The following is a 56,549-nucleotide window of genomic DNA, read 5'->3' on the forward strand; positions in this document are numbered from 1 at the left end:
CAGATACTAGCTGCCATTGGGGGTATGCAGCAGGCCCCAGCTCCAGTTGTTCCAGTACCGCAGGGCCAGCCTACACCAGCGGCACCGATTGTCCAGCCTGACGATTTGGAGAGCGTCATGCCACTACGGGAGCAGAAGATGCTCGGTGTGTTCCTTAGACTATCACCGCCGAGGTTTTCTGGGGCAGTGGGGGAGGATGCCCACGAGTTTCTAGTTACTTGCCGCGAGCGGCTACAGACTTTGGGTTTAGTGGAGTCGAGAGGGGCAGACTTCACCGCTTACCAGTTAGACGGTCCCGCCAGGCAGTGGTGGCGTACATACTTAGAGACCAGGCCAGCTGGGTCTCCACCGGTCACATGGACTGAGTTTTCAGAGGCCTTCTTGGCCCGATTTATTCCCAGGAGCATCAGAGATCAGCTCAGAGATCAGTTTGCTCGGTTAGAGCAGGGCTCCATGACAGTATCAGAGTATGAGGCCCGATTCCACGAGCTCTCCAGGCATGCCGCCATGATATTACCTACTGAGGAGGAGAGGGTTCGTTGTTTTGTTCGGGGTTTGAGACTACAGTTGCGGATTGAGACTCAGTCTTTAGTCTCAGCGGGCCGCTCATTTCTAGATGTAGTGGACCATGCCCGCACTATCGAGCAGCTCCGTCGCGAGGCCCAAGGGGGCAGCGGCAAGAGACCTAGACAGGAGGATAGCTATGATAGGCGCCGTTTCAGACCCCGAGGGTCTTATGATAGATCCCAGCAGAGGTTTCAGTCGGGTCAGTCTAGTAGCCCCTTCCAGGCTGCTCTCCAGGCATCAGAGGGTGATCAGCACCGCCATATTGGTTTTAGTGCCGGTCCTAGTCGGGGCCGAGATAGTTCACAGATGGGTTCTTCTGGCCGGGGTAGCCGACCTCCAGCTCTCAGTCGACAGTTCCAGGGGTGTTATGAATGTGGGGGGTTAGATCATTGGGCCCGCGAGTGTCCCCATCGCAGGTTAGCCTTACCCGCTCCACAGGCAGCTAGGCATGCGCCAGCACCTCCAGCTAGAGGCAGAGGCCAGGGACAGGACCGTAGGGGTGGTCACCAGGGTATACGGGGTGGTCCCCGAGGAGGCAGATTAGGGGGCAGAGTCGATGCACAGGGTAGGGGAGTCCAGGCCCACTTTTATGCAGCTCCAGCTAGAGCAGATGCTGAGACCTCGGACGATGTGATCACAGGTACAGTGTTATTATGCCAGCAGCCCGCCTTGGCTTTATTTGATCCAGGCTCTACTTTTTCGTATGTTTCTGTCTACTATGCCTCTCGATTGAGTTTGATGTCTGAGCCTCTGGTAGCGCCGTTGCGTGTGTCGACCCCCGTGGGTGAGTCTTTAGTAGTGGATCAGGTATTTCGATCTTGCTTAGTTACTATCCAGGGGTGTGACACCCGGGCTGACCTTATATTGCTTGACATGGTTGATTTTGATGTGATTCTGGGCATGGATTGGTTATCCCCTTATCGCGCTGTTTTAGATTGCTTTTCTAAGACCGTTACCTTAGCCATTCCCGGTATTCCTCCGGTGGTGTGGCAGGGATCTCGTGGTAGCACACCAGTTGGGGTTATTTCTTTTATTCGTGCTAGGAGGCTAGTGGCTAGCGGATGCTTATCATATTTGGCCTATGTACGTGATGTGAGTAAGGAGGTTCCTCCGGTTGAGTCAGTTCCTGTTGTTCGTGACTTCATAGATGTGTTTCCTACTGATCTACCTGGCCTACCCCCAGAGCGTGATGTCGACTTTCCGATTGAGCTTGAGCCAGGTACTCGCCCTATTTCTATTCCGCCATATCGGATGGCTCCTGCAGAGCTCAAGGAGCTCAGTGTTCAGCTTCAGGATCTCTTGGGTAAGGGATTCATTAGGCCTAGTGTATCGCCTTGGGGTGCCCCAGTCCTCTTCGTGAAGAAGAAGGACGGTACTATGCGATTGTGTATTGACTACAGGCAGCTGAACAAGGTGACAGTGAAGAATCGATATCCTCTGCCTAGGATCGATGACCTATTTGACCAGCTACAGGGAGCTTCAGTGTTCTCTAAGATTGATTTGAGGTCCGGTTACCACCAGTTGAGGATTAGGGCAGCGGACATCCCTAAGACCGCATTTAGGACTCGTTATGGCCATTATGAGTTCTTGGTGATGTCGTTTGGGTTGACTAATGCCCCTGCTGCCTTTATGGACTTGATGACGCGTGTGTTCAGGCCTTATCTTGATTCCTTCGTCATAGTCTTCATTGATGACATACTAGTATACTCGCGGAGCCGGAGTGAGCATGAGCAGCATTTGAGGATAGTGCTCCAGACTTTGAGAGATCAGCGGCTTTATGCCAAGTTCTCAAAGTGCGAGTTTTGGCTTGAGTCTGTAGCCTTCTTGGGGCACGTGGTGTCCAAGGAGGGTATTAGGGTTGATCCGGCGAAGATTGAGGCTATTCGTGATTGGCACAGGCCCACTTCAGTTACTGAGATTCGGAGCTTCGTCGGACTAGCAGGCTATTACAGACGCTTTGTTGAGGGCTTTTCTACTATTGCAGCCCCGTTGACTCGATTGACTCGTGTTGATGTTCCTTTTGTTTGGTCAGAGGAGTGTGAGGCGAGCTTTTTGAGGCTCAAGGAGTTATTGACCACCGCTCCTATATTGACTCTTCCAGTTGAGGGCGAGGGCTTCACGGTATATTGTGACGCATCCGGCGTTGGTTTGGGTTGTGTATTGATGCAGCAGGGCCGGGTTATTGCTTATGCGTCGAGGCAGCTTAAGATTCATGAGCGCAACTACCCCACCCATGACTTAGAGTTGGCGGCGGTAGTTTTCGCACTTAAGATTTGGAGGCACTACTTGTATGGAGTTCGATGTGAGATCTATACCGATCACAGGAGTCTTCAGTACATCATGAGTCAGAGGGACCTTAATTCGAGGCAGCGTCGTTGGATTGAGCTCCTAAAGGACTACGACCTCTCTATTCTCTATCATCCGGGCAAGGCGAATGTGGTAGCGGACGCCTTGAGCCGGAAGGCAGTGAGTATGGGTAGTCTAGCCTTCTTATCTGTTGAGGAGAGACCCTTAGCTTTGGACATTCAGTCCTTAGCTAATAGCATGGTTCGGTTGGATATCTCAGATTCTAGATGCGTCTTGGCCTTTATGGGAGTTCAGTCTTCTTTGCTTGATAGGATCCGTGGTTGCCAGTTTGAGGATGATACTTTGGTGGCCCTTAGAGATCGAGTGTTAGCGGGTGATGGTGGTCAGGCTACCTTAGATCCTGATGGAGTGTTGAAATTTGCCGGCCGCATCTGTGTTCCGAGAGTTGGAGATTTGATACAGTTGATACTTTCTGAGGCCCATGAGTCTAGATACTCTATCCATCCAGGCACAGCGAAGATGTATCGCGATTTGAGGCAGCATTACTGGTGGAGTGGCATGAGGAGAGATATTGCTGACTTTGTTTCCCGTTGCTTGTGTTGCCAGCAGGTAAAGGCCGAGCATTTGAGGCCTGGTGGTGTGTTTCAGAGATTACCCATTCCGGAGTGGAAGTGGGAGCGTATCACTATGGACTTCGTTGTGGGGTTGCCTCGGACTTCTAGAGGTGTTGACAGCATTTGGGTCATCGTGGATCGATTGACCAAGTCAGCACACTTCCTTCCTGTTCATACTACCTTCAGTGCTGAGAGGTTAGCTCGTATCTATATTCGGGAGGTAGTTCGTCTTCATGGTGTGCCTGTTGCTATCATTTCAGACCGAGGTTCACAGTTCACTTCCAGCTTTTGGAGGGCTTTTCAGGAAGAGTTGGGAACCCGTGTCCACCTTAGCACAGCATTTCACCCACAGACGGATGGTCAGTCAGAGCGTACTATTCAGGTCCTTGAGGATATGTTGCGGGCTTGTGTTATGGATTTTGGAGGTCAGTGGGACCAGTTCTTGCCTTTGGCGGAGTTTGCGTACAATAACAGCTACCACTCTAGTATTCAGATGGCCCCGTTTGAGGCCTTATATGGTAGGCGTTGTCGCTCTCCAGTGGGTTGGTTTGAGTCTACAGAGCCTAGGCCGCGTGGTACAGATTTGCTTCAGGAGGCCCTGGATCAGGTGAGGGTGATTCAGGATAGGCTCAGGACGGCTCAGAGTAGGCACCAGAGTTATGCGGATCAGAGGCGTCGACCTTTGAGATTCTCTGTTGGTGATCGGGTATTCCTCCGTGTGTCGCCCATGAAGGGCGTGATGAGGTTTGGGAGGCGGGGCAAGCTTAGCCCCAGGTACATTGGGCCATTTGAGATACTCCGGACAGTTGGAGAGGTTGCTTATGAGTTGGCCCTACCTCCAGTATTTTCAGCCATCCACCCAGTGTTTCATGTTTCGATGTTGCGGCGGTATGTTCCTGATGAGTCCCATGTGCTCCAGTATGATGCAGTCGAGTTGGATGATCGTTTGACATTCGTAGAGGAGCCAGTTGCCATTCTATCCAGAGATGTGAGGAGATTGCGCTCGAGAGCCATTCCTGTTGTTAAGGTCCGTTGGAGACATCGTCCAGTTGAGGAGGCTACCTGGGAGATCGAGCATGAGATGCGGGCACAGTTCCCCGACTTATTTGAGCATTCAGGTACTTCTTGACTCTTACTTTCGCGGACGAAAGTTCTTTTAGTAGTGGATATTGTAATGACCCTCCAGGTCATTTTTAAATTAAAGAATTCATTTCATCGTTTAGAGCGTTCCTGTAGCGACCCCAAGTCATTTATGACTTGCTGGCACTGACTGTTCGGTCGCCTGGTCGTTCGTTTGGGTTTTAGGCCCGTTCTCCTGTTTTGGAGATTTTTATAACTTGAAAAGTTGACTTTGGTCAACCTTCTTGGAAGACGTGCTCAGATGAAAATTCTGACAGCTAGGTTAGCTTCGGAAGATCGATTTTGGTCTAGAACGACCCTTTGTTCACTTCCCGAGACTTTAGATAGCAATTGTGGAATCTGGCTCAAATGATACTGGGTGTGGGACCCACTTTTCGTCGAAGCGAGCTCCAAATGGAAATTCCGCCTTCACCATTGAGTCCGAAATATCATTTCCAATCAGATTCCATATAAGGTTTGTATTTTTCCGACTCCGAACGAGTCCGAAACATCGAAATTTAAGTTTGGAGGGTTGTAAAATTTTGACGCGGCGGTGACGTGGCAGAGCCACGTGACGACACGTGGCAGAGGTGGAAATTTCCAGATTTTTAAGAACGAATTTCGTCCAAATTTTTGTTCAACTTCAAATTGAGATTGCTCCTTCATTTTTAATCCAAATTAAGTGATTCAAAAGGCAAACTTCAAGAGAATTTCGAGGGGAATCTAGCGGTGATCTCGAAAACGCGAGGGGAGGCTTCGTTGAGGTAAGAAATCAATTTTTAGCCACTGCCAGTGTGATTTTCGGATGTTTTGTTGTTGAATTTTTGAAATGTGAGATCTTGATCATCGTAAGTCCGTTTTGAGTCATTCTTGTGGCTAACTTGTAGAGTTTTTCGCAAGGATCGTCGTGGTATAATCTGTTTGGGTTGAAAGGGTCTCGTTTTTCCGGAAATTGATGATGAAAGGGCTGTCCTTTTTAATTATTGTGGCTGATTTGCGGTGTTGTGGGCATCTGTTTGTGCTAAAATTTTGGGATATTAGTTTAGTAAGGTAGTTGGGACGTTTCCACGGATTCGATTTTGAGATTCTAAGTGTGGGCCCCACAATCCCGTTTTAGACCCGATTTTGGGTCCGTCTCCGAAAAATATAATTTTAGTGTCAATATATTCGTAATGACGAGGTGATTAACCTTTTGTTAGTGGGGAAGCATTTGGAGACCGTTCGGAGAGGAAAAGATCCGGTACCGTGAGTTGGAGCACGCGTGATCGGCTTTCAGGTAGGCTATGGTTTTCTCTCGTGAGATTGAGCATGTTTAGGCAATTGTTTATTGATTTGCTTGAGTATGGAGGGGTTCGGGTGTCGAGCATGCTAAATTTCTATAATTCCTGCCTTAGACCTTATTTCGGGAAAGTGTTGGATTATGACAGCATGTCTCTTGATATTATTGAATAGCCATATCTGGTGGTGTATATGATAATATTGATTTGAAGTATGTTTGGCCTTAGTCTAGGCTTAGACTAGTGTTGCCATAGACTTGCGAGATTTCGGATGTCGTTGGGCAGTAGAACTTTTTCCGACGTCGTTTCGGACGGTTAGCTCCTTGTAGACTGATATAGCAGACTTGAGTCTGATAGTCGGTAACTCAGCTTATGACCTTGTATCCATAATGCCCTGCTTTTATATCGGCTACAAATACCCGGTTAAAGTCCGTGGTCTAGCTTACTCATTATTGGATACTTCCTCGGCGATTTGGGGTATATGAGGGTCGGACTAAAAGGATTATTTATGGTAATCGGTTTGGTGATATTTCCCGCGACGGATGGTTGGATATTGATTCTTAGCTACAGTACCCGGTTAGAGTCCGTGGTCCAGCTTACTTATTCCAGGTTTAGCTACAGTACCCGGTTCGAGTCCGTGGTCCAGCTTACCTGTGATCTGGTTTCAGCTACAGTACCCGGTTAGAGTCCGTGGTCCAGCTCATTTATGTCCAGGCTTAGCTACAGTACCCGGTTCGAGTCCGTGGTCCAGCTTACCTGTGATCTGGTTTCAGCTACAGTACCCGGTTAGAGTCCGTGGTCCAGCTCATTTATGTCCAGGCTTAGCTACAGTACCCGGTTCGAGTCCGTGGTCCAGCTTACCTGTGATCTGGTTTCAGCTACAGTACCCGGTTAGAGTCCGTGGTCCAGCTCATTTATGTCCAGGCTTAGCTACAGTACCCGGTTCGAGTCCGTGGTCCAGCTTACCTGTGATCTGGTTTCAGCTACAGTACCCGGTTAGAGTCCGTGGTCCAGCTCATTTATGTCCAGGCTTAGCTACAGTACCCGGTTCGAGTCCGTGGTCCAGCTTACCTGTGATCTGGTTTCAGCTACAGTACCCGGTTAGAGTCCGTGGTCCAGCTCATTTATGTCCAGGCTTAGCTACAGTACCCGGTTCGAGTCCGTGGTCCAGCTTACCTGTGATCTGGTTTCAGCTACAGTACCCGGTTAGAGTCCGTGGTCCAGCTCATTTATGTCCAGGCTTAGCTACAGTACCCGGTTCGAGTCCGTGGTCCAGCTTACCTGTGATCTGGTTTCAGCTACAGTACCCGGTTAGAGTCCGTGGTCCAGCTCATTTATGTCCAGGCTTAGCTACAGTACCCGGTTCGAGTCCGTGGTCCAGCTTACCTGTGATCTGGTTTTAGCTACAGCACCCGGTTAGAGTCCGTGGTCCAGCTCACTTATGTCCAGGCTTAGCTACAGTACCCGGTTCGAGTCCGTGGTCCAGCTTACCTGTGATCTGATTTCAGCTACAGCACCCGGTTCGAGTCCGTGGTCCAGCCCACCCGTGCCCGACCTTTGGCTACAGCACCCGGTTCGAGTCCGTGGTCCAGCCCATATAGGTTGACTCATTAGCTATAGTACCCGGTTCGAGTCCGTGGTCCAGCTTGCACGTGGTGTATTCCCAATTCCTCACTAAAGCTTCAGTTTAGTCTTGATTACTCTCATCTGTAGGTTGAGGTTTTGGAGGTTGGAGAGATTCCGGTTAAAGTCCGGGACGTAATGAGATCTTGGAATATGATTGGGAATGGTTCAGTTACAAGTCCGGAAATTGGTAATATTGTGATAGACCTTCTAGCTCCATTATTTTACTTCAACTGTCAGTCCATCTGCCGGGCTTATGGGGGTCCGTGCAGGTGGTTTCTTTTATTGTGCACGAGCGTACCCGTCGGGTTTATGGGAGCCCGGCGGAGTTAGTTAGATTGCTTGTCTTTGTTGCCTGTACGCTCGTGTACATACCCCCCATTTACTACTCTTTGCACTTGATGTGACCCTTTATTTGCATTTCAGTTTACTTTTGCTTATCTTGCTCAGTCGGCCGATGATGCCTACTGGGTACCTGTTGTTTTGGTACTCATGCTACGCTCTGCATCTATTTTGTGATGCAGGTCCGAGCACTAGTAGCCAGCGTTGATCGAGCTTGGAGTAGACTTATCTGGAGACGGGGGTGAGCACACGGCGTTCTGTACTATTTCGGTCTCCATCTGTATATATAGACTTGTCTTCTTCCCTTCGAGACAGTCCAGTCTCTGTTGTCCAGTTTTGGGACTTGTACTCATTTTGTAGTAGCTCTGTACTAGTGACTTCCAGGTTCTGGGAGGGATCTTTATTTGTATATAAGTTTTTGGTTTGCGTCCGCCTGTTTATATTGTTATTTGCCTAATCTTGTTTAATTTCTACCCTCAGACCCACTACTTGTTGTTCTGGGTTACGGGTTGGCTTACCTGCTGGTGGGTTATAGTAGGTGTCATCATGACTTGATAAATCGGGTCGTGACACTAGGTCATTATCAATGAACTTACCAAATTTCAGGTCAATTGAAGTTTATAAAAAAAATAAAAATTCCAAAACCTGTGACCAAATTTAAATTCAAGTGATTTAAGCATCTTTAGGAATTAAAAAAATATGACCTACATTCTTATCACAAATCAATTCATGTTAAATAACCATGTACAATCGTATTCCAAATATAACATAAACATAACTCGTATAAAGAATAATCTTATCATATTCAAATCAAATTTTTATGTGACAAACTACCTAAAACTCGTCTAAATGATTTTAAATGGAGCCATCAAATTTCAAGTCAATATGAGATAAAAAAATTCATGACCACGTAAACTTTTGCCAAATTTGAAAACTAACTGTTTTATAGGCATAGTTAAAGATTAAAATAACTTGATTCAAATTTCATTCCCCTTTAATAATTATCTCATGAGCAAAATTTTATGTTTCTTTCCTTTGATTAAGACACACAACACCTTTTTATCGTAAATTGTCCTGATTAATTCACCTGAGAACTCAAGATATTACTTTTTACCTTTCATATAGATGAAAACCTTTAATATCTATTCTCATGAATTAATTAAGTGTTACTAGTATCTAAAGTTTAATCTCCACTTGAGTAAACAAACTTTTACTAATATACATTTATGTAGGACAATTTATACATGTTATATTGAGTATGTTCTATTGACTCAAATAAATAAACCACGTTAGTGTATCATATTTATTAATCATAATTTTCAATTCATATATTAATATAACCTTACATATATATTAAGAATTTTTTTTTGTGATTTTAAAGAAATAATTACTTTCATAAGAATTATTTATCAATCATTAATTTTTAAATTATACATGAATATGTAAGAAGTCAAAGCTCATATATAATTATAAAAGAGAGAAAGAAATTAAAAAAAAAGAAAAGGAAAAATATCCTAAAACACTGATGGCACCAGTGGCTGTTACCGTCACTTCATGAATTATATATATTTCTCCTTTTCTTTTGAAGTTTTGGCAAAACGAACAAAATAGTACAAAAATTTCCACTGCAAAAAATTAAGGAATTCTTTGGTCAAAAATATTTTTCAACAATCTACTTTTGCCGTCATAAATCCATGCCAAATGATTTATTATTTTTTTAAAAAAGTAAAACTTATTCTTGGCTAATCAAAATGAACAAGCACATGTAGGTCAACTGTATCAATTATTTGACAAATATTACATATTAACTTTGCCAAAAAGTATTACACTAGTTGTGAAAACACCTAATGCCGACACATGCAATATAGCACTTCCTTTTCTGTCTTTTTATATAATAATACGAACAACAAAAACGTACTGATATACATAATCACAAATATGTATAACTAGATTAGGCTATATATTTAGATGCAAGCTTAGCTCTTGATGCCAATTGTTGGAAAATTATATGCACAGCGGAAGCATATCAGAATCTTATTGCTTACATGAATAATAGATAACCAAATCGTTTATGCTAGAACAAATATAATTATCCTAGAACACATAAACTTTCTGAAATTTTATTCAAGAATTACCTCTTGAAGCGTGAGTGGATACCTTCAAGCGAAACCACCAGTTAAACAGATCTTCCTTCAAGCGAAGTCCCAAGTTAGACAGATCTTCAAGTGAATCCACAAGATAGAGAGCAACTATGTAGTCTTCTACAATGATCCCAAATTCACATCCGAACTTTCTCAATACTTGGGTGGGTTAGTATGAGTAGAAACCTTCAATCTTTTTCTAAGTTAGGAGAATCCCTACTTATAGAGAATTCTTCCCAATACAAAAAGGAGAACAAAAAACAGTTTATTTTCTTCAACCAGAAAAATACCCGACTGTTTTCTTTTTAAAAGAAAAACTCACACTAGTCTCCTCATTTCTCCTTAGAAATATGATTCTGAGTTCTAGTTATATATGGGCACTATAGGGACCACATAATTAATTACTGAAGCTTCCAATTATGGAAATAATTTCAAAAAATTAATTTGAATTATTCTTACCATAATAAATTACAAATCATTCCACTTGAAATTCGAAATTGCACTCCTCTATTTATATTTCAAAATTCTCATTAAACACTTGTGTAATTCTCCATGTTAAGATTACTGATATTAATCAATAAATTAAATGACTGACGAATTTAATTCAATGATTAATTTCCTTGAACTATATACAGTGGAACCAATACAAGAACCTAAAAGTCACGAGTACAAAGCTGTCTAATGTGAAAAATGCAAGTCCAATTAGTGAAACACAAGTCGTCTCAATGGCAAAATACTAGCTAACATATATAGAGAAGGAGAAAGGCTGGTACATAATATTCAATTTTTGAACTATGCTGAGAAACAATGCAATCTATATTTGTCCCGACTCGCTGTCTCTTTTTACCTCTACCTTTTCCATCAATCCCTTCACTAGTTCTGCTTCTACTGAAGTCTTTTCCCACGGAACTGGAAACCTTTTCATTCTTTTCTTTAATACGACTATTATCACATGTCTAATCAATAATATCTAGGAGGAGGTTGTTTCTTAGGATTCTGGCATTCACTCCATTTCCTCTTAATTAAGGGAGTATTTAATATCACATCCAAAGAATGAATTTCTTGATTTTTTGCTAAAGTCAAATTAGTCAATGAATCAACCTTCGGCTTCTTGTGTTTATATTTATCTCTTACTTTTTCTGATCTAGTGCCTAGAAATATTACCTTGTTATCAATTCCAAGCAATCTATCTAAGCATTCTTTGATTTTCTTGGAGTCTTTTATTCTTTTCAACTTGAATTCCTTCACCTCCAACATATTTTTTCTTAAGATAATTCCAATTTTTTTTTTGGTTATGGGAGAAATATAATTCTATTCAAAATACTTGTTGAGACAATAACAAACAGAGTTGCTTTCGTCGTGGACTTCAAGATTTTCTTTTCTTTGTGACTCTTGATTTTCACTTTGGTGGGATTATTTTGTATTGGATTAATTTCATAATCCTCTTCCACGGCTTCCTTCCTAAAGATCAAGGGCCTCCAAGTAATTTTCCGTTCTCACAACTCATAATTGGTAATTTTCATTACTAAAAACAACATGAGTTATTTATGAAAAATAATTTTTGAAATCCATCTCTTCGCTCAAAGGTCCCTTTAGAAAAATAGCTTGAGATTCCACCTATCAAGTTTTGAAAGAAAAGAAATGCAGGAAAATAACAATGGAAGAAAAGTTGAAGGATAAATTATGTATTGCACTACAGAACTTTATATTATTGACTAACAAAAGACATGTATTTACAAATCAAATACCAAACTGAAATAGAAATCAACTCCTAAATACTAGGTGTCTAAATTAATAGATTTATTGCAACATGAATATATGTAGTTCTAAATCAAAGATTCAACATATATACAAAAGATTCCAAGGCCTTCAATCTTGAACTTTATATGTATAGCTCTTAAGCTTCTACATTATTGTCTTGAATCCACATCGAGAAAGCTTGAAGAGTGTTCATATCAGCTCTGTGATACTTTTGAGTAAACTCAAAGAGACCAGGCCAAGTGAAGTCTGGGTATAGTCGAGGGTTTTTGTAGTCCACCAATTCAGTTAGTGGACTTACTACCTTATTTTTGTCTGGAGAAAGAAAGAAAGCAAGTGATTTTCTAGGAGTCTTGTTGTTAATCACTGCTTTATGCAAGCAACTTTTGTATCCACCATTCGATAGGGCCTGCAAAAGGACAAACACCAAATATATTATATTCAAGTTGTTAGTCTAAGAATTCATGATGTATATCATTGCACGTCATGTGGAAAGATCTTATAATGTTTTTCAACAAAAAAATGTATTATTTGCTTAATTGATTTTGTTTATATTATTTGTATGTAATACATAATACATTAGCTTATTATATAGTACTAGTTTGTAAATTTGCTTACCAGAAATGTGTCGCCTATGTTAACCACAAAAACATTAAAATTTGGATAGATGAACTACCATTTGTTGTCCACAAAAACTTGAAGTTCGCTAACATAATCATGATAAAGAACGGTTAATGATGTTGGATCATAGTGAGGCCATGTTCCTAAGGTGAGCTCTGGTTTTTGGCACGGGGGATAATATTTGAGTCTCATTATGGATTCATTATCGTCAAAAAATTCTTTAAAGTTGCTCTTCTGTACACCTAGGCTCATCCCTAAAAGTTCCATGATCCTAAGAGAAAGTGTGCTCATGAAATTGCAATAATCTTGATAATAATTCTTGTGTAATTAAAGGGGAAAAAGGTTAATTCATTTTAAATAATCAAAAAATAGAAAAATAGATACTCCTTTGTTTCAGTTTTTTGTCTGATTTTGATTTGACATAAAGTTTAAGAAATTAAAGAAACTTTTGAATTCAGTAGTTTTAGACAAAAAATATATATAAAATGTACAAGAATATCATTTAATTTAGTGGTCTAAAACATGTCATGCCAAAAAAGAAAAAAAAAACATTTTTTGAAAAATTCCAAAATGAAAAGTACGACAAAAAATTGAAAAAAATGAGAACTAAGATAGTTAATTGTCCTTAACTGAGATATTTAAAGCATTAACCCAATGTACTTTGGAAACACTCCTCAACTATGTGAGATGAGCCTTCTTTAGCAGAGTCTCTTTCCAAGGAAGCTTCGAAGAAAACCTTCTAGTAAAGTTGCTGGCATAACCACAATGTTCACCAATTTTCCTTTGAACTTTTTGCTTTTCACAGAGAGGAATGCCAAAGAACATGTCCATATACTGATGGGCATTAGAGATGTGATTAGCATCAACTTCATGCTTCACTACAAGAAAGAACCATGAATCCTACACGCTTCACCAACAAGCCTAGATGCTTATTGGGCGGCGATAGAGTCGCCAGAAGCGAAAACCCTTAAGTCAATAAGGGGAACATGAAGTTCTTATGCTACAACACAAGGTTTTTTGTAATCCCACCATATATATTCTGTGGGAATGTTTGACTCATTTTTCATATGGGATGCATAAAAAATCAATGGTTTTTCCTCATCAAGCATAGGTGATTTTTCATTTATGATTATACTATCAGTGGTCATTGTAAGCAATGGTTTGGTTTTTTCTTTCTTGTGCCATATGTCAAAATGGGGAAAAAGAAGTAGAAGTAGTTCATTGCGAGGAGCCAACATGAAGGATTATATAGGGCTTAAGGATGCTTAAAATTTGGATAGAAGTATGTTGTTTGAATCAGATTTTTAAAAAGGAAATACTTTGAAAGATAAGTTTGACCATAGATTTTGAAAAAATTTCTTTAAAAAGTTCTCAAATATCAAAAACGGGTATGAATAGTTGGCTCAGAAGGGTTTAATAGTGCTTAATTTTGTTTCCAGAGAGTTTTCCATATTTTGAATCAAATTTTATAAAAGAAAATAAATTTAAATTTATATTTGACCATAGATTTCAAATCAGAGTCTGATTATTATTTTTTTTTAAAAAAACTTTGAATTGTCAAAAATGGATCCAAACAGTTTGTCAAGAATGGCTTAATAATGCTTAAAAGTGGGGTATAATTTTGTTATAGAATGTACATAGACATATCTACACATAATATAGCATAATCATAGGTAGATATATTTAAAGAATTTTTCCGATTGATTTTCCTTAGATATATTTCCTTATATAGCTACAAATAAATTTTATTCTTAAAATAATACTACAGTAAAACTCACTAAATTAATATAGGTGAGACTAAAAAATATTATTAATTTGTAGATGTATTATTTAATAGATAAATTAATACTTACTAATTTAAAGAGTTTTGATATTCAAGAAAAGTTAATTTTTATTACATCAAAATTATTGTATCCTAATAATTTATTTATTATATTTATTGAATTTACATAAAAATAATAATTTATGATACATAAATTGCAACACCTTGCTATTCGAAGGAACTAGAAAGAACTAGAATTTGAAAGAAACCATTTTTGGAAATAATCAAATTTGGAAAGTTTGACAAGTTGAGCTAAGTAAGAGTTTTGGATCAACTTCAAACGACCATTACTACAAACACAAGATGAGTTAAGTGGGGTACAAGATACCGTAGGAAATATATGTGAATTATCTTTACAACGCCTTCGAGTTGCTCATTTTCGAGTCTGTATTAGGGAGATATGCCCATTGGAAATCGGGTTGTCTAGATAAGGAAAGTCAAAACCGGATTTTATAAGAGTACTATGGTCTTTTCACTACCCAATTAATTAAATTTATTTTTGGTAATTAAGTTGGGGTCTAAACTGAATCGGTTCAATTTACGCTCTATAAAATTAAGTTAGGGTTTTGAAAGAAGAGAAAAGAAGAGGAGAAGAAGCACAGATTCATCTCGTTCTTGAAGTTAAGCTTGTGGATTTCAAGTGTTGATCCCTAGGAGGTATGTGAGATCACATAGAGTTGGGTTCGTTCACCCATGCGCCAATCATGATTTGATTCTGTGAAATTTTGTTCTTGAAAGCATAGATATTGAGATCTTGATGGATTTTGTTGATGTTTCTATTGAGTTCTTGATGCTTGATGCTGTTGAGATGTTCTTGAGTTAAATTAATGAAATTTGATGTTGTTTTGAGTGAATTCTCGTATACCTAGGTTGTGTATTCGAATTCTAAGCGTTTGGGGAAGAAAATAATTGAATATAGAGGGTTTAGAGTTGAAAAACGAGCAAACAAATTTGTCAAGAACATGGGGAAGGGGGCTGGGGAGCCACACCACTCAGAGCGCCCCAAATAAATTTCTGTAGTTTGGGTTTTGAGGAGCCACACCACTTAGAGTGCCCCAACCCAGTTTCTGAAGTTTGCCCTCTGGCGCCCGGTGCCACTCAAAGCGCCAGGGTCACCAGGTCTCCTACCCTTTCCCATTTCTTTCCGTTTGAGTTCCCTTGAATCTTACCTATGTATCTTAGTTGATTCATACACTCTAAGGTACGTCTAAACATCATGATATCATCTATAACATGAGATCATGACCCATGAATCGATAAATCAAATTCAAGGTAGAGCTAAGAGTCCAGTAAAGAGAGTTCTTAGAATCTTTTCAGAGTCTATTTCAATCATTTTAAACTTGTTTTAAAAAGACTAAAGCATTGAGTTGAGAAAGAATAGAGCCGAGTTCATTTCTTTAACAACGAAGTATGGGGACTAACTAATCCCAAAGAGCAAATGTTTGCATATTTAAGATAAGAGGAAACACCGATTTCCAAACGAGTTTTCATGAGTAGTTTTGAGTTCCATCTCTTTTAAGGGATAAATTTTTTGAGTAATAACTTCAAATCACATAGAAAGAGTAATTTTTTTAAACATATGAGCTGAGTTTTTTTGGAGTAGTATTGAGCACCGTTATGGGGACGAGTCCACAATAGCTCATGTCCCCATAAACCATGTAGTTAATGTGGGTAGAAAGGGTGTAGAAAGGGTCATACTTGTTAGATGAATCCTTAATGGTTCTCAGTATAAATTAGTGGATCCACTTAGTTGAGGCATTCCATATCCTGACAACTTATAGGACAGTTCTGGCAGCGTGGGCGAGAGGTTATATCATCATATAGCTCATAGTGATGGTTGTCGATTAGAGAAACTCCCACATAATTATATTACTTTATTATATGTTTATATTGAGTTGTTACTTACAGGTTTAAATGCTTTATATAAACTGCACCTTTACTGTTGTTTAATTCTACATACATTTGAGTTGAGTATTCAAGAGTTGAGTAAAGCTGAGGTAAGTGTTCTTTCATAATTCAGTTCAAGCTTATGTCTTGTTTAGTTTTCCCCTCGCATGCTTGTACATTCAATGTACTGATCTCATTTGGCCTGCATCGCTTTAAGATTAAGATATTGGTAACGAGGATCAGCATCTACTGCCTCATCAATCTAGTTGAGCACTCAGAGTCAGTTGGTGAGCCTCCTTGCTTTCTGGAGGATCCCATTTTACATTATTTTTAGTATTTCAGTTGATAGGATGACTGGGGGTCTTGTCCCGACATCCCTCATTGTTTTAGAGTCTTCAGAGACGAATAGCTATAGTTTGTTAGTCTTTTCATTCTCAATTGTTTATGTTAAGACTTGAGTTGTCATTTAGGCCAGACGAATATTTATTTCAAGGCATTCTAAGTTATTTGCATGAGTATATTTTGAGACTGCTTATTGTGGTTTAAGTCCGCTAAGCGTTAAGCCAGACCATGGGTTCGCTTGGGGCCAACAATGGTTCTCAACTATTAGTCCCGCCCAGGGTGTAGGCTCGCGGCGTGACAAACTTGGTATTAGAGCAGAGTCTAAGAGTCCTAGGGAGTCTACGAAGCATTGTCGGTAGAATCCTAGTACAAGCGCACCACATCTATAATTAGGAGGTTGCAACATTTAGGAACTATCTCACTTCTTTCATATTCATTTCGTGCTATAAAGTTAATCTTTGTAAAGTTTCCTTCTAACTTGTGCTTGTGTGTGTCTTTCAGATCATGCCTCCACGTAGAGTTGTCTGAGGTTGTCCTGCTAGGAGGAAAGTTGAAGAGCAAGGGTGTCACAACCCAGACCGTCGTGATTGGCACCCACACTAACACTCCGGTGGAAGAACCACTACTACAACCCAAACCAAGCAACTAATCTAAAAACTAAGGCATTTAAGTATATGAAAGCAGAAATAAGCAAAAACTGAAGTTCCCATAAACTTCAACAAAAGATCTAACGACTAACAATGCGGAAGAAATAACCTAGAACCTGAAAGTCAATGTACCAAAATATCTAACAATGAACCAAGTCTAAACAAGAAGGGATACAACCCCATACAAATGAACTAACTAAAACAAATGTCTAGGTTCGAAAATGGTGGACATAGAAGAAAGAGAATTCCATGGAAGCCCGGAAGAATTGGCTCACCCTTGAATACGAAGTGACAATCACTGATCTCCTAAGTGAGGTCTGTCAGTAGCCGCTTAAATATGCTCTGTACTCAACAAAAAATAGAGCAAGTGCAGTATCAGTACATAACCATAGTGTACTGGTAGGATCACACCACTATTCCACTAAGTGCAACATAAGCTAGTCAAGAAAACATTAGAATCACATGCATACATATCAACATATACAATATTATCAACATTTACGAACAACAAGCAACTTCACATTTTATATCAAATCATTGGTCCTCTCATGGAAGCCAAACCCAAACAGTTAGCATACCGGAACGTGGTATCTGATCCCATAATTATTCCGAAACGTGGAAATCAATCCCATACTTATGCCGAAACGTGGCAACCGATCCAAGTTAGTTATGCCAGAATGTGGCAACCGATCCATTCAACACACCACAATCACAATAACAAGTATATCATCAAGATCATACATGTAAGTCATGATTTCATGGAAATCATCATTCATCTATCTCATTTACAACAAGTGTGATCAACATTGCAACATTCATACATATATAAATATCATAATGAAGCAAGAACAAACATACATCACACAATCATAGAATCACAACCATTACCTACCTCTAAACAAGCTTGAAACCCTAAGAAACTTGATCCTTCCTCTTTTCGGATTCGTTCTACTTGTTCTTCGTCTACAAACAATCATTGCAATACGGGAATCAATAACAATCACTAATTACCTGAATTACTAACAATTCCATGAACTCTAGATCAAACCCATGAATCCAATTATCCAAATTAGGATTGTTTCCACCATAGAATCTATAAAAAAAAATCATCCCCCATCAACATTCACCCATTCTATTACGTTCTATGGATCGAAAAATGGATTCGAGGAGTGAAAAGGTTACCATTAGGCTCAAGAATGGTGAAAAATGAGTTTGAGTCGCTTGGGGGGTCGTTCCTTAGCTCAAAAAGTCGAAAAGTGCATAATGAGGTCGTTTAAGAGTATATTAATGACTTTAATTTACGTCGGACCCGCCACAGTGGCCACAACCCCACCACAGCGGCCCCGCCAAAGCGGCATTCTCGAGATAAAAAGTTATTTCAGGAATCCCAAAATTCCCATTTCACAACACACCTCTAACCCACGATGCTTAGTAAATTCCCTTTATGCTAAGATGGATTTCAGAATTTCTACTCACCTGAATTCAATTCTATAAAGTCGTACGGAATCCTTAACGAGTTATCTAATTACTCATGTAATCAAAATCATAAATGATTCACCCGATTTGTTACCAGATTTCCTTACACCTCAATGACTCCGATTTCTTCCAAATCTGGACAAGGTTGGGAAAATCCAAATACTACGAAAAAGTTTTTCGGCCCAAAATTTTACCCCGTTGGCTTTTCTGTAACAACAGGAACAGGTCATTACAAAGGATCCGAAAAACTTTATTGAGTAAATGCAGAAGGTGTTTGAGGTTATGCACGTTGCCGATGCTGAGCGAGTGGAACTAGCTTCCTATCAATTGAAGAGTGTTGCTCGGACTTGGTTTGACCTGTGAAAGAAGAGTAGGGTTGAGGATGCACATGTAATATCTCGCAAATTGAAAGAACTATAAAGAGCTAGAATTAGAAAGAATGAATTTTGGAAATAATAAAAATCTAGAAAATTGGTTAAGTTAAGTTTGGATTTTGGTCAACTTCAAATGACCATAACTCATAGTTCAAGATGAGTTAGGTGTGTTTCCAGATATCATAGAAATGATCTTGGGATAATCTTTCCAACACCGCTGAGTTTGCACGGTTCGAGTTTATATGAGTGAGTTATGCTCATTGGATGTTCTGTTGTTTAAATAAGGAAATGTCCAATCTGGATTTTAGAAGGGTAGTTTGGTCTTTTCCTTACCCTTTTATTTTAATTTGTTTTTGGGAATTACTTAGGGGTCTAAACTGAACTTGGTTAGTTTACGCTTATGAGAAATTGGGTTAGGGTTTTAGAGAAGAGAAAAGAAGAGGAGAAAAGAGAAGGAGAAGCAAGGAAATCGTCAATTTCTTGAAGTTAAGATCGTGGATTTCGTTAAGGGGTGATACCTAAGAGGCATGTGAGTTTACACAACTTTGGGTTCGTTCACCCACGTGTCAAACATGTTTTATTCAGTGTAATTTTGTCCTAAAAAGATTGAGAATTTGATGTTCTTGAGTTATATTTTTGAATTGCTTTCGTTCTTAAATTTGAGATGAGATTGAGGAGTTCTTGAGTGTTTAAGATTGATTATTTGAGTTGCTTTGAGTTAGATTCTTGTGTATATGTTGTGGGTACCTGAATCTAAAGAGAATTGGAGAAAAAGAATTGAATTTAGGCGATTTGGGGTATGAAAATGAAGAAGGAACAAGTCGGCAGAATCTGGGTACCAGGTCCGCGTCGCGGACATGTTCCTCAGAATTGACAATTTGTTCTTCGCGTCGCGGAGCGATAACGGACCGTTCTGCCGCAAAAGTTAGTTTTGCAACCAAAATTGAAATACATCTCCGCGTCGCGAAGAAGCTTTCAAACAGTGAATTCTTGATATTTTCTCATGTTTAGCTATCTAAAATCATTCCCTAAACATCATCAGATCTTTCCTATCACAAAATTCAATCCTTTAATCCATAATTCAATTCAAGGAAAGTTAAGAGTCAAGTCAAGAGAAGTTAAGAGCCAAGTTAAGAGAAGTTCATAGAGTCTTCCAAAGGTCTTTTACAAATTGTTTAACTTTGTTTTAAAACTTGAGTTTTGAGTTCAATAAATAGTAAAGTTGAAGTTCATTTCTTCAAAAGTATATGGGGACTATGTATTCCCAAAGACTTTAAATTTTTTTCACGTTTAAACAAGTAAGGAAACTTTGATTTCCAAAAAACCCTTTGAGCTAGTTTTCAGTCAAAGAGTAAATGTTTTTACATTTGAGCAAGAAAGGGAACTTTGATTTGCAAAAGAGCCTTTGAGCTAGTTTTCAGAAAAGAATAAATGCTTTCACAATTAAGCAAGAAGGGAAACAGAGATTCCCAAGATAGCTTTTGAGCTAAGTTTTGAGCAATTATCTCACACCAGAGAAAGAAGTTATGTCCTTAAAACATAAAGATCTAGTATATTTTGAAAGTAGTATTGTGCACCGATATGGGGGAGAGTACAAAGAACTCCGAGCCTCCATAAACCATGTTTTTAGATGATTCCTTTACTGGTTTTTAGCATAGACTAGTGGATCCACTCAGTAGTTCAGGTTCTATACCCCTAGTAAGGTATAGGAAGGCCCTGGAAGTGTGAGGCAAAACAATGTATCATCACGACAACTCTTAAGTGATGGTTGTCGGTTAGAGAAACTCCCACAATAGTACTTTGTATTTTTATATACATCAGAAATATTTGTATTTTCATATACAAACACAGTTCATATTGTATCTTTGCATACATACAAAGTTATTATTGTATTTCTAAATACATAGAGTTGAAACCATGTTTTAAAGCTTTTCTTTATACTACATTTATATACACTGCTTTATATTAAAATTAGTTCAGTTGAGTTGAGTTGATCCAGGTAAGTTCTTCAGATCCTTTCATGCTTATATCTTGTTTTAGAATTCCCCTCTCATACTCATACATTAAATGTACTGATGTCATTTGGCCTGCCTCTTATGATGATGCAGAAACAGGTAACTAGGATTAGCATCCAGTGCATCGTTAATCCACTTGAGCACTCAGAGTCAGTTAGTGAGCCTCTTTGCCTTCTGGAGGATCCCTTTGGTTATGTTTTGTTTTATTGCTTGCTTATTTTAGTTGTTAGGATGATTGGGGGTCTTGTCCCGACATCCCTCAGAGTATCGAGGCTTTATAGATAGAGTTAGTTGATCTTAGTTCATGAGTCTTTACTTTCCTTTTTAGTTAAGTTGAGACTTGAGTTGCCACTTTGGCAGTGAATGTTATTTATTACATTCTAAGTTATTTATTGAGCAGTTCAGTGTGCTATTTTAAAAGTATTTATCTTGAGTAAAGTCTTTCGTTGAGTAAGAAAGCCTGTCCAAGGGTTCGCTTAGGGCCAACAATAATTCTAGAGTGCCAGTCCCACCCAAGGTTTAGGATCAGGGCGTGACAACACCGGTTTTGAGTTTGATTGTGGTTGAGAAAGCTTTCTTGGGGTGTTTCTTTCCCCGTGAGCTAAGAGAAGCCAATGTATGGGAAATCCTTACACTTTAGCAAGAACTTATGAGTGTTCATGAGTACAGTTTGAAGTTCACCCAACTTTCCCATTATGCTCTGAAAATGGTTGCTAATATGCAGATCAGGATGACTATGCTTGTTGCTGGGTTGTCTCGTTTGTCATGTAAGAAGGGCAAGGCAGTGATGCTTATAGGGGACACGGACATAGCGAGACTTATGGTTTATGTGCACCAGGTTGAGGAAGAGAATCTGAGGGATAGATAAGAATTTTAAAACAAGAAAACTAAGACATGGAATGAGTCCAGGCAGCAAAGAAGCAATGTGAACCGGTCTTTCTTTCAACATAAGAAAAAGGGAACTGCTCCATGATCTGCTAGTGCACCTGTACCAAAGAACAAAGGTTAGTATACTGGTCAGAATTTGTAGAATTTCAATGCTAGACCTGTTGAGTCTTAGGGTAGTGTGGCACAAGGAGGTAATTGGGCTCCTACATATGCTATGTGTTGTAGGAACCACCCAGGCGAGTGTTGTGATGGCACTACTGGTTGTTTCAAGTGTGGTCAAGATGGTAACTTCATGAAAGATAGAACCCAATCTTCTTCAGTTGCTCCACCAAACAGGGCTGCACCTAGAAGAGCTACTTCAGGGACTGGCAGAAGAGTGAACTGCCTATATGCTATCACTAGTCGTTAAGAGCAAGAGAATTCTCCAGATGTTGTCATTGGTATGATCAAAGTCTTTACTTTTAATGGTTATGCTTTGCTAGATCCAGGGGCAAATCTATCTTTTGTGACTCCATATGTTGCGATGAATTTTGATGTTGTTCATGCGAAATTCTTGAGCCCTTCAATGTTTATAGACCTGTTGGTGAGTCGATTCTAGCTGAGAGAGTCTATCATGATTATGTTATTTTCGTCAATCACAAGAGCCCCATGGGTGATTTAGTTGAGTTAAACATGGTAAATTTTGATGTTATTCTTGGTATGGGCTGGCTTCATGGCTGTTATGCCTTCATTGTTTGTAGAACTCGAGTTGTTAAGTTCCAAATTCCTAATGAGCCAGTTATAGAATGGAGTAGCAGTTCAGTAGTGCTGAAGGGTCGTTTCATTTCATACCTTAAGGCCAGAAAGTTAGTTTCCAAGGGGTTTGTCTATCACTTAGTCAGAGTTAATGATTCAAGTGTTAAGAAACCTCCTATTTAGTCAGTTCTAGTTGTGAGTGAATTTCTAGAGGTCTTTCCAGACGATCTTCCCGGAGTACCTCCTAAGAGAGAAATAGATTTAAGTATAGATCTTCTTCCCGATACTCGTCCTATATCTATTTCTCCATATAGGATGGCACCAGTAGAGTTAAAAGAGCTAAAAGAGCAGTTGAAAGATCTCCTAGAGAAGGTTTTTATTCGACCAAGTGTCTCACCTTGAGGAGCTTTGGTCTTATTTGTGAGGAATACGGATTGTTCTGTTAGATTATGTATAGTGTACCGTCAGTTGAACAAGGTTAGTATCAAGAATAAGTATCATCTTCCTAGAAGTAAATATCTCTTCGATCAACATCAGGGTGCCACTTGTTTCTCCATGATAGACCTCAGATCTGGCTACCACCAGTTAAGAGTAAGGGAATGTGATATTCCAAAGATAGCTTTCAGAACCGATTATGGTCATTATGAGTTTCTGGTTATGTCGTTCGGTTTAACCAATACACCAGCAACATTCATGGACCTTATGAATAGAGTATTCAAGCCTTATTTATATATATTTGTTATCATGTTCATTAATGACATTCTAATCTATTCAAGGAATGAGGAAGATCATGCTAGCCATCTCAGAATAGTTCTCCAAACTCTAAAGGATATAGAGTAATATACTAAGTTCTCAAAATGTGAGTTTTCGCTTGAGTCTCTAACATTCTTAGGCATCATTGTTTTAGGTGATGGAAAAAGAGTTGATACCCAGAAAATAGAGGGAGTGCAGAATTGGTGAATACCCACATCTCCAACTGATATTAGGTGATATTAGGAGTTTCTTGGGGTTGGCTGGATATTATAGAAGGGTTCGTAGAGGGGTTCTCATCTATTTCCCCCCCTTTGACCAAGTTGACTTAGAATAAAGTTAAGTTTCAATGGTCTAAAGCTTGTGATAAAAGCTTTCAGGAATTGAAAACTAGGTTGACTACTGCACCAGTATTGACCTTACTTGAGAGTACGCAAGGCTTTGATATATATTATGAGGCGTCCAGAGTTTGTTTGGGTTGTGTGTAATATAGAATGGTAAAGTTATAGCTTATGCCTCCAAAGAACTAAATGTTCACGAGAAGAATTATCCAACCCATGATCTAGAGTTGGCTGTCATATTATTTTCTCTAAAATTTGGCATCATTATCTTTATGGTGTTCATGTTGATCTGTTCACTGATCACAAAAGTCTTCAGTATTTCTTTAGTTAGAAAGAGATAAATCTCAGATAGATGAGGTTATTAAAGTTACTCAAGGATTATGACATGAGCATTCTATAACACCAATATAAGACTAATGTTGTTGTTGATGCCTTGAGCAGGTTGTCTATGTGTAGTACCGCCCATGTTGAGGAAGAAAGACGGAGTTAGCGAAAGATGTGCACCGGCTTGCTGGGTTAGGAGTTGACTAATGGATTCCACAAAAGGAGAAATGGTGGTGATGAATGGGGCTGAATCATCGTTAGTGTTTGAAGTTATAGAGAAACAACACCAACATCCTATTTTTCTTGAATTGAAGGAAATGTTCATAAGCAAAATGTGATGGCTTTTGAACAAGGGGGAGATGGGGTATTGAGGTATCAAGGTAGGTTGTGTGTACCAAGGGTTGATAAACTCCAAGAGAGGATTATGGAGGAAGCTCATATCTCCAGATATTCCAGTCATCCGACTTCCAAAAATATGTATTGTGATTTGAGAGAAGTATATTGGTGGAATAGTATGAATAAGGATATTGCTGAGTTCTTTGCTAAATACCTGAATTATCAACAAGTTAAAGTAGAGCATCAAAGGCCTAGTGGTATAACTTAGAATATAGATATTCCGTAGTGGAAGTGGGAGATAATCACTTTATTACTTGTTTGTGGCGGTCTCGTAGGCAACATGATTCCATTTGGGTGATTGTTGATCGAATGACAAAATCAACCTACTTTTTGCTAGTAAAGTCTACCCATTTAGCGGAGGATTATTCCAGGTTATATATTCAAGAGGTAGTAAGAATTCATGGAGTTCAAGTTTCCATTATTTCAGATAGAGGTGCACAATTTACTACACAATTTTGGAACTCATTCCAGAAAGGTTTGGGTTCAAAGGTGAACTTGAGTACTGCTTTTTATCCTCAGACAGATGGTCAAGCAAAGTTCACTATTCAGACCTTAGAAGATATGTTGAAGGTGTATGTGATTTATTTCAAGAGTAATTGGGATGATCACCTACCCCTCATTGAGTTTGCGTGTAACAATAGTTATCACTCTAGAATCCACATGGCTCCTTATGAAGCTCTTTATGGGAGGCGATGCAGATCTCCTATTGGACGGTTTAAGTTTGGTGAAGCTAGGTTGATAGGACCAGACTTAGTTCATCAAACTATGGAAAAGGTGAAAGTTATTCAAGAGAGGTTGAAAATAGCGCAGAGTCATCAGAAATCCTATGCTGATGTTAGGAGAAGGGAGTTAGAGTTTGAAGTAGATGATTGAGTATACTTGAAAGTTTCAACCATGAAGTGTGCTATAAGATTTGGTAAGAAGGGGAAGCTTAGCCCCCGGTATATTGGTCCGTATAGAATATCCAAAAGGATTGGTAATGTAGTTTATTAGTTGGAGCTACCACAAGAGTTAGCAACAGTCCATCTAGTATTTCATATTTCCATGTTGAAGAAGTGCATGAGAGATTCTTCACTTATCATACAAACTGAAGATATTGGTATCAAGGATAGCTTATCTATGAGGAGATTATTATCCAAATATTAGACCGCATGGTTCGGAAGTTGAGAACGAAGGAATTAGCATCAGTCAAAGTTCTTCGGAGAAATCAGTTTGTTGAGGAAGCTACTTGGGAAGCTGAGGAGGACATGAAGAAAAGATATCCACATCTCTTTGAGTCCAGATAAATTCCAGATCAAGGTACTAATTCTCTTTTAATACTCTTTTATTGATATACTGCATGTGTTAGATTTGCTTGTTGGGTGTTTGAGCTTAATGTTAGATGCTACGCCCTAAGCCTGTACGGGTAATCTCATTTGAGGATGAATGTTCCTGATGGGGACATATTTTAACACCTCGCTATTCGAAGGAACTAGAAAGAACTAGAATTTGAAAGAAACCATATTTGGAAATAGTCTAATTTGGAAAGTTTGACAAGTTGATCTAAGTATGAGTTTTGAGTCATCTTCAAACGAGCATGACTCGTAACACAGGATGAGTTATGTGGGTTACAAGATACCGTAGGAAATATCTTTGAAGTATCTTTTCATAGCCACTGAGTTTGCTCATTTTTGAGTTCATATGAGTGAGATATGCCCATTGGAAGTCAGGCTGTCTAGATAAGGAAAGTCAATCGGATTTTAGAAGGGTATTATGATCTTTTCAATACCCAATTAATTAAATTCATTTTTGGTAATTAATTTGGGGTCTAAATTGAATCATTTCAGTTTACGCTTCATAAAATTAAGTTAGGGTTTTGAGAGAGGAGAAAAGAAGAGGAGAAAAGAGGAGAAGAAGCAAGGATTCATCACGTTCTTGAAGTTAAGCTTACAGATTTAGCCAAGGGTTGATCTCTACGAGGTATGTCAGATCACATAGCATTGGGGTCATTCACCCACAGGCCAATAATTATTTGATTCTGTGAAATTTTATTCTTGAAAGTATAGAAATTGAGTTCTTGATGAATTTTGTCGAAGTTACTATAGGGTTCTTGATTGTTGATGTTGTTGAGAAGTTCTTGAGTTTAATACATAAAATTTGATATTGTTTTGAATGGATTCTCGTATACCTCTGTTGTGTATGCGAATTCTAAGCGTTTGGGGAAGAAACCAATTGAATCCAGAGGGTTTAGAGTTTAAAAATGAGAAAGAAATTTCGTAAAAAACCTAGTGAAGGGGACTGGGACATCATGCCACTCAGAGTACCCTAAATAAACTTATGTAGTTTGGGCTGTGGGGCACCGCACCACTCAGAGAGCCCCAACCTAGTTTTTGAAGTTTGCCCTCTGACGCTTGGCACCATTCAGATCGCTAGGGTCGCCAGGTCTCCTACCCTTTCCCACTTCTTTCCCTTTGAGTTCCCTTGAATCGTACATTTTTTTCCTAGTTTATTTCTACACTATAAGGTACGTATAAACATCATCATATCATCTATAACATGAGATCATGACCCTTGAATCCATAAATCAAATTTAAGGTAGAGTTAAGAGTCAAGTCAAGAGAGTTCTTAGAATCTTTTCAAAGTCTATTACATTCATTTTAAACTTTTTTTTAAATGACATAAGCATTGAGTTGAGAAAGAGTATAGCCGAGTTCATTTCTTTAAAAATGATGTATGTGGACTAAGTACTCCCAAAGAGCAAATGCTTTCACATTTAAGATGAGAGGAAACGCTGATTTCCAAACGGGTTTTCATGAGTAGTTTTTAATTCCATCTATTTTAAAGGATAAGATCTTTCAGTAATAACCTCAAATCACAGAGAAAGTGTTACGTTTATAAACATATGAGCTACGTATTTTGGGAGTATTATTGAGCATCGATATGGGGACGAGTCCATATTAACTCAACTCCCCATAAACCATGTAGCCAACGTGGGTAGAAAGGGTCAGAATTTTTAGATGATTCCTTAATGCTTTTTTGCATAGATTAGTGGATCCGCTTAGTTGAGGCGTTCTATATCCCAACAAGTTGTAGGACAGTTCTGGCAGCGTGGGTGAGACATTGTATCGTCACATAGCTCATAGTGATGGTTTTTGGTTAGAGAAAATCCCATGGAAATATGTTGCTTTATTATATTTGTATATTGACTTGTAACGTACTATTTTAAATGATTTATATTAAATCCACCTTTACTGTTGTTTAATTCTGCATTTGAGTTGAGTATTCAAGAGTTAAGTAAAGCCGAGGTAAGTGTTCTTTAAAAATTCAGTTCAAGCATATGTTGTGTTTAGTTTTCCCCTCTCATTCTTGTACATTCAATGTACTGATTCCACTTGGCCTGCATCATTTTATGATGCATATACAGGTAACCAGGATCACCATCTAGCGCCTCGTCGATCCAGTTGAGTACTCAGAGTCTGTTGGTGAGCCTACTTGCTTTTCGGAGGATCCCTTTTTGCATTGTTTTTAGTATTTCAGTTTTTAGGATGATGGGGGGTCTTGTCCCGACATTCCTCATTGCTTTAGAGGCTTCATAGATGGAAAGCTATAATTCGTTAGTCTTTCCATTCTCAATTGTTTATGTTAAAACTTTAGTTGCCATTTTGGCTAGACGAATATTTATTTCTAGGCATTCTAAGTTATTGCCTGAGTATCTTTTGAGACTGCTTATTATTGATTAAGTCTTCTGCTATGAGTTAAGTCAGGCCAAGGGTTCGCTTTGGGCCAACAAAGGTTCTCGAGTGCTAGTCTCGCCTAGGGTGTAATCTCGGGGCGTGACATAATCCTTCATTTTGGCTCCTCACAATGAACTACTTCTAAGCATACTGAAGCCCTATATAATCCTTCATTTTGGCTCCTCACAATGAACTACTTCTAAATCCTTTTCCCCATTTTGACATATTGAACAAGAAAGAAAAAACCAAACCCTTGCTTGCAATGACCACTTATAGTATAATCACAAATGAAACATCACCTATGCTTGGTGAGGAAAAACAATTGAATTTTCATGTATCCCATCTGAAAAATGATTCCAACATTCTCATACAATATATATGTCCGGATGGCGAGAAGCCTTGCGTTGTAGCACAAGAACTTCATGTTCCCCTTATTGACTCAAGGGGTTTCTTTTCTGCTGACCCTGTTGCCGCCCAACAAACATCTAGGCTTGTTGGTGAAGCGTTCAGGAGTCATGATTTCTTTCTTGTAGTGAACCACAAAGTTGATTCTAATCTCATCTCTAATGCTTATCGTTACGTGGACATGTTCTTTGACATACCTCTTTGTGAAAAGAAGAAAGCTCAAAGGAAAATTGGTGAACATTGTGGTTATGCCAGCAGCTTTAATGGAAGGTTTTCTTCAAAACTTCCTTGGAAAGAGACACTCTTTACGATACTCTACTCAAGAAGGCTAATCTCACATAGTTGAGGAGTACTTCCAAAGAACATTGGGTGAAAGTTTTAAAAATCTTGGGAAAGGACAATCGACTATCTTTCCTAGCAAACCCAGCGCGAAATCAGCCATGCGAAACCCATAACCTACCAGCCTAAATGATCACGTCCCCGTCTCCTTTTTCTCCCTTTTTGCGGAGTTGCAGGCCTGCTCAACAGTCCCATCCTTTGTCTTGAAAATGAGTAAGGGAATTCAAATTTGAACTCCCCCCCTCCCAATCGACCTTTGTTTTTCGGTCTATATAAAGCTTTCATCCTCACTGTTTTAAGGCAACAACTCACCTCTTAAGAAGAGAATTTTGGACATAAAATAATAAAACCAACAAATCCTAATGGAGGGAAAGATACAAAAAAAAATAAAAAATCTCACAGTCCTTGGTTTATCGGCAACTTGAGGTTTGTCTTTTTTTTTTGTGTTTTGGTGTTAATTCTCTACTTTCAAAACCGAATTCGTATTGGTGTAAAAGCTTCACGGTCAAGGTCGTTGTCCTAGTCTCTCTGCCCGAAAAACGGTAATTTCCCCCCTATTTAGTTTCTCTCTATTCTGCTCGTCTTCAATCTAAGCATTATAATTTAGTTTATCATAGTTTCTATTTCAGTATGTTTGAGTCTAAATGAGAATAAGATTATGCGTCTTGTTTTGATCAATACAATTCTTTCATTAAATTGTTGGTCGTATTGTACTCGATTTGTTGCCTGCGGATTATAGTTCAGTTTTGAGTTTTCGATTAGACCTTATTTGTCATCTTTTCTTGTTCGATTCTTGCTTGAAGTTGAGCAGTAGTGTTTGTTCTTATTTATTGTTAGTTTTAGCATATTAGTATGATTTGAATTCGTTCCCCTCAAACTTAAGGTCGTATTGTAGTTGTGGACAAAGGTTCATCGTTTACGGGTAATCTGTTAGTTTGAGATGATGTATTCTGTTGTGTTTCTTGTCCTTGGCATGAGTTGAAAACTATGTTTTCTTTAGTGGTTTGATTATTTAAAATAGGTTTTTCAGGGCATATTGTTGCTACCTCGAATTAGACCTCGTTTCTCTATTTAGATGCAGCGTGATCATTATTTTAACTACTTAGTAGAAAAGTTTGAATTTGAACCAAGTTCTATGAGATATGCTGTAGTTTACTCTCTTCTTTCTCAAATTCCTTGATCATGTACCGTACTGTATCGTTGCCATTATGTACCTGATCTTGTGTTTATTTTTTTAAAATTTTGAAGTTTTGTCCAACTTTGTGAAGTTCTAAGCATGAAATGGGTTAACAAACTTACTAATCCAAGTTTTGTTGCTCCTCTTTTCTTTGTTCGAGTTTATTTTATCTCTAGCATGGTTAGTGTCATGTTTTGTTGTTTCTCATCTTAAATCTTCCTACTTGAATCCTTGTCGAATTCATTTTGCCATTGTTTTGCTCTCTTTTCAAAATCAAGTCTTTCATTTTATTTGCTACTAGTTGGCATCATTTTCATTTAGGCGTAGGATTTCAAAATTAACTAACATGATATGATTGAAGAAGTTGGGCATTTAAAAGATCCATATGAAATTATTTTTGTTCTTTACATTACTATTAAAATCACTCTGTTGGAGTATTCTTGATCGCTGGTAGATTTTCCTTGCATTAGTTTTAAAATATTTGCTTAATTCATTTCTAAGAGGGCATGTCTTCCTCAAATGACTTCTTTTGCACTTGTTGTTCAAAGATGTGTACTCCATGATTAGCCATTAAGTTAATTTGGTTCTTGTTGCTTTTACTTCATTTTCATGTAGTTAATTTATTTATTTTTTAGTCAAGAAAGCTTCCTTAATTAGTTAGCATTTTTTTAGCTGCCACAATTATCTCTCTTTTTGGATACATGATCACAACCCTTTTTTCTAGAAGTGTATTAGTTTGTAACTATGCTCTTATCTCTTAAAGTAATTTGTGTGTTTATCTCCGTCATGAGTAAATCCTTTGATCATATGTTTGTTGGAAGCTTTACACTTTCTTGTTTTTTTCCTAATTCTTTTCTTTTTCTTTGTGTGCATGTAAATTCCATCTGAGTCCATTGTGGACTCCCTCCCTCCTTGCATATCTAGTTAGGCCATGGAGGCCCAATTTCTCCTCTTTTATCGAGTCAAGCCTTGACTATCATTGGGAAGTTGAAAGCTAGAATACATGAATTGCAAGCTAGTATACAGAAATTCCAAGGCGAAAATGGGTCAAAAGCCCACGGAGTGAAGCTCAAAGGAGCTATTTGGCAATAGATGGACTCTTAGTCTAAAATGCCATAATTGGTGGATGATGGCTATTTGCCCAAGCGTTTTATCACTTTATTTTAATATTGTTTCTCTTCTATTTTCTTGTGAAATATATTATTTTGACTTAACTTTAATAACTTAATTAAATTCTCCAAATGATTAACTATATTCTATTTGTTAGTTTATTTTTATTAAATTTCAGTTTTAATCAACTCTTAATACTTTTAATGAAATCTTTAGTAAATTTTTTATATTTATTTTTCAAATGGTTCGAATTATTATTTCTAAAAATGGTTCAAATAAATTCTAATCTAAGTCTAATAACTTATTATTTAATTTAAATATTTCAGTTAAGGTCCCCTTTTATTAAAAATAAAAAAATTATTCTTTGCTTAACTATTTTTTTAGTTAGTATTGTAAATCATATTTATAATCATTTATCTAAACAATAGTTAAAAATAAATTTAATCTAAGTCGTAGGATAACCGTATGTTAGCGGAAAGTTTAAATGTTTTAAAAACCTTCTTGAAGTATAAATGAGAACCTCATACCCTTTTTCTCTAAATTTTTAAAGACTTAAAATAAGTTTTCTTAATTTCTTTATAAAATTAAGTGACGACTCTTTTCTAAGTATTTTTGTCAAATCGTTTTATACTTAGAACATTTCAAAATGTGATTTCTCTAAAGATAGTAAAATTACAGCATAACAATATTATTTTGTCAAAGATCAAGAAAGTTCATGAAAACTTCAAAATTCGAAATCGCTTTCAATCTTAGAACAATGGTCTTTTAATTTTTCAATTTACTAAGTTCTATATTTTTTCTTACTTTTTGGAAGCTAAACATAACTAAGTACTTATGTCTCATGTTTTTAATGGATGATATACGAGAAATTTGATTCTTATTGATAGTTAATGTAGTATTTGAATCCTTTTTTATTGTAACTGCATTATTTAGTTCATAATATAATTATTAATCTATATTGTCCAGTTTCCTATGCTATGTTCACTGGATAGTTTGCCCATCCTTGTACTATTTTAATAAAGCATATTTGTGTATGTACTAACAACACAAAGCATACTGACATACATACAAAATTTTATTATGCTTTATTTATGATGTGATATATGTTTCAAATTTATTATCTTAATTTTCAGACTTGTGTGCTTTCTATGTGAATACACCAATATGCATATATATGTTTGTACCCATATAACTTTAGGTAAACACGTGCATGTAAATCGTTATAAGGGTGTAATATCTGATAACGATGTATAACTCTTTCTTATTCCAAAATATTTCAAAGTTTTTCTTGTCACATTTCTTTAAGTAAATCTTGTATTCCAAAAAATGCCCTTAAATTTTAGGCAAATTTAGTGGAGTACGATTTTAGAATAACATTTTTTTTCTAAAAGTCGAGTATCCTTCTAGGTTATTTTTCTCTACAAAATATACTAAAAGTTATCATTTTGTGTCTGGAAAATCAAAAGATGATGTGTTCTGTGGGGCTTTAGAAGTTTCTTATTATAATTTGTTCGCGATGGCTTTCTAGAAATTGAAACTTGGAATTATGACATCATGCGTAGAGAGATTTAAGATTTAAGATTTAGACTTGATAAGTTTAACCTTTAAGTCTTTAAGATTCTTAATGCTAATCTCATTGTACATTTGAAACAATGTGTTCACAACTAGATATTCTTTTTGCACTTTTAATAGTTTTAGTTATTTTTCACGTATGTATTTGTGTTTCATATTGAAAATACAAGGTTTAGTTGGACCTATAGAACATATGCACTATCTCTCTGATAACATGTTGTTAAAAATTATTTATATTAAACTGCAACTAAACAGGAAGATTTAGCTAGTGTCAGCAAACAATGTCAAAACAAACCATCAGGGAACCCCAATGAGTAGAAGCTCTAATGTTACTACTAATTCTCCCACTGATAGAAATGGCGATCAAGTGGTGGGCTTGCCAAGTACATCAAATTTAGAGAAGTAGGTACGTAAGAAAAATGAGAAAAGAAGACAACTTGAGAATTATCCTGATGGGGTATATCTTAAGTTATCGTATTTTGAACTTGATAAAATCATTGGATTTCTCTTAACTCTTTGTGACATGTTTTGTATGTATAGAAAATTCCTAGATGAGAAACTTAGGTGAGATACATTTGGATAGTTCTATAGCTTAAAATTGTAGGAGAGATGATGTAAGTTATGATGACGATCCCATTGGGGGAACTTTTTTTATCAATCCATGGGATAAGAAAAGGTTCGTGATATATATATATAAATAGAAGCAGCTAAAGATCGATTCTTTGAAATATTTGGCTGTAGCAAAAAAATCAGTAAGCCATTCTTTGGATGTGACATTAAAGACTCTCTTAAGAGGAAATAGAGTGAATGCTAGAATCCTAAGACACAACCTCCCCNCCCCCCCCCCCCCCGATATTATAGATGAGATATGTGATGGCACAATTAGAAAGAAACGAAAGCAAGGTCTCCAATTCCATGGAAAAAGACTTTAGCTAAAGCAGAGCTAGCGAAGGGACTAATGGAAAAGGGCGAACGAGTTTGACACGATCTAGATTAAAATGTGTCTCAGTATAATGCAGATGTTGATCAAGATTTTTCAAAAAGAAATTTGTCTACTTTGCAACCTTTTGTTGCAGCCACTTCAACCTCTTCTAAAGTGTCTTGTTCACATAAGAATTGACTAAAAATAGAAATTAGCAATCGATAAATTTTATAGCTAAACAACAAAATCCATTTCTAATCTTACTTAGTCACAAATAATTATAAAATTTTGTTACCTATGAACAATTTAACAAAAGTTAACGACGAAGTTTGTTGCTAATTCGAACTATATACAATGGAACCAATACCAGAACCTGGAACTCACGAGTACAAAGTTGTCTAATGTGAACAAATACAAGTCCCATTAGTGGAAAAAAAGTCATCTCAATGGCAAACTACTAGCTAACATATATTGAGAAGAAGAAAGGCTACTGCACAATCTTCATCATCTACACTATGTTGTGATACAGTGCAATCTAGATCTTGTCCGGCTCGCTCTCTCTCTTCTTACCTCTACCTTTTCCATCAGTCCCTTCACTAGTTCTGCATTTACAGAAGTCTTTTCCCATGACATTGGAAACCTTTGCCTTCTTTTTTTTTAATACGGCTGTTATCACATGTCTCTTCTATAATATCTGGGAGTTGGTTGTTTCTCAGGGTTCTGACATTCACTCCATTTCCTCTTAATTAAGGGAGTCAAATTATTCAATGAATCAACTTTTGGTTGCTTGTGTTTATATTTATCTCTTACTTTTTCTGATCTAGTGTGTAGAAATCTTACATTGTTATCAATACCAAGCAACCTGTCCAAGCATTCTCCGATTTTCTTGGAGTCTTTTATTCTTTGCAACTTGAATTTCTTCACCTCCAACATATTTTTTCTTAATATAATTCCAAATTTCTTTTGGTGATCCGAGAAATATAATTCTCTTTACAATAGTTATTGAGACAACAACAAATAGAGTTGCTTCCGTCGTGGACTTCATGATTTTCTTTCCCTTGTGACTCTTGATTTGCGCTTTGGTAGGATTATTTTGTAACGGATTAATTTCATAATCCTCTTGCACGGCTTCCTTCCTAAAGATCAAGGGCCTCCAAGTAATTTTCTGTTCTCATTGGTAATTTTTATTACTAAAAACAACATGAGTTATTCATGAAAAACTATTTTTGAAATCTATCTCTTCACTCAAAGGTCCCTTCGGAAAAATAGCTCTAGATCCACCTATCAGTTTTTGAAAGTAAAGAAATGCAGGAAAATAACATTGCAAGAAAAGCTGAAGGATAAATTATGTATTGCACTACAAAACTTTATATTATTGACTAACAAAAGACATGTATTTACAGATTAAAAACTAAACTGAAATAGAAATCAACTCCTAAATACTAGGTGTCTAACTTAATAAAATCATTGCAATACAAATTTTTGTACTTCTAAATCAATGATTCAACATTTATACAAAATATTCCAAGGCCTTCAATGTTGAACCTCATATATATAGCTCTTAGATTCTACATTATTGTCTTGAAGCCACATTGAGAGAGCTTGAAGAGTGTTTGTATCAGCTCTGTGATGCTTTTAAGTAAACTCAAGGAGAGCAAGCAATGTGAAGTCAGGATATAGTCAAGGGTTGTTGTAGTCTACCAATTCAGTTGGTGGACTCACCACTTTATCTTTGTATTGAGAAAGAAAGAAAGCAAGTAATTTTCTAGGAGTGTTGTTGTTAACCAATGCTCTATGCAAGCAAATTTTGTATCTACGATTCGATACGGACTGCAAAAGGACAAAAACCAAGTATGTTATATTCAAGTTGTAAGTTTAATAATTCATGATGTATATCATTGCGCGTCATCTGGAAAGATCTTATAATGTTTTTCACCAAAAAATGTATTATTTGCTTAACAAATTTTTTGTATGTAATACATAATACATTAGCTTATTATATAGTTCTAGTTTGTAAATTTACTTACCATAAATGTGTTGCCTATGTTAACCACAAAAGCATTGAAATTTTGATGGATGGAGTACCATTTGTTGTCCACAAGAACCTGAAGTCCTCTAAAAGAATCTTGATGGAGAACGGTTAATGATGTTGGATCATAGTGAGGATCGGTTCCTAAGGTGAGCTCTGGTTTTTGGCACGGGGGATAATAGTTGAGCCTCACTATGGATTAATTATCTTCGAAAAACTCTTTAAAAGGGCTCTTCTGTACATCTAGGCTCATTCCTAAAAGTTCGATGATCCTAAGAGAAAGTATGCTCATGGACTTACAATAATCTTGAAAAACATTCCTATGTAATTAAAGGGAAAAAAGGTTAATTCATTTACTTAATTAAAAAATAGAAAAATAGATACTCATTTTTTTTCCAATTTTGATTTGATATAAAGTTTAAGAAATTAGAGAAAGACTTTTGAATTGAGTAGTCTTAGACAATATATAAATATATATAAAATGTACAACAATGTCCTTTGGAAATATTCTGCAACTATGTGAGATGAACCTTATTTAGAAGAGTATCGTAAAGAGAGTGTCTCTTTCCAAGGAAGCTTCGAAGAAAACCTTCCATAAAAGCTAGTGGCATAACCACAATGTTCACCAATTTTCGTTTGAGACTATTGCTTTTCACAGAGAGGCATGCCAAAGAACATGTCCATGTAACGATGGGAATTAGAGATGAGATTAGCATCAACTCCGTGGTTCACTACAAGAAAGAAACCATGACTCCTGCGCTCTTCACCAACAAGCCTAGATGTTTGTTGGGAGGCGGCAGGGTCACCAAAAAAGTTGGTTAACATCTCAAATGCACCACATCCAATTCTAGGTGTAGATGATCATTAACTAGTATAAAACCCAACAAAGAGTTGGGGTCGAACCCACATGGAGCAGTACTTGTTTAAATTCAGTTATGAGGTTATAAAGTGTTCTAAGTGGTTATAGGAATATAAATTATTGAAAACATGCAAACAAGTCAAAAGGGGTTCACAACAAATGTCAGATGGGGGGTTTGGATTGCAATTAATAGCTAGAACGACTATAAAAACAGGGGATACAACAATATTAAGAAGAATTATCGGGATTTGATCGTTTATAAGCTAATTACGCTATATGGGTAATTGAAATTTAACAATAATATGCTGAAATATTGTGTGTAGGCTGGACTTTAAGTGTAATAGCTTTCTCTCGAATAATTATTACGGTTCAGGCGATTTCTCTCGAACATCGACAAGCTTAACAAGATAAACAACCCAAAACGTTAATGTATCCACTCTCTTGAGCTAGATAGGTAGAATTGAGCTTAGGATTCACTCTCTTGAGCTAAACCCATATCAAACCAATACCTATAATCATTAATTAAACGCTTTGGTTCCAAAACCTCTCTCTCAAGAAAGCCAAGCACTCAAAATTAAAATTACATTTGCAATTATAATTCTTAGATTGAAACACAACTAATGATTAAACACACATTAAAACATCAATTTCATCATTAAACAACAATACCCACAAGATAATTAGACAAATAAACACATAATCACACCCCAAGAATTGGGGTATTAATCACACATCATAAAAATAGAGAGACGGTTACCAAATACATTAACCATGATTTAGGTAAAGGTTCTCAAGTATTTACAATGGTCCAAATTGAATAAATTCAAAGACCCACTTGCAATTGTTAAGTTTCAGCCTCAAAAGGTTCAAAGTCTACAATGGAACTCAAAAACTAAGAGAAAACTCTAACTCTCAAACTTGGGAATTGTCTAGGAATTGGGAACTAGGTGAGAACTATTGAATTCTTATTTTAAATTTCAATTTATAGTTGCCCAATTTTTTGCCCAAAAGACCATTGGGCAGAATAAGTCAAGCCTCGTCAAACAGGTTGGCGATCCGCCCTTGGCTCTCTTCCATCATCAATGTCTAATGGCCGTCAATCTGCAGGGTTCTGTGACTTTAGGTGATTTGGGTTGCCATCGTGGAGTAGTTCGGTGATTCGTCAACTACCCATTTCTGTCACCAAGTTGGTTACTCTTAGGGCTGGCATGCTGGAACTTTTGGCGAGCTAAAGATCCACTCGCTGGTTCGCCAAGTGGCATTGGTGATCAGCAGGATCACTTTTTTTCACTTCTTCACCTTGCCTTGCTCCTTAGCCTACAAACCTAAAAATTAATGCTTTAACAGCAGTTTATAGCATAAATTAGGCATTTGAGGACACTAAAACTATAAAAACAAAGCCCTAAATGAGTCGAAATCTCGGACTCATCAACACCCCCAACTTAAACTTTTGCTTGTCCTCAAGTAAAAACTCAAGATCAATCATTTCAACACGAATGCTCAATTGTGCAATCAAAGATTCAAATTGTGACTCACCATTATCAAGTGTACTCAAGTTCACAATGTTTGCTTCAAATGCAACTTCAAGCTCAACAAATGTACTCAAATGCCCTCACAACAAAAGATGATTCAACCTTCCTACAAATTTCTCAAAAAATTATAGTTCCGCAATCACATACAACTCTCACACTAAAAAAGACGAACACATGTATGAATCCACCCATAGGCTTGCCCTTATTTTCCAATCAACATTTGTTTCACCTCAGTAAAGATCACAAAGGTCTTTTTAGGGTTTGTAATGGGGATGAATGTAAAAGTATGGTCATTTAGGCTTAGTGGCTTCTAACTTTATGATGTATGGCCTGAAAATCACTTTTTCTCCTTTTCTTTCACATTCAAACATGTTCATAATCCACCCCATTATTCAACTAAACATGAATCACCGGACACCGCCTTTTTCTTTACTATTCTCACACACTTTATTTTAACATTTTTGCTCTTTTTCAGTCTTTTTATTTTCTTTCCTTTTTTTTCTTTTTACATGGAGGGGCTCCATCTTTTTCAAAACAATCCATCAAAGGGGGAATTTTTCACACTTCCTGACTTTCCTTTTTTTTCACAACACCCCCAACTTAGGCTTTTGGCCTAAGTTGGCTATTCAACAAATCAATACTTCATGAAGGTTATAGGTGATGGGATAAAGAGGTCAAAGTTGTTCAAGTTTCTTCCAAGAAAAGGATAGGCTCAAAAGGTGACAAGCAAGGTTCACACATCTCACAAGGTTGGCCACAAAGAGGTATATATTAAAATTGGTTCACTCTCTAAAAATTTCGCCTAACGTCATTTAAATTGCTTGCTTTCACTCAATCAATAAGACCAACAGGTGAAATCCTAGGTGTCATCAAGAACAATGTTCAAGAAAATCTCACCACACAAGGCATTGATACAATTATCAAACAAGACTCCACACATTCTAGCTAGCGTGCAACGTTCATCACAAGAGACTCATTCGACAACAAGCTAGTCACAACGAGATGCTAAAAGTTCACATATTGCCTATGTAACTTAGTTTACCTCATCGTAGTTGCACATTCATTTCGTTCAATTAAGAGAAATATTCGAGTCATCAGTATTGACCACAATCGACACTCATATGTGCACAAGAACACCCACAATCACACAAAAAAGAGGTGGCAAAATTTTGAAACTTGGTTCAAAACCATTTTCATATAAAAATAATGGCCCAAAATTTATCAACAACCACGATTCAACAACTAAGATATATATAAAAACCAATAAGCTCTAATATTCACAAAAACAAAATCCGAATCAAGTTAATATTCACAAAACAACCCACAAGAGGTAGGTATGGAAATACCTCACCCCACTAACAAAAACCCAATTGTCCTCAAATGCAACTAACAACAAAAAAATGTATAAAGAGAGAAGATAAGGGAGGCAAAAAAAATCATCCTACCATGCTAGACTTGGGGTGAAGTCTGTAAATCCACAACTCCCTCTATTTGGGCATCAGTTCCCAGTGTCGCAACATCATTTGCTCTACCGGAGCCCATCATAGAAGTATTCCTAAGTGATGCTTGCCTGGCAGTCTCAAACGTGGCACCCTCCAAGTCAACCAGGTCATCGTAGATAGTCTCCTCACGAACACCCAGTTACTCCTCATCCGTCTCAGCCTCTGACTCAACGGCAACATCATCAGCTCTCATCTCATCTTCGGTGATAGCTGGAGGCACCTCAAAACAAGGTGGAATATCTACACTCGGTGTGTCAGGAATCTCCACGATCCTAAATAATGAAGTGAAATTAGTGGACATCCAACTGGTCCACATCTCTCCTCAACCCAATTATATCGACCTTCAACGTCGTCACCTCCTGAGTAGCACCTCGGGTCTACTCACAAGTTGTTACTCTAATAGTAAGGGCGTCTAGTGCCAACTTGTGATCCCTCATTTCAGCCCTCAGGGGTTTCAAAACGACAATTTTTGCTCTATCTATCATCATAGGCATATCAGCTTTTACCCGAGAGGCACTTGCATCAACAGATTGGGGCAAATTGCCCATCTTGTAGAGCATGGCCTGGGTGATAGGGGGTCGGGAAACAGAAGCAGCAACAACATAAGATCTATGGGACGGGGTGCAACAGATGCAGTCGGAGTCTCAAAGGAGGAAGGGGCGGATGTACCTAAGGGCCTATTGGTCTTATTAGGCATGATTTCCTCTATAGGTAACATACTAGTGTCCACTTTCTGGAATGTATCCACTAGTGCTGCTTTCCTCCTGTAACCCTCATCATGCTGGTACTTGGCCTCATTACGCAAGATGTCAGTAGAGAATGTGGGTATCACCTCCACATCTGTCTTCTCATCATGAAGAACATGGGTTCGCCTACACATCTCTGTGATCAACACCGGGAATGGAAGCGAAGTCTGTCTATTCTTGGACCTCATGGCCATCTTCTGCTCAATCAATAGCCCCATATTCAGCGACTGGCGAGAAATTATGGACCCTAGACTGGCTGCCTTCGGGTGTCTGAGGGTGGGCTCGTTCTAGGACGACATGATAGTGTTGCAAATTGATTTAATGTTTCAATCACACCTCATCCAATTCTAGGTGTTCAACGATCGTAAATCAGTATAAAATCCAACTAAATAAGTTGGGGTCGAATCCCACATGGAGCATTACGTGATTAAATTCAATTAGAAAGTGCAAACGTGGTCTAATCAACTATAGGAATATAAATTATCAGAAAAAGACATATCAAATCAAAGGGGTGACACGAATGTCAAATGGGGGTTTTGATTTCCAATTATTAACTACACAACAGTCACAAACAAGTCTAAATAACAATAAGAAGATAGATTCTTAGGATGTATTCGATTATAGGCAAATGTCGATATATGGGTAACTGAAACTACTAGTAAACAACTGAAAATTAGTGAGTAGGCTAGACTATAAGGGAGATAGCTTTCTCTAGAACAACTACCCCGCATCTAGTGATTTTATTCAAACATCAACAAACACAACAATGAAGAACAACCCACACCTTAATACATCCACTCTTTCAAGCTAGATAGGTGGGATTGAGTTTAGGATTCACTCTCTCGAACTAAACCCATATCAACCCAATACCCACAAATCATCAATCAACAATTTTAGTTCTAAAACCGAGAGAGAGAGCAAGCCAAGAACACAAAGGTAGAGTTTCATATGCAACTACAACTAATAAATTAACCAACAATTAATGATTAAACTAACTTTAATTCAACATTTAAACTAGTAAGTAACAATACCCATAATCATATGATCGTACCCCAAGCATTGGGGCTTTAGTCAAGCATCATAAAAGGGACAAAACTTTTACCAAATCGATTAGCTTTACAATGCTCAATTTGAAGAATATTCGACACCCTCTTCAAAAATCTCCAAATTGAATCTCTAAGGTTCTTCAAAGAATAAGAAAAACTATAAGCAAAATTCTTTTTGTCCAAAGAGTGTCTTCAAATGTAAGATTCATACTAAACTAAATGTTCAAAATCTAATTTATAGTCGCCAAAAATAAGCCACGAAGGGCTATTCGGCGAAGTAAGTCGGGATCGCCGAACAGCACGGTAAGCCACCCTTTGACCTTTTTCATCTTCTTTTAACCTTATTTTCTGCATCCTCAAGCTTTCTAACTTTGGACGATCGATCTCTGCCTCGCGGAACTACTCGACGATTCGCCGACAGTTTCTTTTCATTGCTGACTTGGTATCTTCCTTCAAGGCTTGACACACGGGAACTTTAGGTGGTCAGATAGCTACTCGGTGATTCGCCAAGTTACCTTGGCGATCACTAGGCTTCCCTTTCTTCATTTCTTCAGTTTGTTTTGTTCCTTTTTGCCTATTAGTGTCTTTGCTTTGTTCTTCAATCTATGTACCTGAAAATCAAGGATTTAACATCAGTTTATGGCACAAATCAAGCATTTTAGGACACTAAATGTTTATAAACAAAGCCCTAAATGAGTCCAAATCTCGGACTCATGAACACCCCCAACTTAAAAATTTGCTTGTCCTCGAGTTAAACTCAAGTCTAACAGTTCAATGAGGATGTCTCCAACAGTGCTAAAAAAGACTCATGATGAATGCACACAACAAGACTCAACTTATTCATACAATGATCAATTGTGCACTCAAAGATTCAAATTGTGACTCACCATTTTCAAAGATGCTCAAGTTCACAATACTTGCTTCAAATGCAAGTTCAAATTCAACAAAAGTACTCAAATGCCCTCACAACAAAGACGATTCCATATTCACACACAATTTCTAAAAATTTAATAGTTCTGAAATCACATACGACTCTCACACTCACAAAGATGAACACATGAATGACCTCACCCATAGGTTTGCCCTTACTTTCCAATCATCATTCATTTCAGATCACTCAAGATAAAAAAAAAGGTCTTTTAAACGCTTGTAACGGGGCTTAGTGAAAAGGAATGGTCATTTAGGCTTAGTGGCTGCTACCCTCATGAAATGTGGTCTGAACATCACTTTCTTTCTTTTCTTTAACATTTTGATCATGCTCACAATTCACCCCATTATTCATTTTCACATGGACTACTGGATACCCCATTTCTTTAGAAACTTTCACTACTCTTTTTCACAACTCTTTCATTCTATTTTTCTTTTTCTCTTCATTTTTTATATGGAGGGGTTCCATCTTTTTCAATATTATTGCTCAAAGGGGAAATTTTTCACACTTCTTGATTTACCTTCTTTTTTCACCACACCCCTAACTTAGGCTTTTGGCCTAAGTAGGCTATTCAAACAAACCACATTTCATGATAGTTATTGGTGAATGGATAAAAAAGGGTCACGATTGTTCAAACAAGGTTCACACAATTAACAAGGTTTGCCACAAAAGAGGTCTATTGTCAAGTCGTTTCATCCATTGAATTTGTGGCCTAAGATCATTTCAAGAGCTTGCATCACTTAGTCGACTGGACCAACGTGGCAAATTCTAGGTGTCATTACACAATGTTCAAGGTAAGCTCAACACACAAGGCATTGGCACCAATATCAAATGAGACTACACACTTTCTAGCAAGTGTGCAATGTTAATCACAAGAGACTTCATTCAATAACCGACTAGTCACAGGGAGATGCAAAAAGTTCACACATTGTCTATACAACTTCATTTGGCCACATCCTAGCTGCGCATTAATTTTGTTCAATTAAAAGCATTATTTAAGTCATTGGTATTGATCAATATTGATGCTCAAATTTTCATAAGAACAATCGCAATCACACACAAAAGAGGTGGCACAAAATATAAAAATGAGTCAAAAACCACTTCCATTCAAAACAAAGAGCCATAAGCTCAAATATCCACAAGATAGAATCGAAACACAGTTTTAAACACAAAACCCAATATATATATACAAAATGTAATCACAAGAGGTAGGTATGGAAATACCTCACCCCACCCACAGGAGAAAAGCAGTTGTCCTCAAATGCGACTAAAAACACAAAAATCACAATAACAACAGAGAGGGAGGTAAAAAATGATCTTGTCTACTCAGTCGCTCCATTTGTCAGGGCATCAATGCCCGGGGTCACATTCTAATCTTAGGCATCAGTGTCCTGGGTAACAACGACACTTGCACCACTAGAGGCTTCATGGAATTATCTGTCAGCAACGTCTGAATGACTGACTGTACTATCGTCTCCTCTAAATCAGACAGGTCCTCACAGATGGCCGCCTCCTGAGCATCTAGTAGCTCCTCATTCGTCTTTGCCTCTGACTCAACAACAGCCACATCACTCATAGGCTTATCTTCGGTGATAGCCGGAGGCATATCAGAAGTAGCTGGAACACCCAAAGCCTCAATTGACTCAAACAGTGAAGTGAAGTTTTTGTGCATTAGATAGTCGACAACCTTACTCAAATCAGAAACCTCGGCTTTCCAAGTCGTAACCTCATAAGTAACCTCTCGTTCTCTCTCACAAGTCTCTACTCTCGCCGTGAGTGTATGAATCGATGTCTGGAGGGGTGTCAAAGCAGCTGAAATAGCCTAAGGGAACCTCGACCTTTAGCCGAGAAGCCCACACATCGGCAGAATGGGCTAGGTACCCTATCTTGAGGAGAATGGCATAAGTGATCCTAGTAGACTGGGAAGCAACAGAAAAACCTGGTGCCTGGGAAGGAGTGGCAATGGGTGTACGTGAATGCGCGGAGGTCGGAGTAGGTAAAGATACCTCTGGAGGTATGGCCTCAACATTAACCTCCGGGGATGTATCAACCAGAGCTTTTCTCCTTCTATCCACCTCATCATGTGTGTACTCGGCCTCTATGCATCGAATATCATTGGAGGATGTGGGTGTTACCTCAATGTCCCTCTTCTTGTCACAAGAAACTCCAACCAGCTGACATAACTCTATAATCAACACTGGGAAAGGAAGGGATGTCTGGCGTTGTGTGGCCCTCATGGCCATCTCCTGCTGAATGATTAGCCCCATGTTGATGCTCTTCTGGACTATGATTGATCCTAGATAGGCCGCCTTTGGGAGGCAGAGAATGGACTCATTTTGTGAGGGCATTATTGAGCTGTTGATGAACCTAAAAAAATACCGAGCCATTATATTCAAGTCCTTCTTCTCGATAAGAACTCTAGCCTCGATCCACCTCGGGGTGGTGTCAGTAATAAGGGGAGCTAGCCATCATTTTAGGTCATCCAGAGTCGTCACAGTTGTATCTAAACTTTGTTAGTCAAAACTTGATCCTTTATCAAATACAACATTGATATAATCGCTTTTACATCTCACTGCCTTCCCCCGGAACATGACAGACTCTACCAGTCTGAAGGCATTGGCCTTTTTCTTTCCCTTTGGTACAAGGTCATTGTATGCCGTGTAAAACTCCTAGACACATGTTGGAATATAGGTGCCACGGGGCCAGGTAAACTGCTCAAGCCTGTGGAATTGGAGAGTGTCCCACACATTGGGGTACCTGTCCAGTACACCATCCGTGGACAATCTCTTCACTTCCAGAATAGTCCTCAATCCCTCGGGCTGTGGAACCGGAGAGTGTCCCATATATTAGGGTACCTGATGAACCCAAACTAGTCTCTAGCAGCAACATTCAGGTCGTTCTTCTCTATCGGTGCACCAGCGTTTATCCACCTCGGGGTGACATCTAATACCAGGTGTGCCAACCAACCCTTCAGATTCTCCAAGGTATTCTTCTGAACCAAGTTGATGGACTAATACAAGGAATTATAAGTGCACCCCAAAACAACATTTATGTCACCACTTTCGCACTTTACCTTTTTGCCTCGGAATATCACAAAATCAACTAGTTTGAAGGCATTGTCCTTTCTCTTCCCTTTCGACACCAAGTATTCGTAAGCCGAATAGAACTCCCGGACATAATTTGGAATGTAGGGGCCCCGGGGTTTAGTGAAAAGTTTGATCTTATGGAACTTGAGAGTGTTCTATATCTCTGGATATGTGTCCACTACACCATCTGTGGACAATCTCTTCTCCTCAAGATTAGTCCTCACACCATCGGCCTTTAGTCGGTTGAGTTAACGAGGAGGAGGACCCTGTACTGGTGGTGCTGCGACCACAGTCTGTGCTGGAGCTGGGGAGGAGGAGTCTGAGGCACCAAGATCCTAGATAGATCATTTATAAACTTGGAGCGTAGCTCCGCTCTTCGGGCCTGTAATAATTGGTTGTCCTCTGGCTCAGAGATGGAAGCTTGCGAATCCTATGAGTCCCCCTCACTATCGAATGTGGTGAGGTGTGTCTCATAGACTCTCTCACTATCAGAGTTGGCCTCCGGTGTCTTAACCATGGGTGTCTTGCCCTTGCCTTTGTATTTTCCTCACCTGGTAGGGAGTTCTGCTGCCTTTTCTTGGGATGAAGCTGCATCCTCATTTATAACAACTCCACGTGGCATTTTCAGGGCGGCATGTCTCTAACGGTGACTTTGGGTCTAGCCATTCCGGCAAACAACATAAAAAGCATTAGAAAAATTCAAGAAAAACATTATTAAAAGATATGCAAGAAAACTCGCCGAACAGGTCGGCGAGTCGCAAAAAGTTCCAGCACAAAAATTTCACAAGCTCAAAGTTGGTCGGTGATGTCCAGGGCCATTGGGCGGATTGGCGACACCAATCGGTGAACTAAAAGTTGCTCGCTGAAAGTTACTGTGTATTTTAGGGATTTAAGGGAGAAGAAGGGCGATTGGAAGTAGTTTTGGCGAGCTCAGGCGTATCGCCGAAATTTACAGAATAAAAACTCAACATTAGGTGAAATTAAAGGCGATCTAAGGGACTTAGGTGAACCGATGAACCAATCGGCGAGCCCGACCCAGCTCGCAAAATGGTCCTTCGTGCCAGTTTTTCACCCCTTAGTTCAAAATCAATCCCGCAGCCCCGAAATCAAAATTAAATACCTACACTATGAAATTAAAGAAATACCCATACTATCCATGCCATCGGGGTACTCTGACTACACCCCGCTAGACCCAATACATAATCAACGTAGCCCAACCAAAAAATTGACTAACGACATAAGAATCAATCATTTGCCCCTAAGAATGGCATCAACCGCTCCATCATTGGACAAAATACGACATTTAGCACAATCCGGGGTTATTCAGACTTCACCCCGCTAGACCCAACACATAATCAACACAACCCAACAAAATAATTGACTAACGATATGAGAATTAATCATTTCCGAACAATTAGTCACAAATTCAATTAATTATGGGCAATTCAACAGTTAAAAGATGATAAAACCATACGACCTAACAATTATCAACAATAATTTATCAAAACCAATTTTTATTTAAACCACAAATTTAGTTCGGGGTTCGGAAAACCAACCTTTATGCCAAAAAATAGTGGAAAAGCTAGGAGGCAAATAATTCCACAATTAATCCGCGCAAAGATCCCAAGTAACACGAGAATAAAAACACAAAAGTATGAAAGATCTAATATCCAGTGAGAAAGTGAGAGAGTTAAAAAATAGGAAAGTGAAAGGATTTTGAAATTTTAAATCATTTGACCTTTAAAACCTTTCTGTTCGTGCATAAGTCGGTCGAGTAAGTCGCGCCCGTCGAACCACTCGGTGATGCGCCAAGTGCTAATTTAACTCACCGAGTTTTATAGAACTCCCAGAAATTTGGGGGGTTCAAACTCTAGTAAAAGTTGGGATCGCTGACCTACTCGGTGAGTCGCCGACTGTGCCTTTAGCTCGGCTAATTGCAACTTTCCAACACTTTCACTTTTCAACCAGCACAATCAACACCTATTATTCAAAAAAAATATTTAAAACATCAAAAACTTCTGTTTCCTCCCAAAAAGCGCCTTATTTAACGTTGTGGCACGACATAAATACCATTTCAAGCTTCATTTTTGGGGTTGGCCGTTGTTTCACTAGGCAACCCCCTTTTTTGTCTTGGGTTCCATTGAGTCGAGATTTGACCCATTTGTGTCTTCAACTTCTTAATAGAGACTGAGTGAGAAGTCACCGTCTGATTTAGAGTTGATACATCGTCCTTCATCTCTTTCAAAAATTTGTCCGACCCTTCAACCTTATTGAGAATACGTGAAAGCATGTCTTTTGTACAAAAGTTCTCCGGGTCAACTCTTTGCTCTTTGGGCTTTTGGCGTTCATGAGGTGGGACGTATCACTCCTTATCACTATCCTTTTCCTTCCAAGCAACATTACGATCATGCCATTCCTTATCACGATCTCTCCGTCCATCCTCTCTATTCCAACCCGTATTTCCACCCGGCCTTAGGTAATTTGAGTGAAATCCTCCTCATTTCTTAGAAAGGAAGTTCACTTCCTTATTGTACAGTGGTTCTAATTGTGCTTCTTCAGGATCTACTCCACCAGCATCCACAACATTTACACTCTTCAACCCAATACCCATCACATTATTCGTCAATAGATCTAGCTAAGTCATCATTTTGGCCATGTTTTGTATCTCTCTTGATCCTTCTTGATCTGTTGTTTTGTCATCCTAAAAGTGAGAGGAGACTCTTAGTCCTCATGAGTGTACCATGGTCTATTGATCTTGGTCATTCCATCAAGAAGTTGAGACGCTACTTCATAAGGTTGTTGCATTATACCTCTGGGAATAAGTTGATCAACAACTCCTTTGTTCACCGAGTCAAGACTCCTATAGAAGTATTGTAACAATATATGGTTTGGCAGTCCGTGAGTCGGGCATTGAAGTACCAACTTCTTAAATCTTAGCCAAGTCTCGTTGATTGGTTCACCCGGCAAACATTTGAAACCTTGGATACTATCCCTGAGCATCATCATCTTTGACGGGGGAAAGAATCTCACATGGAAAGTTGTGGTAGGTTCATCCCACGAGGTGATGGAGTCCCTCGATAATTCAGCTAACCATTTGGTAGCTTCACCAATCAAAGAGAATGGAAACAACCTAAGACAAACATCCATGAAGTTCCAAATATGCTCATGGAGGTCTTCATGGGCCATCCATCCATCTAATCCTTTCATTTGGAGGAGCTGTAGCATTATGCTCCTAACATGGAAGACAACATTACCCTCAACATGAGGTAGATGAATTGCACCAAAATTATCCAATTGAATTGGATCATTCACATCATTAAGATTCTGATACGCTCAAATTACACCTCTATTAAATAAGTATAAGCGATTGTTGTCAAATGAAGAATCCAACTTGTAGGTTGGTATCAATCCCACGAGGAATATGGTTCAAACTTAAACTTAACTAACTATTAAATCTGTTTAGTCAAACTCTTTATGAGAAAAGTAAAAAGGGGGATTTTTGTAAGCATGTAACATAGTGTTGATTAAGTAACAAGTAAATAAGATTCAAACTTTGAGTTATCAATATGAGAAAGAAACTACGGCATATGTGTTCCCCACAAACTCTTAACGCAGTAATCCTTTCCTAGTGTTTAACATGCAAAGTTGGTAAGTTAGGTATCCCTAAGTGATTCGTCCCCCAAGTAGGGAATTTCACCACGCACCTTGGTCCGGCTACGGGCGTATGCTTTACTAAGCCTTACACATTTACTCCAGATTAGTCATCACATCAATGTATGGCTTAGTTGTCACCCTTACACCAATTGACATTAGACGATTAGATAGCATCCACTAAATCTCTGTTGTTAATTATTTTCTCATTCACTACATCCTTGGTCCGGCAAGTAGAGATGAGGCGAGTTCTAACATCGGGCACCGTTAAAAGACTTCTAAACAAAAGAATTAACAATACATGCATAAACACTATTCAAGAATTATTTAATTATTATTCATACTTTGTTAATTGCTCATGGTTCCCACAACCCTAGTTATAGATTTAACTATTCACGCGTGAGAATTCACAATTCATAATTAGATAAGAAGAATTCTTAAACTTACAAGTAGAATTAGTGAAACCTTAAATCTTCAATTGAAAGTCAAAGTGAAAATTGTATTAGACGAATTCCGGAAATCAAATTGGTAAAGTTAGCAAGTTATTTCCCAAAAGACCAAAAACTAAGAGTTTACAATAATCTCTAACCTCCAAAAACGAGGTTTATAACTCCTATTTATAGAAAGCAAATCCTAAATAAAATAACAAACAAAATAAGGAAATAAACTACCTAGATGTGGTTTCAAATGACTCTTCGACCTATGGACCATGGGTCGACCTACGGTCCGTAGGTCTCCTCCATGGCTCAACACTTAAACAATTTCATCAGGTACAGGAACCTTCAACTATCAGATAACTATCAACAGATGTACAGGATGGACCGTGGGTCGACCTACGATCCGTTGAGTACTCCATGGTTCCACACTTGGTCAAACCTCCCTGATGTTCTACCTATGCTCCATCACCTACAGTCCATGGACTGGACAACGATCCATCCTGGTATTCCGTGGAATGAGTATTGAATCTTCAACCACTAGACAGGACCTACGATAGCCCATCCATGGTCCATTGCCAGATCTATGGTCCATGGGTGGTCACTTCTGCACTTTTCAGCTCGCATCTTCATCAACCGCATCCAAGCCTATTTCCTACAAAAAATACACATAAAATATTATTCGTAATAACAAAATAGATCAAGACTCACACAAATTCTAAGTGAAACGTATCAAAAATATCGTAAACTCACGGTATATCAACACCCTCAACTTAGACTTGTTAGACTAACACTTTAAACGACACTTATGTAGAAGCAGACATACAAACTCAAACAATCACATTTCTTTCTCATTCACTTACATCACATTAGTGCAAATGTTTTTATCTAGACTCAATAAGCTAACTTATATGGATCAAGCATGACATAGATCGACTAATACACGCCACATCATACACTTATCACAATCACCAAGGTACCAATTCTCCAACAACGTAACTAGTGCCCTCACTTCAGAAGAAATCCTTTCTCACACAAAAGAGAGATGAATTTCAAGTTTAAGGATTCATTCAACACTCACGCTCAGAAGTTACTTCAAGTACAATTAATGCTTAATACCATAGGCTTCCCCTTATTTTAACTACTTAGACTGTCCAAACTAGTCACATGGATCACTATAGGACTTTCTTAGCTTGTAACGTAGGCTCAGGGTCCGGTAGGGTACATTTGGGTACTTTTTAGTGACTTTCTTCCCTCCTTGAAATTACATTAGCTTTCTTACCTCTTTCCTTAACCAATTCTGGACATCTTTTCATTTTCTTTCCTTTCCCTTGACTCTCCTCAATTCAGATGTGACTTTTGACTTTATAGTTCATATTTTTTACTTTTCTTCTTTTTCTTTTTCTTCATTTTTCTTTGATTCTTTCAGCACTTTTTTCATTCATCTCTTTACTTCTTTTGAATAAAGTCACATCTTTTTCTATCTTTTCTTTTCTTTTTCTCTCTTAATCCCAAAACTCTTTTCATACACTTTTCCTTTCAGTTTCATTTTTCATAGCCACCCTCAACTTATGTATTTTGGATGAGTTGAAGTGCACAATATCCGATGTCAAACCAAGGCAAAGATCAAGGTAACGTTTTTTGAATTAGCCACCTTAAACTTAGGCTTTTGTCCGAAGTCAAGGTGCACATTTCCATGGATGGACCAAGGTCAAGACAATTATATTTAGGGAAGGTGAATTAGGAGTTTTGAAAGAAGTGGTCTACATTAGCTACAAATATTTTGATCAAAGGGAATATTTATTTCTGTTGGTTGAATCAGTTTAGGCTTGAGTGGACTTATTTGAACAAGGGCCTATGATCACTTCCCAACTTCTAGCCTAGATTATCTTAGCAAGACCAATAGGGTAAGTTCAAGATTTGCACACACTGTATGAACATTCAATTTTTTATCACACACACTTGGCACATTGTTTCTATTATCAGATTATTGAATTACCTAGTTCAAGTTTTAGCGTAAGTCGTGCCATTATACAAGTTCATTATCATGTCACATGTAGAACCTACATATTCAACTCATTTAGCCTATAGATCTACCACATTTCACAAATTTTGGATGGGTATCAATTTTTTGTTTTTTCTTTTATGACATCATGTTTTCATTCTTCTACTTACTTCTACACATACAAGATCCTAAACATGCCATCTAAAAAAAAAGGTAAAACGTCTCTTGGGGGAAAAGAACACACCAAGAGAGGATTATGAATTGGGTTACTCAGACTTCACTCTATCACTCACAATCCATTTAACCCACCCCCAACAAAATAAGTTGCAATTGCTCTGAATGCACAAATAAAAAGTAAAGCATAAGGTGAAGCAAACATGGGGCATAAATGCATCGAGGACCTCTCAAGAAACGGGTGGGTCCGGTTTCCCAGAGCCCACTGGATCAACTCTAAGGACGCCATTAGTAGCACCCTTACCAACTATGGTAGCACCCTCAGTAGTGCTCAAACTGCCTGATCGGCCAACATCCACCTCATGGGCCCACTAATATCTCATCTCCTCACCTAGTATAGTCCCTCTGTGCCACCTCAAACTATTGGCGCTCCTTTTTCCTCAGTCATCAAGTCTCATCCGCATCAGAAGTGTGGTCGAAGAGGTGGCATTTCTTAGTAGCATGAAAAGGATCGGGTGGTGGCATAGTGTCGCCAAATATGTCAGTGATCACCACCTCATCCTTCGGTCCTGCATGGGCAGACTCTGGTACATCCTCGCAAGGCTTAGCAGAAAAGCAACATCAGCACGAAGGCTAGCCAACTCTATCTGGAACGTGGTCACATCAATGGTAGGGGCATGCCTTAACATAACTCTCCACTCAAAAGCATGCAGGCGCTTATGATTGGCCTGAATCTTCCGATCCATCATCTGCTCCATCCTAGCCTCAAACTGCTCAATAGAGCGCTGCATCCAGTTTGATATGTTGCAGCAAGGTGGTCATCTGGGTCTCCAACTTCTGGACTCTGTCAAGAGAAACTAGATTGGACCCTTAAGAGGGGGTGGCTCGGGATGTGCTCGGGGACTAACTAGTGACAGCGGAGGGCGGGGCCTGTGTAATAGTGGAGGCTGGAATAGAAGAGTCATCAGCCTGGACCTGCTCCACATCGGCAGCAAGTTCAACACCCAATGGCGGGACCTCAACTTGGGGCTCCTTCCATAGGCGGCAAAGTTGACATCATCCTGAATGAGACTGACGTCCAATGTCTTGGTCGCATCAAGCAACCTGTCACAATGCCAAACAAGAACTAAAGCCTCCCTGTAGAGATGAAAAATCAGACACAGGAAATGCAGGGTGGTGGTAGTCTGGAAGGCCCTCTCGTGGATCTTTGCGATCAAGATGCTGGTAAAATCAATCTCTAACCCTACTATAATGGCTGCAATCATCACGACTCGATCCCATGTAACCATATCGTCCGCCTGAGTTGGGGACAATTAATTTCAAACTAATACCCAAAACAACTTTACAGCGAAGCTCAGAGTCGCCTTCCTAATAACTAGATTAGGAATCCTTACCCACGCAGTGCGCTCCCCATCCTCAACAATATAACGTGCGAACCATCTTAAAACTGTCTCCCTCTGATCAGTATCTCTTTGGAAAGACCCGCTCTGGATAATGCCCATCATGTAGTCATACTCTGTTGTATTAATAGGCAGAGTGTGCGATGGGCCATATATAAACCGACGAATTGTGGCTTCTGAGATGTTGACTGGGAAATCACACACCAAGGTAGATTGAAATGGAGGTTGAGTTACGAACTTGGCCAATTTAGAGATGGAATTCCAGACGGTGGCAACATAAGAGAGATATAACTCTCTGGTTATCTCCTCGATGTAAGTCTCGGGGCTTGATGCCATCAACTTGCATATGTGCCTCCATAAGAGCTCCTCAATAGCTAGGGCAGTGTGGACGCATTCTGTAAGAACTCTGCACTCCTCACTGACAGTCCTGGACATCTTTCTATGTTGGTTCAACATAGTGCCATTCTCATACAACTGGAATTTACCCGGAACACACTATCTGTTCGGATCATCGGCCTTAGGGGTTGGCTCAGTAGATACCAGGATATCGCCTGAGCTATTGACCTTGGAAGAAGAAGTGGGGTTTGCACTAGAACTAGAGCTGGACTGCGACTCTGAATCAGACTATGTCTCTCCAACCTGTGTGGCCACCTCCTCAGACTTGGGGCAGAGGCCTGTAACATTTCGAAAGCTAATAGGCTAAATTAGAGCATAAAGTAGGGGTTAGAGTCGTAAATAACTCTCGGTATCTGAAATATATGTTTTTAGATTTAAACGCCAAGGTATGACCCCGCAAGGACCAACAATGGGTCCTTGAGGAGGACCTTCAAAGGTGATAAAAAATTGGGCCTGGGCAGTCCACCCATGAGAGGGAGTAACGACTCGTAGGTGGACCCATGCCCCATGGGTGGGGGTCATGGGTCAAGCCCCCTAAAAGTAAGCTGTAGGACCAAACCCACTGACTTATAGAATGCCATGTGTGTCCACTCACGGATCGTGGGTCTAGAGTCGTGGGTGGTCACCGAAGCTGCCTTTTGGCAGTTGGCTTTTGGGGTCTTTTGGGGTTTTCCTTTTTATTAAAATATTAAGTGACGTTGTTTTGGATTAAATTAAACTATCTATATAAGTCTTATAGACTCTCAAACTAACTCATCAAAATCGTAATTCCTGAATCCCCAAATCAAAACCAATTTCCCCCAAAAATCTTTTCTCTAGAACTCCAAAGAAGAAGAAGAAGAAGAATATCAAGCTATGGTTTGAAGAAAGTGGCTTTTTCACTCAAATTCATTGGATTTCTCCACCAAGGTATGGTGGCTTTTCATCCATGGTTAGTTTTCATCCATGCAGTCCCTCCAAAACCCCCAATTTCAAACCTACAAATCCCAAAAGTTAGGGCTTGACTTCAATCCAATGGATTCCTTTCAAATTCATTTTTAATGATTGAATTATGTTTTATTATGGATATAAAGGTGATTTTATATTGTTTTATCTTGAATTCTCCAAGAATCCATGGATTTTCCTTTTTCCCATCTTGGATCACAAAGTGCGGTTATTGATTGATGTAAGTAGAATATGATAGAATCACTACTACAAAAATGAACTTTAGCATCAATTATTTTGTGGCAATAAGAAAATAGCCACTATTGTATTCATGAGAGGGAATATATTAGCGGCTAATGTATAATGGCCGAAAAAAGTAAACTTTTAGTAGCAATTCCAAACAATAGCCACTAACAAGCCTTTTTTTCTAGAATTAAAAAATCTTACTTTCTCTAAATTATTCATTCTCCTGCCATTTTCCAAAATCTGGAAAAAAGGAATTCCCAAGCAATACGAAAAACATTACGATGTCTAGGAAAAAAACCCAATATACGCTGCTAATAAGGAAAACTTCCTAAAACAATCTCCCACACACATAATAATTATGCATCCTAAATCACTTGGAGTTGCGACATCCAGCACATATATATTCATTCATAGTAGCAACCTTCCGGCAGCATACATCAACTTGCAACATCGACGTCCAGAAGCTGTAGATTACTCGTAGGAAATACGTCCAGGAAAAACAAAGTTTTCAGGTCTGTAGGTCCTCTATTTCTATCGTATTCTATTACCCTTGTTGCTCTGTACATCTTCGTTGTGAATTTATCCCTATTATTTATTTTCTATTCTGTTCATTAATCAGTATTCACGCATTAACTAAGAAGAAAACAAAAAAATAAACTTGACGAACTAATCAATATTTAGGTATTAGCTGTGATTTCTAAGTGTCTTGAGATTCGTAAAAGTAATGTTTTTTTGTTTGTGATAACTAGCTACTACTATTTTGATTGCAATTGATTGAATCAATTCATCTGTTAATATACTTTTAAGGTGTGTGATTGTTGTACTAAGGTGTGTGGTTGTTAATATATTAAGGTGGGTGGTTTTTAGATCTTCTTTAAAATATGATTATTCGAAGGTTCTATTGTGAATACGAGAAGTAGTACAAAGAAATAATTGTTTTGTTTTGACTCAACTTAATTTGAAGATTTCAAGTTTAGTGAATACATAGATTCATCGTTGTTTATATTCATATTTGTACAACAATTTCTATTTCGACTCTATGAGCTCTCTGTTACTGAGATTGTCCGTAACTGGAAGCATTTTCTAAACCTTTTGGTTTGTTTTCTGGTAGGTTTAGCATTTGTCTTTAAATCTTTTATTTAATACTCTTATTTTTCATTTAATTTTATGTTTTAGGAATTTATTAGAATATATTTTTTCTTGCCATAAAATATGAAACATTACCATACAACGAATGAAATAGTACACTTGAGGCATCTATGATCTGGTTATGATTAACAGGCACAAGTTAGTCGAACTCAAGTATCATATAGTTATAAATTATATCCCCTTGGAGGAAGGGGGGATCCTTAAAGGAACAAACCTATAGCTTCGAAACTCGTACGTTGTAAGTCCCCTCTGTGGGCATCAATTTAGTGATCACACCAAGGCATGCCTCTATACCTCTGGCAAGGTATATTGGGTCCTCTCGATGGGTGTACACATCAGACTCCACATTTAGCTCATGTGGTTTAATGTCGGTTATTAGTAGCTCCCTTACAGCCAGATTCCATTGACCATATTATGAGTTACAGTTCACTATTCTGTCTTAGCATGTTTTATATTTGGTCATTGCATTCAGTCATTTGATGTTCAGTATTCTCAGTTTAGTATCATGCTTATCTCTTATCCTTGCTCAAATATATGCTTCGGTTCAGTTATGCTTATTGTTCAACTTTACTCTATCTTGCATGCTTAGTACCATTCATGTACCGACACATACTATGTGCTATATTTTCTCGTGATCTAGATTCAGGTTCTCAGCTTCCGGATCACGCGTAGATCAGTTCTTTATCTTCAGTTCAGTAACATCAGTGGTGAATCCTCATTCTTTGAGGATTGACATGACTATCTTCCTTTTCTTTTTAATCTTTAGTTTTCAGTATTTGCTAGATCTCGTTGGGGCATGTTCCAACATTTATAGTAAGTAGAGGCTTTATTTAAGACA

General features: G+C 38.4%; 2 protein-coding genes and 2 pseudogenes across 2 annotated transcripts; 2 read left to right on the top strand and 2 right to left on the bottom strand.

The window, feature by feature from the left end:
- Nucleotides 1-11,887: 11,887 nt before the first annotated feature.
- On the bottom strand, nt 11,888-13,517 carry LOC125863757 (gibberellin 20 oxidase 1-like; annotated as a pseudogene).
- Nucleotides 13,518-20,992: 7,475 nt separating this feature from the next.
- LOC125863758 (uncharacterized) lies at nt 20,993-22,229 on the top strand. The gene is made up of 3 exons (XM_049543769.1): nt 20,993-21,031; nt 21,657-21,770; nt 21,993-22,229. Exons 1-3 carry the CDS (start codon nt 20,993-20,995, stop codon nt 22,227-22,229), a joined length of 390 nt encoding a protein of 129 aa, XP_049399726.1.
- A 6,112-nt stretch (nt 22,230-28,341) lies between these two features.
- LOC125864913 (gibberellin 20 oxidase 1-D-like) lies at nt 28,342-28,830 on the top strand. Its single transcript, XM_049545023.1, has one exon. The coding sequence runs from the start codon at nt 28,342-28,344 to the stop codon at nt 28,828-28,830; it is 489 nt and encodes a 162-aa protein (XP_049400980.1).
- A 6,307-nt stretch (nt 28,831-35,137) lies between these two features.
- On the bottom strand, nt 35,138-36,458 carry LOC125863759 (gibberellin 20 oxidase 1-like; annotated as a pseudogene).
- Nucleotides 36,459-56,549: the final 20,091 nt, after the last annotated feature.

The sequence above is a fragment of the Solanum stenotomum genome, chromosome 5 (assembly GCF_019186545.1).
Source record: "Solanum stenotomum isolate F172 chromosome 5, ASM1918654v1, whole genome shotgun sequence".
Taxonomy (NCBI): Eukaryota; Viridiplantae; Streptophyta; class Magnoliopsida; order Solanales; family Solanaceae; genus Solanum; species Solanum stenotomum.

Bases quoted from the DNA above. Each gene is read 5' to 3' on its own strand.
- LOC125863758 (XM_049543769.1), top strand. From the start codon at position 20,993: ATGTCATTTGGCCTGCCTCTTATGATGATGCAGAAACAG. The intron at 21,032-21,656 runs GTAACTAGGATT...GCTAATATGCAG, and splicing joins TTATGATGATGCAGAAACAG to ATCAGGATGACTATGCTTGT. The intron at 21,771-21,992 runs GTTGAGGAAGAG...GTTGAGTCTTAG, and splicing joins TTATGGTTTATGTGCACCAG to GGTAGTGTGGCACAAGGAGG.
- LOC125864913 (XM_049545023.1), top strand. From the start codon at position 28,342: ATGACCACTTATAGTATAATCACAAATGAAACATCACCTATGCTTGGT.